Here is a 72,089-nt window from a genome sequence, read left to right on the forward strand (position 1 = left end):
CAGAATTTTAAGAGTCAGGGTCAGCAGAATGAGAGGGCGGAAGTATGGGAGGTTGAGAGTGAAAGAAATGCAGTCATTCCACAGTACTTGCTAAATGATACCTTCCTTTGTGAAGATCAAGATTGACGGGGCCTGAGAGGGGAGGATGAGGAGTGCGTACTTGGCGCCTCCTTACCGGTAGACCAGACTGGACCATACATTGAAGGAAAGGTAGAGGGAAAAGACGTCACCTTTCTGTTGGACACTGGTGCTACCAGATCTACTGTAAGAACAGTGGATGTTCCTAACCTACCCCTCTCGGGAGAAGCAATCCAAGTAGTGGGAGTCTCGAATCAGATAATAAGTACCCCTGTAACTGAACCAATGGAGATTTCTATAGGAAATTTCAAGGAAATGCACAGATTTGTGGTCTGTGATTCCAGTCCTGTAAACCTACTAGGACGTGATTTGTTGTGCAAGATGCGTTGTACCATTTTCTGCACACCAAATGGCGTTGAAATTCAGACCCCCGATGAAGATGGCCTGTACAAACTGATGTTAGTCAGACAAGATGCTGATATCAAGCCTTTGACAATTGAGGATTTACCTGAGGAACTCCAGCTAAGAGTGGTACCAGAAGTGTGGGATTTCACAGGAAAAGATGTAGGCCTGATGGCAAATGTGGACCCAGTTAAAATAGCAATAAAAACTAATGCTGTATACCCGAAAACCAGACAGTACAAAATGAGTGCAGAAGTAAAGGCAGGAGTAGCGACTGAAATTACGAGGCTGCTCGAAGCAGAAATAATAGAAGAAGTGTTGAGCAGCCCCTGTAATTCGCCTATCATTGGGATCAAAAAGCCTAGTGGGAAGTACCGGGTGGTGCAAGATTTGCGCAAGGTAAACCAAATTGTTGTGCCTTGCTGTCCTATTGTACCCAACCCTGCAGTAATACTATACCAGATTCCCTGGAATGCAGAATGGTTCACTGTCATCGATCTGTGCCACGCATTCTTCTCCATCCCATTGCATCCCGAAAGCAAATTCCTTTTCAGTTTTGAATTTGACAGCCATATCTATGTCTGGAATCGTGTCCCCCAGGGGTACACCGAAAGTCCATCGATTTTCAACCAGATACTGAAAAAGTGCCTTGAATCCCTAGTGCTGCCGAGAGAGTCTGTTTTGGTGCAGTACATAGATGACCTGTTAGTGGCATCTAAAACCCAGTCTGACTGTGTCACTGACACAATTGCCTTGCTGAATCACCTAGGAAAAGGAGGACATAAAGTGTCGCCTGACAAATTACAATTCTGTAAAAACTCAGTAAAATATCTGGGGCACCAGATAGAAAAAGGAATCAGGAAGGTCACTACCGAAAGGATCAAAATAATTAAAGCAATAGAACTGCCCACCACCCAGAAAGAGGTGAGAATGTTCTTGGGAGTTGTGGGTTACTGCAGACAATGGATTGTAGGATTTGCAGCTCTAGCCCGACCCCTGATAAATATGACAAAGAAAGGAGTGGAAGACCCCGTCCACTGGGACAGTGAAAGCATGAATGCTTGGGTAACTCTGAGAAACTGTCTATGCACCGCACCTGCATTGGGTATGCCTGAGTACACTAAGCCCTTTGAGCTGTTCTGTGACACGAGAGAGAATTGTGCTCTTTCGGTCCTGACCCAGGAGCACGGATTAGTCAGAAGACCGGTAGCCTACTTTTCGGCCACCCTAGATCCAGTGGCTGCTGGACTGCCTGGCTGCTTAAAAGCCGTTGCTGCTACTTGCGTCAGTCTGGAACAGAGTGAGAACATTGTCATGGGACATCCCGTCACTGTCTATGTTCCTCATTCTGTTGTCATCCTACTGACTAGAACTAAGACCCAGTACCTCACACCTAGTCGGCTGACTAAGTATGAGAGAATTCTGATTGGTGCTGAAAATGTAACTATTTCCCGGTGCAATGTCCTAAACCCTGCGACACTGTTACCCGTCCCTCTGGATGTGGGCTCTGATGAGGAAGGGGAACATAATTGCATCGATCTAACTGAATATAGCACAAAACCCCGTCCAGACATCCGTGAAATAGCGCTACTTGACGGGGATAAAACAATGTTCGTGGATGGCTCGTGTTTGAGACATGAGAGTGGAAGTCTAAGTGCTGCCTATGCTGTGGTTACACTGACGGGAACCATCGAGGCATCCTACATGCGCGAGGTGAAATCTGCACAAGTGGCGGAGCTCATCGCGTTAACTCGAGCATGCAAGAGGGGAAAGAACAAAAGAATTACTGTTTACACAGACAGTCAGTACTGTTTCGGGGTTGTTCATGACTTCGGCCAATTGTGGTTACAAAGAGAATTCATGACTTCCTCAGGCACACCTATCCGAAATGGGAAGGTGGTGCATGACTTACTGGAAGCTATCCAATTACCCAAAGAATTGGCTGTGGTCAAGTGTGCGGCTCACAGATCTGGAAATGATGATGTGACTGCCGGTAACAGGTACGCTGACCAAATTGCACAGTTTTGTGCCCGACACCATATGTCCCTACAAATTGCCCTGTGGGATGGAACCAGCTGCCAACTTATGTTGTTTGAGAATGTGTCAACGTGGGACGAATTAAAAGAGTTGCAACAAGCCACAGACAGGCAAGAAAAGGGCAGGTGGGCAGCAAATGGATGCGAGTTGAGAAAAGATGGTGTGGTGGTGAATCCGGCTGGGAGGCCTGTGCTGCCTGATAGTTTGATCGACCCCATGGTCAGAATGATACATGAGCCAACACATATGGGAAGAGATGCGATGTGTCGGGTGTTTGAACAGGTGTTCTGTAATTCAAAGTTCAGGGACCAGGCGGAAAGGCTTTGCCAGAGGTGCCTAGTGTGTCAGCAATTCAATGCAGGAAAGAAGACAGTAGTGAAGCAGAGCACTATTGGAAAGGCAGTAGGGCCCTTCGTTAGAATGCAGGCAGACTTCATAACCATGCCCAGATGCAAAGGATATAGATATGTCTTAGTCATAGTATGTCTATTCTCCAGGTGGGTGGAAGCATATCCAGCTAAGAAAAATGACGCTATCACCACAGCCAAATTGTTGCTCAGGGAGTTGATACCTAGGTATGGGATCCCAGAGACAATCGAAACGGACCAAGGTGGGCATTTTGCCAACGATGTCCTAGAGGAACTCTGTAAAGCATTCAAAATGAAGCAAAGATTGCACTGCGCCTACCGTCCAGAGGCTTCTGGGGTAGTGGAACAAATAAATGGCACCCTGAAGTCCAGATTGGGAAAAATGTGTGATTCCACAAAAATGAACTGGATAGAGGCTTTACCCCTGGTGCTGATGAGTTTGAGAAGTATCCCGAATCGAAAGACTGGCCTAAGTCCCCATGAAGTGTTGATGGGAAGAGTGATGCGCCAGGCATGGGTACCCGCAAACAAACTGCTAAGCATTTCTGATGATATGGTGATAGAATACTGCAAGCAGCTGGGTGACCAAGTGCGTTCTCTCTCTCAGCAGATTGGAGAGACAGAAGACGAGTGGCCAAGGGATCCAGCACACAATCTGCAACCAGGAGACTGGGTGGTGTTAAAGAAACACACCCGGAGCAGTTGCCTGAAGCCAAGGTGGGGAAAGCCACGACAAGTGATCCTCGTCACTACCACTGCTGTGAAGTGTGCTGGTGTACCGAAGTGGATCCACGCCAGCCACACAAAGCGGGTATCTGGAGAAAACGCGACTGGAGCTGAAGGCAGCGCAGCTGAAGAGGCTTCCGAGGAAGAAAGTCCGGAGCTAGCTGACATCGAACTGCCGAGCACAAGTCGAGACGTTGAATGGTATCCCGCCGACGAACCGGTTCATGATCCAATACGAACCCGGAAATATTCTTACTTAGACAGTGAGTGGGATAGTCCAGGTGAGTCAGAAATAGAAGAAGAAGGTCAGGTCAACGAAAGCCACAAAACACCTGATCAGGACATAGGCCAAGTAGGGTCAGATCAAGACCTCGAGACTCCTCCTGAAACTCCGGAGCCGAGAAAGGGACAGTTAGAAGTTAGAGCTGACGTTCATGCAGAAGAAAGCGAAGAGATCGAAGAGCATGAACAGGAACAGATAGAACTAGATCAAAGTGCTCAGACAACGGAAACAACAGTAATCAAAAATAAGAAGAAAGTGCGTTTTGAATCTGAGCAGGGTCAGAATAGGGACCAGGCAGAAGAAATAGACGAAAGACCTGGAACTAGTCAGACAGGCAGGGAAACAGAAGTGCCACATCAAAAAGTGAAAAGAGTGCACGAGGAAGGCGAAGTCTCCTCAACCACCGGGAGGCACGGAGGAAGAAGTGCACCCCGATACGTCAAGAGACTAAGGCTCAGACTAAAGACAGTCGAAGAAAACGATAAAGACCGGAAAAGGGCTCAAAGTGAAAGAAATGCAGCCCAAGGCAAATCGCTGAGAAAAAGCGACAGGATAAAGAAACAGAACCGACTGTATCGGAGCCCTGAGTGGACGTACTTTGTGTTGGAGGAAATTGACGAGCCAAACCACAGTGGCAACAGTGACAACGAGTCCATTGCTGATCGGAGTTCGGACGAAGACCCTCCTTGAGAGAGCCCTGAAGTGAGCCTTTGGGCCAAAGAAACGAAGAGGGGTAGCAAAAGCCACCTGTAAGCTAAAAATGTCTGATCCGAGTGTCTCTGGGAGATCCCGCTGTGGGTGTCTCAAAACCTGTTGTAAGATATGCTTGTGTAGTGTAGCTATGCTAATAGTAATGTGGATAGGACTAACCGTGTTTCTACCCTTTATGATAAGTAGAAATCCAAACTTGTCCCCTACTGAACCCGAAGCAGTAGATGTAGGGGTTGTACAGACTGCAGAAACACCACGAAGACTAGAAAGACGCGACAAAAGAGTAGGACTGACACACACACGACCTAATTTAGAAGCACCAGATGAGGATGGACTACATTTTCACAAAATGAGAAACAGGACGCATCTAAATGTTTTTGCTAACTTGTTAGTGCATTATGTAGAAGCTATGGAAATAGAGGACTGTTATGTCTGCATGAAGCTACCAACATCAGTGGCTGAAGGCGTGACATACCACCATCTACCTTTGACCTATGGAATCTCCTGTAGTATATTAGCTAGCTTGTTCTATAGAAGCACCTTGCAGTACTATTATTCAAATGATGACGTAGTATTTTCTGAACTTCCTGTTAGAGGACATTTGAACCGTGTACATACTACAAGTGACGTGACCCGCTATATGGGAGAATATTTCCTGACTATAGGTAACATAGACTTAGATCAAGCAAGAGAAGACAATCTGACCTGTTCACTGCAAGAGCAGGAAAAGATGTTTATAAAGATGGCAGACAGAAGGAGAGAAAAATTTCAGAGGAAGGCAAATGACGAGAAGGATAGAATCCCTAGGTGGGCTGAGCACATGGATAACACCTCAGAAGGCGAAGCCAGTCCTGCCTTGTTGCTGGATTTTGAAAGAAAGGGGAAACTTTGTATCCATAGGGAAAAGACAGAGTACTATAACAATGTATTCATCGGTTCCAGCGAGTGTGAACATAATTATAAGGTAATTGGAGGCTGGGGATTCAAAAATGGGTCAGAACCTGTGTTTCCCAGAATATATTATATATGTGGGAACAAGGCTTATTTCAAATTGCCGGATCACTGGTATGGAAGCTGCTATTTTGGCATTGTTTTCCCGAAAATATACCATGTGAATAATGCAGCTGGAAGCGATGATGAAACTAATGGCTTAGTGCGTAGTAGGCGCGAAAGTGTAGGTGAAATTGTAGGTGATATTTTTAGTGCACTGATACCTGGAATGGGGGTAGTTCTGAACACCCATAGAATCTGCAAACTGTCTACAGTAGTGGACCGGTTATCAACGGACACTGCTGCTGGTTTCCTGCTGGTCAATACTGAAATGGTTGCGATCAGATCAATGGTTTTACAAAATCGTCTTGCCCTTGACACCCTATTAGCAAAAGAGGGCGGAGTCTGTAGAATGCTGAAAGCGCAACATTGTTGCACCTACATTCCTGATAAAAGTATCGAATTAAAACAATATGTGAAGAACATAACTAATTTGGAAAGGGAACTCAAACCATTGGAGGTTGACAGTGCCTGGACGAGACTGACTGGAGGTCTCTCCTCTATAGGTAGTTGGTTTACTAACTTAGGTAGGAATATTTTGTGGAAAATACTGATGCCAATAGTTATAATAGGTGTGGTTGTATTGATCATTTTTATCTGCTGCAAATGTCAAAAGTGCAAAAAGAAATATACAGTAAATCCGAGGGGGGTGAAAAGAAATATTGACGATTTAGAATTAGAAGAGTTGAAGAGTGCAATTTACAAAAAGGCGAAAAATGACCACTCTCATAGAGAAGCTGCAAGAAAACTCAACGACAAATTTGTTGAAATTCGGATGAGTGATGTGGATGAATGAGAAAAGTTGGCATCTGTTTCCTTCATGTAGTGATGATAGTAAATATCATCAAAGAGGGGATTGATGGAGCAAGGATTCGCACGTAAAGCGCCTTGCTCGTATGCAAAACCCTTGTCTAAACTGCATAATAATATTAACCTCATTATTCGTCATGTATAAAGTGTTTTCCCAACACGCGGGTGTCCCCAGGATGCTTGCTTGTTTGTCTTTTCGTACTAAAACGAAGCTTGCACTGAAAATGGCTGCTTTGCCGAAATTCAGTCTGCGCATGCGTCGGTCATACCCATGTGATGTGACGCACTCGCATTCTGGAGGGATTCTGTGCTCATGCGCATTGATGCTAAACATGGCCGCTTGTCTCTCACCACGCTCTCTGCTTGCTGCAGCTGCTTTAGCCTATCTGTCTTTTCGCACTAATCCTTAATGCTATAGTCATTGCAAAGTTAAGGGTTGGTTAAGTTTTATCTTGGTATACAGTGCGATCATTTTTATGTATGATTTTAATTTGTTTTCGCTTACTTTTCATGTACCGCGTCTTTGTGGGCTGGGGCAATCATGAGCGGAGCCATACTTGAAGCTCTGCTGGGCACCGTCACATGACCGGAGAAAGTTCCAACCGCGCAGAAGCTAAATCTAGCCAGCTGGCTCCTGAAGCACAATGCGCCTGGGAACATCGCTGGGAATACGGAGTCTTACCTTGGAAAAAGCAATACTGTTGCTACCTATTGTGAACTGTCCTGTACTGCTGTATTCCATGCATGGGAACGTGAACTCGGGGGGCGGGTGTGCAAAATTGAATATTAAACATGAGAAAACTGAATTCTAGGAGGTGGTAATGACCGCACCACCTCTCCTGACCAATCACAATGTGGGAAACTGTCACTTGCAACATTAGTGGGTGGTCTAGGGGTTCCCAAAACCGTATAATTGCCCTAGTTTAGCTTAGGAAAATTGTCCGACTTGTCCGAGTAGCAGACCTGTCACTGACCCTACGATCTCAATAGGTGCTCATTCTGAAAGTGCTGCGGAGCACTTTGTCCATACTTTCCACAATCTCCTAAGGGGTGGAAAATCCTAAGTGCTGGCGAAGCACTTTGCTGGGGAATTCGAAAAATCCAATCGGGGTTTTTGGCGGATTACTTGCAGGAGGGGGTAACGCAGGCGTTGCTGTCCGAAGCTGTGGGTGTTGGTCGTACCCTGGGAGGCCCAGTCTTTGACCTGAACCTGAGGGGTATCCTGTCCTTACTGTCCGTGAGCTGTACCTGCTCGCATTCCGACATTCCCTTTCTGAGGGTCCCTGTCCCCGTCTTCCCAACTGACCCGTGGCCAGGGTTGGTCTTCAATCTGAACTAGGTAAATATAGATTGTGGGTTTACGTCTCTCTCTCTCTCTCTCTCTTTTGTCGGATCGGGTAAAAGCATTCTTACCTGTGTTATTGTTTTATTGCCATTGCGATTATATGTGTCTGAATTTTAGTTGGTTCCTTCTCTCCCCCCATCCTTTAGAAACTCATTGATTTTATAAAACCATAGCATGTTCCCGTTTTTTCCCCTTTCCTTTAGTGGTTTGCAGTGAACTTAGCAAGAATAGCTTAAATACTTAGGTTAAGTACATGTTCTAGGTCTCATCCCCAATCCTACGTTCTAGTATAAAATTGCAGTGACTAGTTTTTTGTTCTAAAACTTCTACCTTTAGTTTCCCATATATCCTAATGGTCTTATTTTTGATGCAAAGTTACCTATTGGTGTTGATTTTAATGTTTGATATATTACTCTGTGTATCGCTTATTATCTTGGCATCTTCTCTTTGAAATTCTTATATAAAGTCTCTTTGACTTCATCAGGTGTCTGTGGTCATTTTACAGAATTGTGGAAAGTATATTACTGATATTAAAGTGTATTGGATGTTAGGCCTGTCTACTATTTTCCCTAATAGCTCCAGGTCCGTCGTAAGAATTGTGCCTGTGGTAAGTCGGGTACATGGTAAGCAGAGGTAAATCAAAGCTTGATTACTCTTAGCAGCGTGCAGGAGGAGAAATCCTCACCCCGGATCACCCAAACAAATTAGTGGAGTAATAAAAGGGTTTTTTTCACGCCAAGGGCCCAGTGCGTGTGAAGGAATTGGTAACTCGGGTGACCTGGGGAAAACTGCGCGCTCTAGCACACTCACCTTCCTCTCACTATGACTTCCTCTAGCAGCAAACCTTCCACCATTACGGGGGCCATGTTTGGCTCTTCCACTATATTAAGCCGCCGCTAAGCATTATGGTACCAGTAGTTTGACAATCGTTGTGGAGATTACAAGTGCCTTACAGCCTAGAAATCTCTGACAACAAATTCAAGCCTGTTTGTGCACTATTGAATTTTAAAATCAAGTAAGCCTCCTTTCTGAGCAACACTTGTTCTATGTTAATGCCGGGTTTAGTTTGATTCATACTGAACAGGACGGTCCACTGGAATTCATTATCCGCATGATTGCTCTCAATGAAGTGTTGGACTAGGGGTGCAGTCAGAACTTTATTTTTGAGACGTGATCTTTGTTGTGTCATGCGTGCATTAACTTGTTGGGTCATCTTTCCTATGGACACTTTGGAGCAAGGACAAACAATGGCGTACACAACATTTTTGGTCCTGCAGTTAGAAAAGCGGGTGTGTCTCCAAATAGTATTTGCGTGTTGGAAGGTTTTACCCTCAATGGTGGAATCACATGCCACGCAATTACCACATCTGTGGTGGCCTTCAATGGGCTTTAGTCCCCATTGTGATAGCAAATCACTTTTGGGTTTAGTTAGCCTTATGTCTGCGCGGACAATCTGTTGTCCAATACTTTGATTTTTCCTATACGCAAAAATGGGGCATGGAAAAGGCACTTCAAGTTCTTCAAGGAGATGCCAATGTTTGAGCACCATTTGTCTTATGTTGTGTGTTTCTGCACAAAAGGTGGTGACGCACACCAAATTTTCCAGGTCCCGTTTTACTTTGGTTTCAAAGAGGCACTCTCTAGGAGTATATCGTGCTCTCTTGTATGAATGTTTTAATAACTTTCTGGGGTAACCCCTTTGTCCCATTTCCTCACAAAAGTTCTGGCCATGTTGGTCAAACTGCTTTATTTCTGAGCAATTTCTTCTAATTCGAAGAAGTTGTCCATATGGGACATTCGCCCTTAGATTTCTTGGATGCGAACTCCAGTAGTGGAGGATGGCATTTTTGTCGGTTGCTTTCTTGTATAAGGAGGAGCTCAATCTGCCGTCCACATTTGATATTTCGACATCCAAAAATGTCATTTTCAAATTACTTGAGTCCACAGAGAACTTAATGTCTTTATGTCTAGCATTAAGCCAATGGTGAAAGTCGGTCAACTCGGTGTGGCTCCCCTGCCACAGGAGCCACATGTCGTCGATATATCTGTACCAGTGAATTATATGATGTTTGAAGGGATTGTTTTCTTCCACGTATTTTTTCTCGTACTCTGCCATAAACAATACGGCCATCTCAGGTGCATAAGGGCACCCCATCGCGGTGCCCTTAATTTGCATGAAAAAATCGTCATTAAAAGAAAGTAGTTTCTTTTCAGTGTGACTTCCGCTAAAAGAGGGAACCCTGTTCGATCAAACCACCCAACTCATGGTGACTATGGACGTCACGTCACTTTATACACAGATCCCACAGGATGAGGCGTTAGAAGTGATAGAACTCTACCTGGACTCTAGAGAAAGACCTCATAGAGTCCCTACGTCCTTCATCCTCAAACTAGCGGAAGTCACACTGAAAAGAAACTACTTTCGTTTTAATGACGATTTTTTCATGCAAATTAAGGGCACCGCAATGGGGTGCCCTTATGCACCTGAGATGGCCGTATTTATTGTTTATCACTTTGACTTTTTCTCCAAAGTTGATATTGACCTTTCTTATAATAATTTGGTTGCCTTTTTTTGCTTCTATTTCATTTTGTGGTAATTATAAGTGAGAAATATTTCGCAAAGAGTCATTATTTGTGAAATTGTTGCTTTTGGAAAAGAAGATTGTTTATAAACTGTCTATATTTGTATATATGTTTGTTGTATAATAGTTGTATATATGTATAAATGTGGTTTATAAGTATCTTTCTCACCCATGAAAATATACAAAGAAACTTAATAAAATTCTAAAAGGTTCAAATAAAATACCTTCACAAGCAGAAGATAAATTCTTTGTACAAGTATTCACGTGGGGGCCAGCAAATTCTCTATTGTTCATAGAGACAAAGCAAACAACAGAATTTTTAATAGATTAGAAACCACGTCGCTTGATATATAAGGTGCCAGGGTTCGGAGTGGTAAACTGGGCATTCAGGCCAATGATGGGCCGGGCCCTAAGGCCCAGTTGTAGGCCATTTTTTTTCACCCAGTTGTGCCCTTTGTTGAGTTGTTTCAGGGTGAGCTGTAATTGTGGGAGATAAGAGAAGGACGAGTCGGCCATGTGCCTCACTCGCTGCGCTTCTTAGGGTTGTGCAAGTGGTGTGTTTATATTTTTGTGATGCAAGCTTGGCAGCTGGGGCTACATGTGAAACACTTACCTTTTTATCTGTAGTGTGCATGTGTAATGAATGTCCATGTGCTTTAATGTAGTGCTTCACATAGCATATTTGTAAGCACTGTCTTTAAAAAGGTCACTTTTACCCAACTGAAAATTACTCAATATTCTAATCTCAGAAGAATGATTTAGTGTTGCCTTTATTAGAGCACTTGACCAGCATGTCACAGCAGATGTCATCAGCAGTCCCAAATCAGTAAGCCCTCTTTCTGGATCAAATTTCTAGCAAGAGAGCCAACACACCCTTGGAGCCTTTTTTGGGATGTTAACAAGGCCTCTGCACTTACTGCTGCTTATATCCTGGCCCTCAGCAGTAAACCAAGATGAGCATACCCCTTCCTCATCCTTTGGAGTATACTAGGTGGTTTATAACACATTGAATACCTTCAAGGAGTACTGTCCCTTCTAGGACAACAAGGACACTTCTAAACACTTTGGTAATACTTTAATGAGAACATTTCTGAATTTCTAATAGGGTTCTTAATGATATTGGGTGATGTTCTTCCTCTACCCATAAGAAAGAGGCATTCAATTTTCCCATCTCGCCTCCCTATAGTTGGGCTATCTTCCTCAATCTCCAACCTGCCAGAGCAGGAAAATGGCCATTGACGTTTTAATTCATGGGCAATTTGGACAATTGCAAAGGATCCCACCCTCCAAGGTCCACCTGAAGAAATGATCTCTCGCTCTCTTTTTTCATCTCTAACTCTTTATAACAATCTCTTTCTCCCTCTCTCTGTCTGCCTCTGACTGTGCCTCTCTTTCTGTCCATGCTTCACCACTTTCTACCTTTCGGTCTACCTCTCTTTTTCATTTCCCCCCTCACATGTTTTAGTGGCTCTCACTATCTGTTTTCACACTTCTTTACTGATTTCTCTACTTTTTGTCTACCTCCTTCTAACTTTCTCTTCACCATACCTCACTCTGTTTACCTTGCCCCTCTATACCATTCCATTCTAATTGCACTTCATTATTTTCTACTTCCTTTTTATTTCTACCTATTGTTTTGCCTCATTTTTCTCTCCCTCGCCAGTCACTAAATCCCTGCCTAAATGTATATACCCTCACTATCCGACTACCTTTTTGTTACCTACTTTATTATTCCCACCTCTTTTTTTAGGCATAATTTATCTTTCTATTTCAGATGTCTCCCCTTACTTGACTCCAGGTCTTCTACCTTACCCCTTTTATTTCCATCTCACTTCACGGATCTTTGCACTTTTATGTACCTACCACTTGTCATGAGTTCCCCGTAGGGCCCACTGTACTTTCTCCCCCATGTTAGCCTAACTGCACACGTAGTGGGCCGCTTTTGCTTTGCACAAATTACAAAGTAGCACACTTGCTTTTGTGCCACATTTTTATTTTAAAAAAAGGCTGCACATGTTTTGTTATGCAGCTCTTCTGCTGTGATTAAGTCTGAGCATGTCATACAAGGTCAAAAAGCATTGTGTCCTGTTTATCTCTGTAGTTGGACACTAACCCCTAGACATAATAGAGAAATCCATCTGCTGTTTTCAAACAAGGCAATTATTATCATATAAGCCGAGATTTGTAGTCCTTAAATTAGAGAGGAGAGATGCTTGCAGAGAAAAGGTCCTGAGACGAGTGAGCTGCGCATCTGAGATGTAGACCAACTGAATATGACCTTCAGGCATGAGGTCCGGCACTAATCCCAGAGATCTCTAATATAGCACTCTGCTCCCATAGTGAGGGTAGGCTTAGGCTGATTTGTAATTTGCAACCCCTTAGAGGGTTCCGAGTGCTGTGTTCTAGGGTGCTAACTTATTTTTTGCTCTGGAAAGTTAGAAGGGCAGGTAAAGAACTATGAGTTGTTATGGATTTGGGCCCATAGGTACTTAGATGGTATGGTGACTAAGTCCCTACATACTGATGTGCTCTGATCCCAGTCATAGTTCTGTTTCTAGACTGAATCCCTGCAACACACTAAATTCCTGTTGCATCCCTTTCTACCACATTTCTGTCTACCTCACCACTGTCTTTAAAATACACCTCTTTGTATACCACCTGTCACAACCTCTCCCCCTCTACTGTATGTCTACCTAGATATCTCTTTCTCCCTTCTCCATCCCTACCTCACCCCTTTCTTAGCACCTCACAGTCCTTTACATTTCACTGCTTTATCTCCTCCATCTATGTTACCCATTTCCACCTTATCTATTTCTTTACCTCACCCCATCTCTATGCCTCACTTCTCTCTAGCTTTCCTACCCTATCTTTCTGTCTCACCACTCTCTTCTTCACCTTTCTCCCTACTTTGTATCTCATGCGCTACCTCATCATTCTACCCCTACATTACTCTTTCTCTCAATACCCTGATAATGATACTTTATTTGATTTAAAAAAAATCATAAAAGGGTGGACTTACCACCATGCAAGCGATATTTACATCATAAAAACAACACAAAATCAACTTTAAATCAAGTTAGGAATTAATATCATGCTATACAAAAATAGCGGGAAAAAGGTCTAAAAGGAAAAGAATAAAATGAATGATGTGAGTTCTTGCTGAGGACACGTTAATTTTGACTCATGATGAAAGGGAAAAAAATAAAAAGTACAGAAGAATAATGGTAGTTCAAACAAGAGGCTCGTTATTTTTAACTCATGATACAAAAAGACAACCTTTTGGAGAAGAGGGGAAAAGAGTGTAAAATTCTGTGGCCTGCCAAAGCCTGGCCTATTGTCCAGAGACCTCTTTGGATGCTGCCCTTTTTTTCAGCTCTATGGCAGCGAGATTCAAAAATGTTATGGTTTTACATGAGGGTTCTATCCAAGATCCACTTAGGCATCTTATCACCGCCGCCCTGCAAGTTCTCACCTGGGCTTCTCTTAGAAGAGATCTAAGAAGCGTTTTTCTTAGATTTTAAAGTGCCGGGCATATGCATATAAGGTGCAGTAAAGACTCTGTGCCGTTGCAGAGTCTCTCAATACCCAAGCTCTATATTTCCCTCGTTTGAACCCTGTCTCTCCTCTTCACTTCTTTATACCTCTATTCCCTCTGTTTCACCTCCCTCACAAACTTACTCTTTTATTACTAACACTCTTTCTCTACTTCTGGGCCACTTTTTATACAATCGTTGCATTTTTTCTCTCTTTTTCAAATCTATCTCTGGGGATCTTTTCAACCTACCTTCTATGCCTCTTTCTTTTTATATCTCTCTACTTCTCCTCTTGCGTTTTTCCTCACACTGTCACTCTTCCACTTTCTGAACCCCCCTCTTTCTCCACCACACCTCTGTCTCTCTACTTCACCTCTTTTCTGTACAAATAATCTCTTTTTCTAACATTCCCCCTCTCAATGAACCTTTCTCTCTACTTCATTGCCCACTTTACCTACCCTTTCTTTCTGTAGCCTACTTCTCATTCTGCCCCTCTCTCTACTTCACCACTTTTACTCTGCAATGAAAGCTACTATCTCAAGCACTATGCGCATACAATTTAATATTATGCACTGGTTCAATAAGCATCCACCAATTCACCCTTACTATGTCTTTCGTACAGTGATTAAAACCAGTGCCTTAGACACAGATTTGCATGTAAGATATTTTTCATGACAAAATATTTAGATCCAAACACTAAAAGATGGTTTTACCAATGCTTGTTCCAGCTTTATTTTTGCACAGTTTGGCTGGCGCACACTGATCAGCTTCAGCCTTCGGCTGTTATTGCGAACCCCCATTTCTGAACGGTAAAATTATAGTTCATTGTTGTTTGCAATCATGAGGGCTTACATTAGCTGAAAATGAGTAAAATCTTCACAGCTGTTCTAAACAAGGGTCCCCAAGGTAGGTCTTGCCTGGGGCCCCAAAAACACTTAGGATGGCACTGAAAATAGCAGGCGTGGGAAGGAGTTGTGCCTTGATGCTCTGACCTTACCCCTTTCTCATCCAGCCACAGAGTTCTTGAATCTTGATGGAAAAGGAGCAATAGTATAAAGATTTCTTTCCCACCTTCTGATTTCAATTCCCACTTTTGATAGGTGAGATAGATGAATTATGTTGTGCCAACTAACAGCAGGATCCAAAGGTTGCAGCATGAGGACAAAGCCAACAGCTAACCAGCCCACAGGTGGACAGAAGGCCATGCTTCAACAGACTTCTGCTTCAGACCACTTCTTCAATTCCTTATTTCCCAGCCACCTCCTGTCCCCCCCCCAAGAGGGAGGAATCATGGCCTAGACCAGTGATACTCAAAGTACGGCCCAGGGGCCACATGCTGCCCTCCTGACCTTTACATGTGGCCCTCTGGGCACCTGCAGCACTAGGCTGCAGTTTACTCGAATCAGACTAACATGAATAAAAATGTTAAATACACAGCAAGCACTTATTTAAAGGTTAACTGTAGTTAGGGAAATGAAGAAACTAGGCTCTTAACTTTACGATCACCTTCATTTTTAAAGACAGTAAACTTGTAAAAATACCAACTGTGTCCTTTGAGCCAGGTAAACTCGAAAAGTACTCCACCAATCCAAACACCCAAGACATCTTTGAAATCCTCAGGGCAAGCAGAAGGACATAGGCTATATAAAAATAAAAAATATACGTTCTTTAACAAATTTAGGAATACAAAAAAAGTAGTCCCTTGCAAGTAGTGCCCGCCGCGACGTGCGTGATGACATCGGGAGCGCGGGGAGGAGCGGCGTTCAGGAGCAAGAGGAAGAGCGGCAGACATGAGCGCGGGGAGGAGCTGCGGACAGGCAGGGAGGAGCGGCGAGCGGCGGACAAGCGGTGAGGAGCGGCGAGAAGTGGAGCAGTAGTGGAGCGGGAAACTCAGCAGCGCAGGGAGGAGCGGCGGCTGAGGTAAGTGAAGCAGCCGCAGGTGTGCACAGAGGGACGGGCGGAGGGACGGGCGGGGGCCATGAGTGCTCGCAAGCCTTTTACTCAAAGTCGGGACGTCAGGTGAAACAGCAGACAAGAGCCGCGGGTGCGCACCGAGGGACGGGCGGGGGCCATGAGTGCTCAGAAGCCTTTTCCTCAAAGTCGGGACGTCAGGGGAAACAGTGGACACGAGCGTGGGCAGAAGCGGCCAGGACCAACAAAACCGGAGCAAGGCAACACTGTAAGTACGCTCTGCTGCTCTCGGCCGCTCTGCTGCGCCTCTCCTGCTGCGATGCTGCCCCCAGCCCCCTTCTGCCCCGGGTAACGCCGGGGCGGGCTGCTAGTAGTCTTATAAAAATTCAAAAAGTGTATTTCATTGACCTGTAGAACCATTTCACTTTGGTAAATCAAATTTTAGCAGTGCATTCAGAAGTATTTTTCTAAAAGTGATGGTTTCTAAACATTAAATTAGAAAAGTTCATGCTCCCCCCCTTCCGGCAACAATGCCATGATTACATCCAAACACAGGGGATGGTTTTGAACAGCATACATCCTGAAGTCATGTATTTCGGGTTTCGTTTATATGTGATAATGAAGAAAAAGAAGGGAAATTGAAATAAAACAAAAATTGTCCAGGGTCACACCATTTGGTAAGTGGAGAAGTCGATATTCATCCCAGGTTTTCTGGTTTTACATTGCGTAGTTGAGTTCATCTCCTAAATATTCATGCTTTGCTTCCCCTTCACCAACTTTACACCCCGCACTGGCATTAGTGCAGCTCTTGGTCACACCAATGACCAAACTTTGCGGTCCCTGGTAAAATGTTTGTGAGTACCCATGGCCTAGACCAAGGCTTTCAGTTGCCTACTTCAGGTACTGAGGCCCAGGTAGAAGTCTGACCACAAACTCCCCACCCCAAAGCACCCAGTTTCACCGAGTCAAGCCCTTTCTTTTCTGCAACACTGTCAAACCTGGAGCATCACAGGGCCAAAGCACCAACTCTAGTGGACCATCTATTTTGCCTTTCAACCCCACTCTCCTCCCCCAAGGACTGACCAATGCAGGCTGACCCAAACCCTTTCACCTTGGCTTTAGACTACCTTTCTATGATGATCAGAGTTCAGGACATAGTTGGTTGGGACAGGAAAAAATCACTTTGTTATGCGAGGGATTGACACTCCAAGTAAGTATTAAGCTTTCAAAGATGCAGTGTTTCTAGTCTTGGCCAATGTTACTGACGCCCTATAAGCTTTAAAATGACCAATCTGCCCCACATATTTGCAAAAGGAAGTATCCTGATATTAATCTATCAGTTTTTCATAAAAGGCTGCCATCTCCAAATGTGTGCCACTATTTTTGATTTGCCTGGACCTATTTTTGACCCCAATCCGACCCTGTAAGGCGCTATCATTGTTGCAAATATAACGTGGTTAGGAGTGGTGGTAGCGCGTTCACCACAAATGCTCTTGACGGGCCTCAGTTCCACCTCTGTTAAAATGACTAATTTACCACACATATATGCAAAAATAAGCATCCTGATCTTAATTTAGCAGTTTCATGAAAGGCAGCAATCTCCAAATGTGGGCCACTATTTTGGTTTGCCCTGGCCTTTTTTTTTTTACTCCAATCCGACCCTGCAAGGCGCTATCGTTGCAGTTCGGCAAATATACTGGCATATTATCAAGGGGGTTTATCTCCGCTTTTTTGGCTTTAAAAGCCAAGAAAGCGGAGATAAAATTATCTCCCTTTTACCTAGCTGTCGCTAACACCAGTTAGCGACAGCTAGTAGGAGATAGCGACCATCTTGGGCCCCACTTTGCATGTCAGTGATATTTATCACTAATGACATGCAAAGTGTGCGTGCCAAGATGTCAGCGCCTGGAAACAGTCGCTAACATCGCTATCTCCTATTACCAAGTTTTGGAGATATAATATCTCCAAAAGCTAACACCTGCCCTGAGCAGTTCTTAGCATTGTTATCCAAGGGGAGGTGGATAACAAGACTAAGAGCATTAGCTCGGTAATGCATGAATATCACGGACTTTTCAGCGATATTCATGCATTGCGGACGATTTTTATCGCATTTGCGATAAACCTTGGTAATACCAGGGTTTATTTGCGATAAAAATCGCCGCAGCTCAGCGGTACATTTTTGTCTCTAACCAAGCAATAGCGATAATTATCGCTATTGCTTGGTAATATGCCCCATAACTTGGTTAGAAGGAGTGGTGGTAAAGCTTTCTCTATGCCTTCCTCAACAGTAGCCCTTGACAGGCCTCATAAGGCCACTCATTGTTATAATCTGCACACATTTCCTCTGACGGACACCGGGCAATGTGACGTACCATTCTATAGAGGCTGCTGGGAATAAAATGGCTATTCCTAAAATCACAGAATGGCATGAAATCATAGCCTGTCGCAGTTTGCTTCCAGCTTTCTTCCCCCTTAATGTAGTAAGAATGGAAAGGTCGTGAGGACAGGTAGTGCGCGCGCACGTTTGCGTGACGACGAAGTCTAAAATGCACCAAATCCTCAAGCGGCATATCGCCTTCATTTCACTCCGTTACCGCACCTCTCCAGTCACATTTGTGTTATTATTTCTTGATTGATGAGGCAGCTCGCAGACAAAGTGACCACCTGAAAACTGCTGTCTGCCCTGCGAGGCTGGTCAGTGCCGCTCTGACCCTTGGAGGCCACGGATCAGATATCAGAGTGATAAGCATGTCAATAACTTTGTTTTGATGCTTGAAGGAGAAAAAATATTCACACTAGGGGGAACGAAAGCGATTAAATATTTATGCTTGAGAGCATTTTTGAAAAGATCTCAAGTGACTGCTGTCACCAGCCTCCTGGTCAACTTTTCTGACCGAGAGCCCCTTCGTCTTTTCATCCCGATTAGGCGAAATATATATTCTTCTAACGAAGAATAGCGGAAGAGCCTTTTGTGGGGAGCCTGCGAGGGGGTTTCCAGTGAGTGGTCCCTTTTCAGCAGCCGGTGAACGAGAAGGGTGGGGGTTTAGGGGTGAGAGATTTCCGAGCAGTGCGCACTTCAAAGTGAATGCTGACTCACCAGGTCTCCGTTCTGAAAAATATTTAGCCTGATTTACATACAGAAGATTTTTTTGCAGGAACTCACACTACAGTTCGAATTATTCAACATTTTAGTGTTTGGGTAATGTACGTCAATGGGCCCAGGGCACAAGTCCTAACAAAAGAAGTGGGGGGGCGCTGACGTCACGACAGGAAGTGACGTCATGAAAGGTGGCTTGCAACATCAGACTCATTGCCTCCCCTCCCTCACCTCTTAGTTGCGATTGCATCTGAGAAGCCAGCGCGTGAGCAGCGTTCTGAATTACCTCCCATCTCGCCCCAGAGAGGCCAAAGTGTGAATGTGTGGCTCCATTTGCTCCAGTAATCGAGCTCCTGGTAAAATAAGTGGGGGGACGCCGTCCACCCGAGTGGTACCCCGACTCGAGCCCTGAATTGGCCTGATTTAAAGTTCGGCGGACGGGTTACACAGTCATGAACATGACAAATGCCCCATCAGCCTTATTACAAGTGTATTATATCCTTTGACACTCGTAATACGGTAGATGGCATATCCGTCACTTTTGTGAGGGAGGGACCCCTCTGCCAAAATTAAATCTGGCCCTTCTAACCTTGTTCAAATAGATAGCCATTAAAACACAACAATCAAAGAAGAACGAGTCCTTTTACACAGCAAACGATTTGTTATCTGATGTTAAATGAGCCACAGCTCACAAACTAAAAACACTTAGATATGATTTTAAAATTAATTATGCTTCACCCCATAATAGTATTTAAATTACATTTAAATAGCTTATCCATGCATTGGATTTTCCCCACTCACAGCAAATCTATTCTTCTGTGAATCAATGTACAGCAAGTGTGTTTTCTGCAATCAAGTCAGTGTGAATGTTAAGTACAATTTTGGGTTCATGAAAGAGGTTCTTGGAAGAAAAATGAGCGTAGATTAGGATATTTATTATGAGAAAAGCCATTAGTTGTGCTTTTTTGGTAAACTTATTTTAATTGTCATACTGAATAAGTCCTGCAGGAGTTTAACAACCGTTACAGCAGATTTGCATTTTGCATTGAAAATGATCGAAAACACATTTCATTTGCACCGTGGTTAGGGAAAATAATATTATGTTGAGAAAAGAAGAAAGTGGGCGCACCATACTCTTTTGTCTGTGGAACAGACAGTGAAGTCTAGCACTTGGATTAGTTCACAAATAACCGTAAATTATAAGAATTCAACCTACATGCACTTTTGTTATTGCATTTTAGCTCAAGAGATGTCCTGCTACCATGTTACCAAATGCGTTGGAATGTGGCAGGCCATGAATGCTCTTTCTTTTGTTCAGTGAATAGCTACACCATACAGTAGGACAATGTCTTCCATGAGACTGCATTTGCAAAGCAGTGGCATTTCAAATAAATTGTAGAAATAATAAGTGTAACTACCAAAAGAATTACCCCTTTATAAAAATTATGCATGGGTGGTTGTTGGGACAGGAAGGTCCCCTGAATGGCAAATGGGTGTGTATCCCCTTCCCTGAGTCCCTGACAGTATGTGAAACTGGTATCCTAACTTTTTATTTTGGCCTTGGTATGATGTTACGCGAGTGTGTGCTCAGAGGCCTAAGCCTGACTCTGGTAATGCCAGATCTAGGACTTCTTATGTAACGAAGAGGTGGGCACCAAGTATTTCCATATCTTATGCAGCAAGCAGCTGACTGCTGTCTCTGCCATGGGCACTTCATCTAAAGTGGCGGTGTCAGCATAACATAATTTGTAAAATAATGTGACAAGACCTTTTTCTGTGTGTCAGTGAGAGTTTGGTCTAGTGCACTCTCTCAGGTAAAGTTCCGCTGTTATGTAAGGGCCCGATTCACAGAACTAACTTTAGACAAAATCCTAAACTGACTACGATTTTGGTATTCACAGAAGGCACTTACTCATTTTGGTATTCACAGAAGGCACTTACTCATTTCGGTATTCACAGAAGTTGGGAGTCCTAACTTTAGTACTCTAAATATGCCTTCTGTGAATACCGAAAGTCTTAAAATTAGGATTTTTCTCAGTTTAGTAATAGTAAAGTTAGGACTTAGTTTGAAAGTGACCCTCTTCTTGATGGGGAGCCAATGGAGGTCTTGCAGGTGTTGGGTCATGTTTTTGTGACGTGGAGTCCCGAGGAAGAGTCTGGCAGTGGCGTTCTGGATGGTCTGGAGTCTGTGTAGAGGAGTTTTGTTGATTCTGGTGTACACGGCTTTGCTGTAGTCAAGTCTACTGTTTATGAGTGTGTGGGTGACAGTCTTTCTGCAGTCCGGGGGGTCCATTTGAAGGTTTTGCAGAGGATGCGCAGGCAGTTGAAGCTGGTGGAGGCGATGGGTTTGACCTGGCGGTTCATGGCGAGGGAGGAGTTGAGGAGGATGCCGAGATTTCCTGCATGGTCAGTAGGAGTGGGAGGATTCCCGAGGGCAAAGGGCCACCAGGTTTGTCCCAGGTGGAGTTGTAGGGTCCGAGGATGAGGACCTCAGTCTTCTCTGAGTTGAGCTTCAAGCAACTGTCTTTCATCCAGGCTGCCACGTTCTTCATTCTTTCCTGGAAGCAGAGTCTGGTGTCTTCGGGATTCTTCATGAGTGAGAGGATGAGCTGGGTGTTGTCGGCGTAGGATACAATGCTGAGCCCATGCTGTCTGATGTGATGGCATGGGGGGCCGTGTAGATGTTGAAAAGCGTGGGGCTGAGCGATGAGCCTTGGTGTACTCCACAGTTGATATTGGTGGGTTTGGAGAGGAATAGGCTTGATCATCTGGCGAAGGTACCACCGTCTCTCAACTGTAAATTGGCAGAAGTCCGGTCTGGAGAAGAAGGAGAAATCTCTCCCCTCCGTTTCGCTTCTGGTCTGGCCTTCTCATAAATAGCCTGCCTCAAAAGAAAATTGCCAAAAGTAAACAAGGATGGCCCAAGGTTTCAAATCTGATCTGACAGGTTGTCTTAGATTGAATGGGCCATAGAGGGTCCTTTGCACCTCCAATGGCCAGTTCCATTCTTCCAGGTCTAGGAAAGCGTTAGTCAATAAATCCACCACATATGCCCAATTGTCAGACACCTCCTTTCCCTCTGGAACCCCGACAATCCGGAGAATATTATGTCAAACAGCTGTGTTGCATGTGCCGTAGTCTTTTCTCGGGTGCCAGCCAGAACAGTCTAAAATTTCAAGGTTGGACAACCGCTCCCCAATTGCACTACATGTTTTGGCTACTTTCCTTACTGATCCTTGGAGCTTTCACATTGGTGTCTGTGACCGCCGACTATCTTGGTGAGTCTGCTCCCGGTGAGAGAGTATGCATTGTAGAATGGTGTCCAAGGTCGGAGGTATTGAAACAGGTTAGTCTTGAGTTGGAATTGTGCCAGTACCTAGCAAACATTCCAAAATGTGTGATCCCATTACAGATCTATTTTGTGTAGGTTAGAGTGTCCTGGGTTTCTAGGTCCTTTGTGGTAGTAGCTGCCTAGTCGATTTTACTCACATCTGAAATGTTCCCATCTTCACTAGATTCAGTTAATGAGTCTGACCCAGAACCATCTCCAGATCATACCTCATCCGACAATGAAAAAAAGTAGTCATTGGACTCCTGCTCATTGATGGCTACACTGGTAAGATGTGCCTTTGGCTCCAAATAAACCTGAGGGGTCTGCCATGCGCTCTGCTCACTAACGGCACTGCCCCGACCTTCCCTGAATGCCGGACTCCAGGTGAGTTAGACATGTCTACACCATTCCCTCCTTCCACTCCCCTGCTAGAGTTAGGGGTACATAAAATTACCTCTCACTTGCAGCACACCCACTTTGCTCAAGCTCGCACTGGGGTGTTGTGTCCCTTGGCGCACTGGCCTCTCCTGTACTCCTTGTGTTCTCCTCTACCTGGGCCAACTGGTCACCTGCCTACCAATGGTTTCCCTCCTGCTGAGCTAAGCTGGAGGGAGCGGAGCTCCTCTCCGTAGAGGCACACAGCAAATCAATTATGGAAGAGCAGAGAGAGCGCTGCTGGGGCACAGCCCCACCTTTGTCCTTCCTTTTCTCTGCAGTGTCATTCCGCGTCATTGAGACCACCACAGAGAGCTTTCGACCATATCCTCTTTGCTTTCCCACTAGCTTCTGCACCAGGGCTGAGCTCCATCTTCATCTCACCCTTCGATTGTAGGGGCACTGCATTCCCTGCCTCTCCCTTTGGGTTTCCTGTGCCGGGGATCTTGGGCTCCATCTCCTGTTGAAGAGAGAGTTGCAGACAACCACAGCAATCTCCCTGTCCAGCCAACAGCTGCCGTGAAGCCCAGAATAATTCAGCCTGAAAAAGTGTGACTGTAGCGGTTAAGAAAGCAAGGTAGGCACTAAGCTAATATATTGATTCCCATCTGCTTTTTTGTGGTAACAGGCATAAGGGGGGGATAAGCAGCAAGATGGTGGCTGTCTGACACAGCCGTGAAGCGGCTCCCTAAACTAGCTTAAGCAAGCAACAACATGGTGCTTTAGAAATCTCACTGTATTGTATTGTATTGTAATTGCTGAAAAGGCCACAACTGCCTAAGATACAACACAACTGCTGAATTAACCTGAAGGCCACTTCAGGGTCCCCATTTACACTCCTTCTGAAGACATTGTGCCACCACGCAAGACAGCCTATCGAGACAATCCCGTCAAGCAATTTATGTTCTGAAGAGAAGCTGCTGAGGAGCCCCTCACAGTGAGGAACTGCTGCTGAAAGGGCGAGAATGTGAACTGTGCCTGTTGCAACACGTGATCGACATCTTTATGCAGGCAAAGTGGGGCTTGGTCTGCGTTCAGGATAAGGGACTGCTCATGCACTGAGCAACTGGGAACTGTAGACTCTTTAACCAAGTCTATTCCAGGAATACAAAATAATTGAATTGAGTTCAGCACTTAACCGTTGGTGGTCAAAGTAAAGTAATCTGCACCCATGGCTCATGCTTGCCAAGCCCATGGTATATGAGTGACTACTACCATTAGACCACCAAAGCTGTAAGAGAATAACACACAGCAGTCTTAGCACACATTTAAGATCATGACCTGGAGTGCAATCCCTTACTTGCTACTTCAATTAAACTGCGCAGTATTTAGTTCTGCTCTGTGTTTAAATTGCTTTCTTTTTACATATAAAATAAGCAAAGACTGTACATCAAGTTCTTATTGATGGTGTTTGACTGTTGAGTTCTGAGCTCTTGCCCCCCAGAATACTTTCCTGAGAAGGCTGTGACTGATCACCATCACTACTTTGAAAGTATAGTGCAAAAAGGGTTGTACTTGGCCTTGTTTGCAGAGCCATAGTAGGACGGACCCCAGCCTACACAGTTGGGGCCCTGTAGCCTCTGTTTGCTATATGGCTTCTGACAATGGTCATCTGCATGTAAGTTGTACAAGAGGTACACCTTTGCATACTAAAGGCACACACGATACCAGCTCAACATAAAGATTTCAAACAGTTTCTAATGTCACATGGTCAACGTTGCTGGCTCAGTGCATGTAGCAGATCACATACATTGTGCAGTTCATGCAAGACATTTTCTATTTTAACTACGCCTCCCTCCAAACAATCAGCAAATATGAAAAGAAAAATAAGAAACTACACAAAGTGTGTCTAACTAAGCATTCAGAATGTATGCAATATTACACTCGGGTTATGAAAAGGTTGCAAAGTAGTAATGCTAGTTTCTTTTCACAGTTGTGATCGTCTCCCTAATTGACAATGTGGTGCAATTAGGAATATTTTTAAGTCCAATGGTAGTATACATTTTTCTAGTTAAAGTGATTTTATATTTTAAAGACATAGAAGCACATATTTTCTCTCTTCTGTCAATCTAATAGACAGGAGCAAAAACGAAAGGGAAGATAAAAGACGAAATAAACAAATGACTGAAATGACCAGTTGCAATGTGGCACAGACAGGCACCAACCCTAAAGTCACAAGTCCTTTATATGCTGTGGCAGTCAATGGCATTTAAGTCCTGGAAAAATGGAACCCTTCATCCCTGGATCAAACGCCTGTTCTTTTAAGCCATGGTCACTTAGGTCGCTTTAAGAAAGAAACTTAAGGGACTCATGCAATGTTGCTCCACCCAGCCAATTTAAAAGTGTTAGAAACATTTACATTCAGAGTATTTTCACACATTCAGGCTGCACAAGCATTCTTAGGTGGACTTCTTTGAAAGGAATGAAATATTGTTTATCATTACATGGTGCAGGAGACAGTTTCTGTTTTATTTCAGAATATTCTGTTAATGGAGTGGGGGTGATGTTGTGAAGTCAGCATACCAGTAGTTGGGTGTGGGCGGAGCTAGGGGGTCAGAGGAAGAGGAGGAGCGGACTTAGGAAGTGGGCAGTTAGAGTAGGGACAGAGATAAGAATGGATGTATAGCAATAAAGCTCCAGTAACTATACTTGATGGTGTCTGTAGTTATTGTAGCAGGATGCTACAACTGGCGACGAGGGTGGGATAAGCAAAACCCACAGACCCCAGCACCTTGTGAAAATACCCTGTCCCGAGCAGCAGCCTAAACCGAGCTGTCGAGCGTGACTGAACTGCTGCATCGACTGAAGAGGCCATCAGCAGGCAACTCGACCCCTCTGCAGATCGTGAGGGAACTGAGAGGAGAGACTGAAAAGAGCGCTGAAACGCTCGGTGCCAGAGAAGAGCCCTTCGCGCTCAAAACGTGAAGCACGCCGGCGGTGTGTGCAGCGAGTGGCCCTCATAAAGACAGGAGTCGGGAGCCCACTCCGACCCTGCTAGACCCCAGAGACCTGGAATAGGTGCCCAGCGGTGGGAGAATCGCTACCTGAAGGACCGGCTGAGGAGCGCGAATGAGCGCCGGAGAACTGGGGCCTGAATGCCCGTGATCGGAAGGAGAAAAACCCTCACGCCCGATGCGTGTAATTTGGGAGGGTGTCGGAGTCGAGAAGCGCGAAGAGCGCTGAGTAAGGCGGGAGCCCACCCCGGCGGCAGAAGTCAAGGAAAGCTGCCCTACCTGAAGTAGTGACTCCAGCGGTGGATCCTGGCTGCAACCGGTAAGTGGATGCACTGAGAAATGCAGTAACTCCGGTGAAGAAACGAAAAAACGGCCGAAATCCCGTTGAAAACGAGATTCTCGCGCGGCCATCTTAGAGTCAGGCAGCTGGAAGGACATCCCTGTGAAATTTAGCGGCGGCCATCTTTAAGTCAGGCGAACAGTGGGAATAAACATTGGCAAAGACCAAACAGCCATTGGCAAAGGCAACAGACATCCAAACAAGCACTGGCGACTACAAGAAACAAACATTGGCAAAACAAACAAGCACTGGCGACTACAAGAAACAAGCATTGGCAAAACAGACAAACACTGGCGACTACAAGAGACAAACTTTGGCAAAATAAATAAGCACTGGCGACTACAAGAAACAAGCATTGGCAAAATAAACAAACATTGATACATGCAAATCAGCGAGCATTGGTGCATGCGAAGACCAGTACAAGCAGTGGTACATGCAAATAAACAAGCGTTGGTACATGCGGAGACAGGTGAATCAACGAGCATTGGTACATGCCAGTAAACAAGCATTGATACATGCAAATCAACGAGCATTGTTGCATGCAAAGGCAAGTGAAGCAAGCATTAGTGACTAACAAAACAAACATTGACACATGCAAACAAACATTGGCAAGTGCAAGTGAAGAATAAACAGACATTGGCAGCTGTAAGTGAAGCAAGCATTGGTGACGGCAACAGTACAAACATGGACGCATGCATACAAGCGTTGGTGCATGCAAGTGCATATTAATAAAGTGCTGAAAAGACGACAAACCAGCCCATGCAAATGCAAGAAGAAATCTAAGTAGACGAGCATTGGTAAAGGAAAGTCACCAAGCATTGGTGCCTGTAAGGGCAAGCATTGGCCCAGAGTGAACAAACATTGATACATGCAAACAAACAAGCACTAACACGTGCAAATCAACAAACGGAAGCAAGCGTTGACAGTGACCAAACTAACACTGGGGAAGACAAGTAAACAAGCACTGGTGCAGGCAAACAATCACGTGTTGGTGCGTACAAGTCAACAAGCCTTGGTATGTGCCACTAAACAAACGCTGGTAAATGCAAGAGCAGTAAGCGAGGACAACGACACGTGGACAACAGTGCACGAATCTTGGCAACCAACCAGAATAAGCACATGCTAACGCGAGAGTGTATCAATCAACAAGCACGAGCAACCACAAGAGTGACTCAACGAACAAGCAGCGACAAAACTAAGGTCAGCACAGGTGGAAACGCGAACAGTGGGATACGCAAGTGACTGTGCAGTGGCGAATGTCAGGAAGTAACGCGCGTCCGTCAAATAGAGGAGGCCACAAACAAACATAAACCACGACAAAGCATAAGTAATTACTCCCGAATCAGCAACGAGCACGAGCCAATGCACATGTGGGGTAGCCAATGACCACACGCAACAAGCAAGGGAAATCCAACATTGTCACCAACAATGGACAAGTTCAGGAATGTAATGTCGACCGAATACTGAAGGACTAGTGAGCAAGCTCATGCTAAAACGAAAACGGAAGCACCTGAAATCCAAGGAAACATGGACAGCACAAGGTCCCGCGTCTACGACCGGTCAGGACTTCCTTCTCTCAGGGCGGGAGGAGACGTAACTCAATGCTTCAATCCACATCTTGAAGTATCGCCCCCAGTGGCACAGAGTGGCGATTGGATTCAGGACCTCAAACGGCACTGGTGGCTGGAAGCATTGGACGATTTCTTGAAAGCCAACGGTGAGCAAAGGGAAAGAAAATGTTTACTGTTACTCCTCCGTCTGGTGGGTCCCGGGGGCCGATGCCCAATTAGAACATTTTCCAAGGAAGAAGCAGACACTTATGACAAACTCCAAGAGGAACTCCATGTCCATCTCAATGCACAGGCGGAGGTAGATCACAATCGCATGGTCTTCAACACGGCACGGCAGGAACCAGGCGAACCATTGCCGCATTTCATCATTCGGTTGCAAAGTCTGGTTCAAGGCTGTCATTTCAACACGTTTACGAATGAGGATGCTGTGCGGCTCAGAATAATCGAAGGCTGTGAAAACCCCGAAACAAGCCGCAAGATACTTAGAGGACATTGGTCGCTAAATGAAATTATCAAGAAAGCTGAAATTGGGATGCACGTCCAGACAAGAAAAAAATGGAGGGATGTGCATCTGAGTACAAAACTTCGAAATACCTGGGAAGAGAGAACCCAGAATTCCAACAACCACAAAAAGAGAGAGAGAGAAGGCAGGCCAGAGAAAAGACAAAAAAGACAGCGGAGGAGGCACAGTAACATGGAATGCTCAGAGTCAGACTACTCAACGTCTGGCCACTCGGAGAGAACCAAAGAATACTCGGAGTCACCCCGGAATCATCCATCCTCCAGGAGTCCCTCAAGAAGTCAGTCACCGCACAACACACGTCACTCTGACAAAGAGGGAGCGTCCAGTGGGACAGACTGCACTCCTGGGCAAAACGACATTCTGCACAACCAGTGGGGGAGAGAGACAAACAATAGGAGGAGCAGCAGTGATCAAGACAGGAAATCGACGTTGGAACATCAATCACCAAGGGGCAAAGATAAGCCCGAGGAAACAGCTAGCAGAAGGATGCACCCCCCACCGATCAGAGACACTAGATCACCAAACAAATGGAAAGGAAAAGACCCACACAGTCATGGGCCTCAAAGCATCCCTGGGCCCCGCGACAACGTAGAAACAGAGCGTGGATGGGTAACATCAGACGAGGAGAACGAAGAGGCAACTGCCTGGGATCAAGCGCAAGGAACAAGCGCGGAATATTCAAACAATCTCCCAAATGAGACAACAGTGAAAATGTTACGACACAGACACACGAAGAAGCCTTGCAAAGGCAATTCCGAGACGGAAAGCAGCTCGTCACGGACTACCCGGTTCCGAAGACCACCGGGTAAGACATTCCCAAAGGAGCACTCACAGGGGAGACTAAAGGAGCACCCCTCTGATTCAGAGAGCATGTCGGTCCGATCCTTTGAATCAGGAGAATCGTGGTCCCGACAACGACCACACGCAACATTTTTAAAGAAACATCATCATCGGGAAGTGAGTGAGGATCCCTCTGACGTAGATAACATCTCGATCCGATCCGTTGAGTCGACAGAATCGTGGTCCCGACAACGGCCATGGCGCCAAGCACCTGAACACATCAGCGAGCCAAGGGACACTTTTCCCGTTCAGAACAACGTGTCTAGCCCCAATGACAATGCACACTCGATTACTCCACCAGACAACCTGCCACATCGAGCACAGGTGCCTTACGACGCAAAGACTACACCGTCTCCCCGGGTAGGGGCAGAAAGGCTGACTCGAAGGTCCTGGTCCTGGTCCCACAAAAGGGAAACAGATATCGTGGCCAGTAGCACTCAAATAAGGATAGACCAACCAGTTGATCCGCAAAGGAAGTCGGGCCCGCCTGGAGAGCCAAGTCATCATCAGACAAGAACGAAACACACAACTATCCAGCCGGTTCCAAGGTTTGTTTGGATCAGGTGCGAGCAGGAGTGGGAGAAGCAACCCGAGGCAACCACTCAATCTCCGAGTCATGCCAAGATGGCCTCCCCAGGTCATACTCCACCGGCTGGCATCCCAGACTCGAAAAAGCAAGACTGTGTTGGTCTCGACCTGACAAGGCAAAATGAAGCGAAAACACATACAGACACTTGGAAGGGAACTAAAGTAACCTCCCCGTGGAAAAGAGGCCGAGCGTCACGTGAGCGAGAGTCACAATGGGGGACAGACTGCCGATATCAAACTGAGCTCACCGGAGGCACCCCAGACATTGAAGGCCCCATCCATCCAGACATCCACAACAGAGCTTGTCTAGTCAAAGACGAACCATTGGCGAATACTTATCACGACATACGTCCATCCCAGAGACTGATAGTGGAGATGGACTGAGAAGTCAGTTTATTTTGTTTGTTTTGTTACAAAGGGGGGAGATGTTGTGAAGTCAGCATACCAGTAGTTGGGTGTGGGCGGAGCTAGGGGGTCAGAGGAAGAGGAGGAGCGGACTTAGGAAGTGGGCAGTTAGAGTAGGGACAGAGATAAGAATGGATGTATAGCAATAAAGCTCCAGTAACTATACTTGATGGTGTCTGTAGTTATTGTAGCAGGATGCTACAGGTGTTGTAAGAAACAAATGGTGCTGGACTTAGTTCTGAGTTTAAAAAGCTGGGAAAGATAATCCGCAATAAAATTCTACTAGTGGTGCATGCAAAATTCACAAAGAGAAACAGGGGTGGGTTGCAATTGTTGAATAGACACAAAAAGGGTGCACGCCAACGCACCGTGAATGGGAAGGGGGTGCCCAGTGGAGTAGGCAAAAATCAAGTGGTAGAGGGGGAGGAAGAGGGTAAATGGGAGGTGTAGATGGCACGAGAGAGATGGGTGGAAGGAGACAGAATGAAGGGGACACCAGGAGCTAAGGGGCAACAGTGGAGGGGATGTTCCAGCTGGGGTTATCCACTAAAAAGTTTAGGTTTCAAGGTAATTGTCCGTATTATCCACATAATGCACTAACATTAAAAACGCCATGACAAATCCTAGATAAATCACAGTATATGGAATTGAATAACATAAAGAAAAGGTACGCCTTCACTCACCTAACAGGGCCCTGGAATAATATTATCACAAGAGACCCACATGCCTAAAGTAAGACATAAAACAGTCATGGTAACCCCTAATCCCATTAGCCACTGCAGCACATAGGTGGATAGAAATAGTAAAATCAAACAAAGTGAGTGGAACTATTTTGAAAACAGCGCAATATGAAGTTGAGAGATAGATAGCAGTGGTCCTTGAAGTAAGTAGGAAAAGCACAAAATTAGCCTCATACTACGACCTACTGGACAATGATCCAAAACCAATAGATGTCCTAATTACAGTATTATCACATTTTTCAAAATCATTCCTTGTTGGGGGAGATTTATATTTTTCACAGTCCACAATTTTAGATTATTGAAAAATTGATAATATCACTCAGAGGAAATCACGATTCGCTAGAGCCTCGATACAGCTATAAGTAGAGGGCTGATAGATCCTTGGAAAGTAATGCACGACACACAAAGGTCCTACCCTTGATTTTCAGGGACATTCCAAACCTCGTCACACATAGACATCTTTTTTTTCTCTAAAAATCTAGAAAATCATTCCTCTAAAATCATCCCTAATTGCTTCTCTGACCACTTTACCATACAACTGAAAATAGTTTTGTAAACAAGCCCAACACATATCCCATTAGATAGTGAATAAAGTATTGGAATTATTAAAGACAGAGCAAAAACAGTTTTTACAAGGAGTTTAGGTTCTGTATCCTGGGGCAATATCTGCAAGGCACATAAGGCTACAATGAGATAGGAGGTTATAGATCCTTCAAGTATTTGAAGACCTCTCTAGAACAAGAAAAATCATTCACGAAAGAATTGTCTTACTCAAGTAGATTATATTTTAAATTTGAAGAATAACAGATTAAACATTCGAAATTGGTAAAGGTCAAAGAAAAACGTAGAAGCAAAGAAGTAAAAGCATTTGGGTAGCTCTTTCGGAAGATCTACCAAAAAGAAATCAAAATACCAAATTCAGAAATTTCAGATTAATTAAACCATTTTAAACCCCCTTGATAAATGCAAATCAGACCTCAGAGTTAGTAAACCCATTCTCTCAAGAGGGGTTTGATGTGAGAAATTAAGTTATTGGTTGAGTGGATTCTGAGCCCCGGTCGAGCAGCAGCCACAATCCCTTGCAGGTAAACCACAAAGAGTAAGTAAATTAGCCTACACTTAACCCTGGGTAGTTAGGCACAAACAATTTAGAGGCAATGTGCAAAATATGTATGCAGCACACAAACAGTGACAAAGTGAAATCACAAGAAAAGTCCAACACCAATTTACAAAAAGAGAGTATATTTTAATCAATTATTTGAATCTAAAAAAACAAAATCCAATCAATATAACCAGAATTATGATTTATTAAAGTTTTTAGTAAAAACTGGCACATAACAGATCGAAAGCGCAGACATCTAGATGCATGAGATCGGGTCAAAGTCAAAGAATATGGCCTGCTGTAATAGAGCATTGTTCAGATACAAGCAGATTTGGATTTTGGCCATCTGTGCACCCTTAGCACCACAACCAAGGGTCCAGGACTGGTGGGACACTACCTTGGGGTTGGGGACTCACTCAGACTGGGTCCAGGTGCTGGCTCAAGATGGTGGGAGTCTTTTAGGTCCCTGTGGCTCTGAACAGGAAGCCAGTAAACTAGCCCTTGGAGTCACTCTGGTAGTCCTGCGTTCAGGGGAAGATGCAGGGCTCAACAGCTGGCCTGGCATTTGAGGTTTCAAGGCAGGCTCCAGGCTGCAAAGCAGTCCATCCAGGTACAGCAAATCAGTCTTGCAACTGTGCAGTCGGTCAGAGCAGCAGGTAGTCCTCTGAAAGTCCTTCAGCAGTTCCAGGGGTGAACAGAAGAGTGGGTCAGAAGGTCTTTTTTTATATTCCCTGGTGCCTTTCCTCTGGAAGGTGGGAGAAGCTTCTAGAAAGGTTTTTTGAAGGGCATGGATTTTTCTGACTTTCCTTGCCCTCACTGCAGTGACAATGCAGAGGTGATGAGTCCTTTGTATGCAGGCAGAACACGGGCTATTCAGTTGCAAGTGAGGGTGTGCTCAGCTTTGCCCCCTTCCTGCCAGCAGATGGTCATTCAGGCACACCTAATCTCTCTATTGTGTGACTGGGATGAATTCACCTACAGTTTTACAGCTACACCCAGTCATGTGACAGGCTGCAGGTACCAAAGAGCTAAGGTCAGGAAAATTGCAATTTTTCTTAAAGTGGCATTTTCAAAATTGTAATTAAAAATCTGACTTTACCATTAAAGAGGCTTTTTAACTACAATTCCATAGATACCAACCATGAACTGGCTACCTGGTCCCAATCAAAACCAGCACTTATTAAATTTAATAAGGAAACCTAATGCTATTCTATGGGACAGGTAGGCACCACAAACCCGAAAAAACAAATGTATGTGTTTGGCACTACCAGGACATGTAAAAAGTAAAAGTACTTGTAAAAAATGTAATTATAATGCACCCAGTCCTGTGGGCTACCTAGGGCATACGCTAGGGGTACCTTATGTGCATCAAAGAGTTAGGGCTGGGTAAGGGAGTTATATTCCCAAGTCGAACTGGCATTTTTAAAACTGCATTCAGGCTGCAATGGTAGGCCTAGGACATGTTTTAAGATGCTACTTTTGTGGGTTGCACGATAACTACTGCAGGTCTACTAGAAACATTAAATTTGCAGGCCTCCGGTATATGGTATACAAGTCTACAAGGGACTTCTGGGTAAATTGAATATGCTAATTAGGTATTAGTGAATTTAGACATATTTTAGGGGAGTAAGCAAAAGCACTTAAGCACTAGTAAAGTGCACAGAGTCCTAAAGCCAACAAAAACGAATGCAGCAAAAATGTAGAGGGTAAAGGCAAAAAGTTTGGGAGGGATCCTGTATCCAACAATTGCTCAGATAATCAAAATTTCTCCAAAGGAAATATAAATTTCTTCTTCTTCTTCTTCTTCTTCTTCTTCTTCTTCTTCTTCTTCTTCTTCTTCTTCTTCTTCTTCTTCTTCTTCTTCTTCTTCGTCTTCTTTTTTTTCTTCTTCTTCTTCTTCTTCTTATCATGATTATTAATATTATTATTAATAATAATAACAATAATATTATTATGATTAATAATAACAAGGATAGCAATGCTAATAATAATAATAATAATAATAATAATAATAATAATAATAATAATAATATTAATAATAATAATAATGATAATAATAATAATAATAATAATAATAATATCATGTATTTATTATTTAACAAAGGTATTCAATGCCATACTAGCCTAGGGCACAGAACTGTCATAATTTCTTAAGGAGATCTTGGTAAAATTATTATCAAATGTTAAATTTTAAATGTGAACCAAAATATTTGCTAAAACAATCATGAACCGTATAGCTTTAGTTATTCCTCAACTGACACATAAAGACACCATTCGTGAGTGCTGACGCCAGTGGATTTATTCCTGCCTTCGTGCCTACTGCTCGCGGAACCCGCTTCGCGGGTCCCGCTTCGTGTGGGAGCTGAACTTTGACCTAGCGAGGCCGAACTGCCAAGAACATCGTCCTTCTCCCAAGGAAGCCTCTGTGGGTGACTGTGTTGTGCGGGGCTGCGAGCGAGTGCGGGCGCAGGACTACAAGTCCCAGGAGCGCCCGCCAGACCCAATTGCCAGCACCTGGGCCGCTCTCCCTGCATGCTCCTCCCCACCAGTGCCTGTTAAAAATCCACTCCCCTGGTTGTTCTTGGGACACCGTTCATGAGTGCTGACGCCAGTGGATTTATTCCTGCCTTCGTGCCTACTGCTCGCGGAACCCGCTTCGCGGGTCCCGCTTCGTGTGGGAGCTGAACTTTGACCTAGCGAGGCCGGACTGCCAAGAACATCGTCCTTCTCCCAAGGAAGCCTCTGTGGGTGACTGTGTTGTGCGGGGCTGCGAGCGAGTGCGGGTGCAGGACTACAAGTCCCAGGAGCGCCCACCAGACCCAATTGCCAGCACCTGGGCCGCTCTCCCTGCATGCTCCTCCTCACCAGTGCCTGTTAAAAATCCACTCCCCTGGTTTTTCTTGGGACACCGTTCGTGAGTGCTGACGCCAGTGGATTTATTCCTGCCTTCGTGCCTACTGCTCGCGGAACCCGCTTCGCGGGTCCCGCTTCGTGTGGGAGCTGAACTTTGACCTAGCGAGGCCGGACTGCCAAGAACATCGTCCTTCTCCCAAGGAAGCCTCTGTGGGTGACTGTGTTGTGCGGGGCTGAGAGCGAGTGTGGGCGCAGGACTACAAGTCCCAGGAGCGCCCGCCAGACCCAATTGCCAGCACCTGGGCCGCTCTCCCTGCATGCTCCTCCCCACCAGTGCCTGTTAAAAATCCACTCCCCTGGTTGTTCTTGGGACACCGTTCGTGAGTGCTGACGCCAGTGGATTTATTCCTGCCTTCCTGCCTACTGTTCGCGGAACCCGCTTCGCGGGTCCCGCTTCGTGCGGGAGCTGAACTTTGACCTAGCGAGGCCGGACTGCCAAGAACATCGTCCTTTTCCCAAGGAAGCCTCTGTGGGTGACTGTGTTGTGCGGGGCTGCGAGCGAGTGCGGGCGCAGGACTACAAGTCCCAGGAGCGCCAGCCAGACCCAATTGCCAGCACCTGGGCCGCTCTCCCTGCATGCTCCTCCCCACCAGTGCCTGTTAAAAATCCACTCCCCTGGTTGTTCTTGGGACACCGTTCGTGAGTGCTGACGCCAGTGGATTTATTCCTGCCTTCGTGCCTACTGCTCGCGGAACCCGCTTCGCGGGTCCCGCTTCGTGCGGGAGCTGAACTTTGACCTAGCGAGGCCGGACTGCCAAGAACATCATCCTTCTCCCAAGGAAGCCTCTGTGGGTGACTGTGTTGTGCGGGGCTGCGAGCGAGTGCGGGCGCAGGACTACAATTCCCAGGAGCGCCCGCCAGACCCAATTGCAAGCACCTGGGCCACTCTCCCTGCATGCTCCTCCCCTCTCACATAGTTTTGTATATAGCTAACCACTAAGACCCACTGCGCGGGAGCGACCGGGAGAAGCCCGGGACAAGGGCGGGACCGTCTTAGGCCGTCCAAGGCAGACAGAGGTCGGGTCGGGCCAACCCCCTTTTATCTTCCCCTTTGGGGTATCTGGTATTATATGTTTTTGTTAGTCTCGTTGTGATTGCTTTACCGTCCACTGTTTTGTTGTCCCTTGGCAGCGTGGTAACGTATATACATTCAACATGCCCCTACGCTCTGGAAAAGAAAGACAAGTTCAAGTATCCACTACAAATGGCGTTTTTACTGGTACCATTGACCAATTTTTTAAACGTACAACGTGTATCTTAGAAAAAGAAATTGCCCTTGCAGAAAAACGCTTATCTCTTGAAATAGTTACGGGCAAGCGTTCTTCCCTAGGAAAAATTAGCGAAGCTGTTTCCCCAGTCCCACTAACACAGTTGGAGTCAGCGGTATAGTTACAGATATAGTTACAGAAACTGTGTCTGTTGGCCTTGAGACAGATTTAGAGGGGGGAATGGATACAAACACCCAAGATTCTATATTAGAAGGTAGCTCTTTACATTACAACACATCCAATTCTGAGACTGATTCTTCAATTTCCTCTAGTTTTACTAAAGGCCCAGAGTCCGAACTACAACTTACATCTCTGGAGAGTAGGAACATGCCGAAATCCAACAAAAGGAAAAGGGTAGATTTGTCCCAGAAGGGGAGAATTAAAAAGGTTCAGAAAACAAATAGTGTGACTATGTCCCAAAATAACTCAACACCCCCAAACCCGGTAGTGAGCGATAATAATACAATTAACCCTAATATAGATGGAACACTATTAGACAAAATCGAGGTATTAATTAAATCTCTCCTCTTACCCTTATTTGAACGGACCAGACTGCTTAATGTTAAAATGGACTCTATGGAAACACTGGTGAGGGAAAATTCTGACATTTTGAAAAAGTTTCATCAATCTAGCAGTTCCAAGGGCCCAGTTCAAGCTCAAACGATTGTACAAAAAAGGATGCCGAGTAATGGAGATAAGGGTAAAACTGCAAAACAGATACCATCTTTAATGAAGCTCCCCCAGCAGAAACCTGCAGCAGATTTAAATAAGCAGACTGCGGCAGTGTCTATCCCACCTAAAGTTGATTCGAGTAACATACCACAGGCCACCTCTAAAGGATCATCTAAACCAGAGTTCCTCAATCTGTGGGGCGCGCCCCCCTGGGGGGGTGCGACACCATCCCAGGGGGGGCGCCACTCCACTCCAGTCTTCTCTTTGTTTCCTGTGTCCGTAGCAAGCCTTCTTAGAGTTTACTCCGGGATAGTTGGAAGGGGGAGGGAGGGGAAATCGACCCATTCTTTTGACTTGATGACTCTCCCAGGAGGGGGTTAATTCCTCGCTGAGTGCTCAAGCTGCAGTGGGAGGCAAGGGGGAGGCAAGGGGTCTCCTCTGCTAAAACCGAAAGAAAGCAAACAGACACGCTTTCAGTTTCAGCAGAGGAGACCCCTTGCCTCCCACTGCAGCTGAAGCATTTCAGCTGTAGGAATTAACCCCCTCCTGGGAGAGTAAAGAAGTCAGTTTCCATATAAGTTTTAAGGCATGGGCAAAGCGGGTCTGGGCCAGCCTTTCAAAGGGGGGGGGGGGGGAAGAGACGGCTCTTGCAAAGTCTTGCCCTCATTACCTTGAATAATTTTTAAACACAATGTTGTAAATAGCGTTTTACTATCATTCATTTTTTAGTCTATTACAGACATTTTGCAGACAAAATGTGTTTGTGTCATGCAACATCCATTAAAAAAAGTTTATTATAGCTCAATACAGGACCTCGCATATGACAAATGGGAGGATGTGACATATTATTTGCCGTAATATTAGTGAACTGCTGTTGTATTACATACTGAATACAAACATCACTATCCCTGAATATTAGATGTACACACATTTAGTATTTGACCAAAGAAGGCATGAAAGAGCTGAGACTGGATCATAAAATCAAAGCTGGTCCGAACAGGGACCCCCAAAATACATTTCGCCCAGCGCCCCCAAAATCCCTAAAACGTCCCTGAAAGTTTCTTTTAAAATTAAACTGGCAGGCGCACAAAATGCCAGCCAACCATGTGTTGTTTAAACAGCCTGCAAATTGCTAAATATGGTTATAAATGAGAAGTATGTATTAATTTTTAATGTTACTTTTCTGTCTTTATTCCCGTTTATTATCAGGCAGGCAGCTCTAGAAAACAATTAAAAGTTCTTTCTTTTTATATTTGCTGTTAAAGGTATGCTCAGACAAGTGCTGAAAATACAACTTTAGGTGTCTGCTTATTTTTATACCATATGTGACATCAAAATAATGAGCTGGCAACCCTAATCATAAGACTGGAAGTTTGTTGAGGGATCAGCACATTATTTATTCCTCAACCCTGATCCCTGGTTACTGCCATAATAGCAATAGTTTAACACATTTGAAACCCTTCGCTGGCATCAATAACATGCTGAGTTACTTCAAGTGTCTGGTAATGCACCCTGCATTCAGACCACTCACTCCTCATTCTCGCCCTCCACTTTCACCCTCACCCAGCACTCACACTGATCCCGATGCACTCACACCATTCACCCACTTACCCTCCACTCACAGTGATCACTCTGCACTCACAGCGATCACAATGCGCTCACACTGATCACCATGCGCTCACAACATTCACCCACTGACCCTCCTCTCACAGTGATCACTCTGCACTCACAGCGATCACTCTGCACTCACAGCGATCACTCCACTCACAGTGATCACAATGCACTCACACCATTCTGGATGTGGAGCACAACCTGAGGATGGCAGTAGCAAAAATCCATCCACAGATTGATTGTCTCTATAAAACAGGCACACCTGTCCCATTTATGTTGGTGGTGTTATTATCAATCCATGTCATGTGTAAAACAAAGCATCTTAGTAAAAACTATTTATGAACATTTTATCTTGGAAAGTGGTGTTTTAAGATGCGTAATAAGCCTCTGTCATTTTACCACACTCACTCACAAACCTGCAGTTTACTAAACACTCCTATTGTATTGAACATTATTTGCTGGATATGCCCGGAATGTGCGCATGGCGGTCGATTCCAGAAATTGGGTGGGGGGGCCCAACATCTAAAAAAAATCATCTGGGGGGGCTCAACCTACAAAAGTTTGAAGACCTCTGTTCTAAACCGTCCCGACCAGTAATACAAAATTCACAGACTAGGAAAACTGCTCCTCCTAAGAAAAAATGTGTGAATCTCCCGCCTGAATCACTGCAATACACTGTAATCCTGACAGGTGTTGCCCCTTTGGGAGAGGGTAGGGTGGAAACCCCTAGCGATCTTTATAATAAAGTAAAATATTGGTTAAATAAGAACCGTCCTCTCCCCCCTATGTCTAAAACAGAAATCCTAACAGTTAGGAGAGTAGACTGGGTAGGTTCTAGTAAAAAGGACCTTGAAGGGGATTGTGTCGTTATCAGTTTTAGGGAGCCTTGGGTAGCAGAGTTTATTAGTAGAGAACCAGGATTTGGTAGAGTAGGTGATGTACAAACTTTATCCCTGCACTATTTCTACCCCAAACTCAGTCAAGGGAAAGAGTTTCCTCGACAAAATCATTACAATCAAGAAGTAAACTTTAGAGGAAGATACCCTTCGGTAGTGGCTACTTACCCTATGTTTATGCCTCATCTCTCGAATCGTTTTGCTCCGCTGTGTGGGTTGGACGGTGTTGACTGACTTAACGGGGGGTCAATGGAACCGAGCCATAGGGCGTACATGTTCTCTAATGAGAAAATCCCCCCTTATCGTATAAGTTCCCAGGTGATGGTCTCAAGCTCTGATAACCAGCACAAAAATGTAGCCAATTGCGTGGTTGATCAGGCAAGATTGGGCCCCAATGTTTCAAATTTGGTAGAGGAGTGTATAAACAACCCGATATTATGTGAGAAAAATGTGGGGAACGTAACCTTATCTGATGAACCACTGGTAGATCTTGTAAATACACTTAAGATATTGTCTTGGAACATTGCGGGGTTGAGGAGGAAAGTGGACTTGGTAGAATGGGGAGTCTTTATTGAGCAATTTGATATTGTTGTTTTTCAAGAAAGTTGGTCAACTGATGCTATTTTTCGTCATGGTTATTTGAACTTTTACAAACCGGCACATAAAGGACAAAAGGGTCGCCCGTTTGGGGGACTCGTTATCTGGATAAAACAATCATTATGCTATAGGATTCATGAGATAGCTGTTCCCAGTTTCGATCTACAGGGCCTTAAACTTAGTAGAGCAAACCAACAAGACTTGTTTTCAATTAACATATATGCAAGGGGTCGAGTGGGTGGTAAGAGTCCCGTAATTATTGAGGAAATAGAACTCCTACTGAACAGTATTGGACACAATAAGTGTGTAACAGTGGCAGGGGATTTAAACTGCACGTTTGAACCCCTACCAGTTATGGAAGACAATTGCTATGGCGATACAGACCGATTATGGAATGTTCCCGGCCTTGCTTTATCACCTATTAAAAAAGTCACTGAAGCCGCTTTGCAATGGCTTGGTTTATGTCTGGAGTGGGACATCAGGGCAGCAAATGGGAGGTCTATTTCTGACAAAGCAGGAAGAGCCACATTTGATAATGGCTATAGTACTAGCCGCATAGACTACTTCCTTATCAAAGTAGAGTTCTGGTGTCTATTAGTTGATATGGAAATAGTCGATAGGCCTGAAAGTGACCATAATCCATTATTAATCACCCTTAAAGCAGACGGTGACTTGTCCATAGGGAACGCCCCAGGGTACACTACGGCTGAGACATTTCTTACAAATGACTGTCGTAGGGTACGTTGGGATCGGATTCTAGAAGTCCCAGATACCATGGAAAAAATCTCAATGGAAGTTGCAGCTGCCACCATAAAAGTAAAATCAGTGATGGTTAAAATGGGATCAGAGGAGCAAATTATTGCAATTCATGAGTACCTTTTTGCCAAACTCAAATCTTTCTTTACAAAAAAGCATGGCCCGTCGAAAATAGACAAAAAAACCCTGGGCGCTAAATGGTATAATAAAACCTGCCGTACAGCACATAGTTCTTTGATTGCTGTCATTAAGACCAGGGTTACATCGGACATTAAAATAGAGCGGACCAAATATAAGAAAGTGCTAAACCAAGCAAGGACTGCATGGGATGACCAACACTGGCTGGAATTATACGAGGCCAGTTTGTCCACAAACCAACTCAAATTTTGGCAGGTAGTGAAGTGGGGAGGGTCTTGGGACATGCAGATCCCAGTTAATTACGTTTCAGCCGATGATTGGGTTACATTTTTTTCGGCCCAATTTTGTGGCGAGGTGACAGGCAATCCTAATACAGGGGAGGGTAGTCTGTCTCCCATTTCTATAGCTGCTAGTGTGAATATAGTTTTTACAGAAAACGAAACAGAGATTGCACTAAAACAGATACAAAATGGCAAAGCACCAGGTATGGACTGTGTTCCGGCTGATCTTTTTATGCTGGATACAGTAAACTGGGTCCCGTATATAACCATTCTAGCCAATGCTATCGCTAAAGGATCCAGTATTCCAGACTCCTGGAAAGGGGCTGCAATTCTTCCTATATATAAAAAAGGTGATAAGTCCCTTGCAGGGAATTATCGCCCAATAAGCCTCATCGATGCCTTGCAGAAGGTAATTGCCAGAATGTTGCTGGGTAGAATCCAGTCTTGGATAAGTGAGGAAAATATTTATCCCCGCTGCAAGCTGGATTTAGGGCCAGTATTAGCACTGTCGACCAAGTGCTTAGATTTATTATGATCTATTGGAAGACAGTGCACCTAGGGGAAGGCACCATATACTCAGCGTTCGTAGATCTTAGATCTGCGTTCGACTTGGTTCCTAGAGGTAAATTATGGGAAGCCTTAAAGAGAATGGGCATGCCACGCGAACTACTCGAGCTTACCATTAGGTTACATAAGTCTAACTTCGCTAGAGTTAGATGGGGACGTCAGGGTCAGGTGACAGACCCCTTTCCAGTGACCCGTGGAGTAAGACAGGGCTGTGTCCTGACACCAACCCTGTTCCTACTCTTCATAAATCAAGTGGTACAGTTTCTCTCTTCTACCCCGACAGATGCGCCAGTTCTTGGTGGGATGAGATTCCCACTTTTGATCTTTGCCGATGATACCCTGATCCTGGCAAAAACACAGGTGGGTCTCCAGACCGCAATAAATAAGTTTGCGGAGTTCTGTACAAAAAACGATCTTGAAATTAATGTTTCGAAAACCAAATTCATGGTTCTGACAAAGAAGAGATCACAAAGGGGTCATGTTACTATGAATGGCACCACTCTGGAACAAGTAGGGGCGATGACCTACCTGGGGGTGGTTATAGACTATAGATTGTGCTGGAAGGAGCAGATTGAGGCATTATATTTAAAATTTGCCCGCTTATCTGGTTGCCTAGTCAAAGAACAACGCTGCTCCCAAACCAAAAGAGTCTTGCCAGCTCTAAAAATATTTAATGCCAAAATTAGTTCTGCCATCCTCTACGGCTCGGATTTGTGGGGCTATGTAGATCTTGCCTCTTTAGATAAAATTCAGAATAAATTCCTCCGTAGTTTGGTAGGCCTCCCTTTATCGACACCTTCACTCCCCCTTATGTTAGATATGGGCTGCCAATCAATCAAAAATCAGGCCCAATATAGGATGGTAGCCCTCTGGAGACAAATTTGGTCCACACCAGAACTTTCTATGTTCGCAAATGAAATTCTGGAAGTAAAAATAATTCCAGGGTCAGGGAATCTACCTTGGTTTAAAAATGTTAAGCTAATCCTACATAGGATGTGTCTTCATATGCTGTGGTCAGATCCAGGAAACCAGGTCTTTCCTTCAAAACAAGAATTTAAGCTAATGTTTTGGGCCACAGTTAAAGAAGATTTGGTCCTACTTTCACAAAACTAAAACCTTACTGGGTTCTTTTTGATGCATAAAGTGGTTTCCCATGCAGAAATATACTGGGACAAGATTACCAAAAGTGTAGATCGGAAACTCTACCACCAATTTCGAGTTGGCACATTGCCAATAAGGGAGTTTACTAACAAATGGTATATTAAACCGCCCTTGTACTGTCCCTGGTGTAGTGAGCAAAGGGAAACTATGGATCATTTTCTTTTTGCCTGCCCTGCATACTGTGCGCCGCGTCGGAAATGGTTAAAACCCATTTGCAGAAGGGTCAACACACGGGAGTGGGAAGAAGCGCTGTTAACTTTGAGATGTAATACAGCTGAATAGATTTCTATAAGCTTGGCGAAATATATTGAATGGGCATGGACTATCAGGGTTAGACATCTGTCTGGTAGATAATTATGCCCAACTTGAGGACAGCAGCACTATAGGGAATTTACTTAGCATAGTAATCCACTGCTATAATGATATAATGTAAGAACAGTAATGTGTATACTCTTTTTAATGAATGAATTTTTGTATGTAAAACGTCTTATGATACGATTTAAACAAATTTTTATAATGTGTTTTGATGGCTACTCACTAACCACTTTTTATCTGTAATACTCATATTGTAAATTTGTATGTATTCTCTTTTATTTGTGTCTTTTATGAAGAATTCTTCGAATTAAAGGCGTTAAAACCTGACTAAAATGGGTTTATCCCAGACACACTTCTACATAGAATCAATTGACTTCTTTGTATCTTCCAAAACGGAGAGTGCATTATTTCCTTAGATTAACAAAAACCATTTGGCCTTGAGGTCTTGAAGTATGTGGTTGTCCGACAATCTATAAGAAATATATGCACTAAATTACAAACATTTTATAGATAAGATCAAAAACCTTTCAGTGAGATGTAACAAATTCCCTTTATCAATCTCAAATTGATACAGGTTTGACTAATAACTACCTAGAATGAAAGGCAACAACCTCTTTTCCGTTATTTATTCTTACCCAATGTTTACGCTGAATCAACTGTACTGAGTAGCCACAATGAAATTACCAGAAATTAGTTTAACCACTGAAAAGCAATTGCTCAAGAGAAAATTGGAGGCTGATTCCCTAATTGCCAACTTATTCCTTTGGAATCAATCAGAGGAAAACTAAGGGAAAACAAAAGGGTGGTATAATTTTTTCTATATACAAATATGAAGTTCAATAATGAATATGCCAATGTCAGGTATAGAAAATACTAGCGAGCTAGCTAAGTATCTCTTTAAGGAACAGACAGTCCAGCTAGGGGTAGGCTTTTGGGCCTCTTGCATACACCCTCTAAACAATAGCTTCAACTTAATCCAAGAATTTGTTTTTTAAAAATAGCTTTGTTAAGCATCAATTAAAAATTAACCATTCAACTTAAAAAGAAGCTTCAGAGATAAATATAAGTGCTTTACAGGGGAGGCAACTTTGAGAGGATGAAGTTCTATGCTCAATGGCTGATGTATTACACTCCAGCCTTTCTGCATAGTTGCAACTCGAATATTTCAGAAGCTTGCCCTAGGTGTTCGAAAGTGAACTGGGTACACAAAATGTGGTGCTACCGCCATCTTAAATAATTATGGAGTGAGTTTTACAGAGTTGTAATGAAGTGCTTTAAAATCCGGATACAGATCTAACTGCAATATCGATGGACATTTCAGGGCACTTGGAAATTAGACCTACATTGGTAAGGTATTGGTGGTTTATTGTGACCCTTTTGTCTCTACTATGAAGTTTGTAAATGTTGATATAAGCTATTGATATATAATGTATTACTGTTAAAATGATTATAAAATCTAAAGAAAAAAATTAGAATTGGGTGGGAGGGAATGACATTGATATATGTATATCACTGGTGTGGCATAATTAGTACATATGCAGATGTAAAGAGTTTATTATGCTTTGTCAGTATTGTTGACTGTAGGTAGTGGCTATGATTCACAAGAGGTAAAGCCTCTAGTGTGTCATGATGCATATTAGGTTTATGAATGGTAAACAATATTTAACCAAAAACAGGATACTTTCAGTTAAATTTGTGCAGTGAGGTAAAATCAGGTTGAAAACATCTTGTAACAGTCCTGTTTCCTGATGTAATGTCATTGTAACAGACAATCAGTGACACAGTACACAAAGAATTTCTCATGTCAATTTTGTACTTCTATAGTGATAATATGGAAATAAACATTTTCACTCTAGTAATGAATAAATAAATGAGAATTTATATAAAGTTTATCTAAATAACATGATATTCTTAGAAAGTTGTCTTAAATATTACCCGTGGCTTCACTATGATAACTAAAATGTCCTGATATTCAAAAGAGAAGGTGCTACGTTCACTTTGTCTACCAAACCCATAATTTTAATTTTGAAAAGATTTTGCAATATGTTCTAATGTTCATGGGCATCAAGGCTTAATAAAACGGAGCCCCAAGAGCTCCATTAGTCACCAACCCATGCCTTGTCAAACAGGATGGATGGTGTTTTCTCCCCACGTCCCTTACTTTGCACCACACTGCTTCTCCAGTGCTTCTCCTAAAATGGTATGATGCTAAAGAAGCTACAGTGTGATGGCCTGGCACTCCCATATTCGGAGTACACTGCAGGAGGCAGACCAGGACAATACTGCTGCTGTACCATCTTTTAAAATGTACTAGATCAGTAGTGCCCTCACCTGAGCCCCTTTTTTTCTGGAGAGATGCACGGGGAGAGGGCAGACAAGTTCACAGCTAAAATGGCTTTTCAATGGAAAAGGAGTCTTAGCTATAACTGCACCATTGGTGACTGTTTAAAACTTGAGTTATGCTTCTATGCAGCTCACTACTGTTCAGTGGTTCATGTATAGAAAGTGGTCCAAACTATCTGGAAGAACAAGCTACAAAAAAGATACAGATGTACAAACACACAGGTTTTTTGGTCAGCAAATTTTATATACCTCTGAAAAAGTCACCACAAAAAATATAACAATAGTGTTGGAAATGGGGATCTCCAGTTGTCAGAGGCGCACACCTTGTTTAAGTAGAGACCCTTCCTTCTAGTCGGAGCAAGGGGATTAGACAACTAAGATAACCCCTGCTCACCACCTGGCTAGCTTGGAACTAGCAGTCAGGCCTATCTCAGAGACAATGTGTAAAGCATGTGTATATATACACACAGTAACACAATAAAAAACACTACAAATGGACACCACACCAGTTTAAAACAATAACCAATCTTTATCTAAGTAAAACAAGACAAAAAATGAAAAAAAATCTAACATACACAAGCAAAGATGTTACTTTCAAAAGGTTACAAATAGTTTAATCCATCTGAAACTATGGATGTGTCACTTTTACCACAAAGTACCTGGGACGCGTCAAAATCAAGGATGAATACAGGTGCAGGGGAAGTGAGGCGCCGTAAAACAAAGCAATGCTTCGGTTCCTTACTCCCATGGAGATTTTGCTTCGGTTCCTTACTGCCAGGGGAGGTTATGTGTCAGTTCCTTACTGTCAGGGAAGGTGATGTGACAGTGCCTTACTGTGAGAGATGGTGATGCTTTGATTTCCAGATGCAGAGACTCGGTTCCCTACTGCTGGATTTTGTCGATGAAGAACTGGCACACAGGTGTGATGCATCTAAATTCCAGGCACTCTAGGTGAATGTGGTGGCGCCAAACAGGTGCTGCAGCACAGCAGGGCCTGCGTCGAAGTCGACGCAGGTGCCACGGACATCACTGACAGGGCTCGAGCATCAGGCTGCATTGATCTTCCAGCCGCACAGCAGGAACTGCATCGGTTCTTTGGCCACACTGCGGCGATGTATTCATTTTTCAGCCACAATTCTGAGCCAGGAAAACAGTCACGAGCGATGTGTGGATTTTCAGGCTTCTATGCCGCAAAACTACCTCAAAGGGTCCATAACTGGAATTCGTACCATTTAGCAGGTCAAAACTCCCAGCTGAGGAGTTCAGGGGTTGCAGGTGAAGTCTTTGATGGCCCTAAGACTTCTTTACAGAAGACAAACTCATACAGACCCTTGGAGAACCTTGTTAAGCATACATAAAGCGAAAGTCCGGTCCATTCACTCCCTAAGATAGAAGCAGCAAGCAGTAGGCCAGCACAACACAGCAACCAGCAGAGTGGCAGTTCCCCCCTACAGCTTCTCCAGCTGTCCTTCTTGGTAGAATCTCCTCTTAGTTCAGAAGTGGTCTGAAGTTACTTTGTCACAACTCCAGTACTTATACCAGTTTCTGCCTTTGAAGTAGGCGAACTTCAAAGGGAAGATTTTGTAGTGCATAAGAGCCTGCCTTTCCCTGACCTGCTCCAGACACACTACAGGGTGATGGAGACAGCTTTGTATGAGGACAAGCAGAGCCATATTCAGGAGTCAGTGACAACTCCTCCCACCACTTTAGCTCAGGAATGTAAATGTAAATGTATGTAAATGTAAATGTATAGGCATTTATATAGCGCACTACTTACCCGTAGGGTCCCAAGGCGCTTCGATCGCTGCGAAACCCTTCCTTGCTTCCCTGAGAGATGGTCCCTTAATGGGTATCTCCAGGGTGAGACCAGGCATCCCCGGCGGTCTGGTGGGGCCGTTAGTGAAGATGAGGCAAGCTAATGCCCAGAGTTGCCGAGTGTGATCGCTGATCAGAGTGGGCACCGAGGCGAGAGAATTATCGAGTCCGCTGACCCTGGTCCAGAAACCTGCCGCGCCGGGAATCGAACCCTGGTCCCGGGCCGTCCTCTGCTCTCGGGTCTGCCGCCTCTAACCAGTGAGCCACACTACTTCACTAAGAAGAGAGATCAGTCTGGAGATGGGTCATCAGGATAGGCAGAGCACACCTCAGCTCCCTTTGTGTGACTGACTGCAGTGAATGCACAAACAGCCCAATTGTCAGTCTAAACCAAATGTGGATTCCTCAGGCAGGCACAGGCACAGATTGGGAAAGCAAGAAAATTCCCACTTTCCAAAAGTGCCATTTTCAAACACCCCATTTAAATATCAACTTCACAAAAAGATGTATTAAATTGTGAGTTCAGGGACCTCAAACTTTAAATCTCTATCTCTTCCCAAATGGAAGTTGCACTTGTAAGAGGTTACAAGGCAGCTCCAATGATGACCTATGGGAGAGATAGACAGTGCAATAGTAATAATCAAAATTATAAGTATTTCGCTACCAGGACATGTAAAACACATGAGTACATGTCCTACCTCTTAAATGCACTGCACCCTGCCCACAGGGCTACCTTCGGCCTACCTTAGCAGTGCCTTACATGTAGTAAATGGGAAGGTCTGAGCCTGGCAAGTGGGTGCATTTACTAGGTCGACATGGCAGTTAAAAACTGCACATACAGACACTTCATTGGCAGGTCTGGGACAAGGTTACAGGGATACTCATGTGGGTGGCACACTCAGTGCTTCAGGCCCACTAGTAGCATTTGATTTACAGCCATAGTCACACACAGTTCACTTTACTCGGGACCTACCACTAAATCAAATATGCCAACAATGGATGACCCTTGACAATTTAAGCAGGGAGTACTTGCAATTTAGCAGTGATCAGCAGTGGTAAAGTGCCCAGAGTTATAAAACTGGCAACATCGGAAGGCAGTACCCAGTCAGAAACAGAAGGTCAGGAGCAAAAAGACAGGAGAAAAACATGCCAAAAATGCCAGGCCTAGCAAGTAGTAAGTCCTTCACCATACATGGGCAACCACTGGAACTGCAACAGCCTGCCATAGAAAATAATGGTGGAGGGGACTTAAAATTTTGCCCACACTTGCAGTGTGTCTAACAGGCTGCCTCCCTCATCCCATGGAGTAATTTCTTAGAAAACTGGTAACATTGACATGTATTTTCCCGATATTGACAAACATGAAACGTGCATTCTTGCGGAAAAAATGTATACACTTGACATTTGTCTAAAAGTCTGTGTCTAAGTTTTCCTGAAAGCATTATTCAAAACCTTTTCTTCCCACAACAGGGTCATTGGCAACATACATTTCTTTGCTCTATGAAAAAAAGAATAAAGATGGACTATATTTCTGCGTTGGATTCACTGGATAACATGTGGGTGAAAACTGAGGACAGATGTAGTTGCTTGGTGTAAATTAGAAATATTTAAAGAATGTGTCACACATGTAATCATTGTTTAGTCAGAGCATTTGGGAATTAGAAATGCATTCAAAAAAGCTAATATAAAAACTGGATCGGCCAGCTAACCACATGGCTTTGATAGGGATAGGGAATCACTTCATCTAAAATAGTCACTGCATCATCTTGGTACCTTAGATGAGGAGATTTTTTTCTCAGTCTAATTTGGTTTGCCAACAGGCTCTGTGGTGGTTAGCTGTATTGATTTTATTCTGCCCCGCCCCTTGCTCCAAGATCTGCTTGCCCCACTAGCACCTCCATGTAGCATGTACAATGCAGCTGAATCACCTAGACATTGTAGGCAGCACGTTGATTCTCTGCAACTGGCCACAATGCGCCCAACATATGGTTTTCTTATCAATAGTACCTTGGGGCAGACTCCTTTGCCAACAAACCCTGCGAAATGCAAACCTATACAATACACCTGTGGGCTGATTTAGACTATGAACGTCAGAACAAAAACAAGACTGCAAGGGATGACTCAAAACGACCAGTGGTTGAAGGAGGCTGACCCACAAGTCCTTTTATGTAGGTTTTTAGATGCTGTTGATATGAGATCTGGCAAATAGACAAAGCTCTCTGAAGCCAGACATAAAAAGGAAGATTTGAATAACATTTATAAAGACCGTTTGTAATAATTAACAAGCTTGAGCGATCAAAAAGTAAACCATCACTCCAGCACTTTTTTGAGGTTGAACAGTTAACAATACTAATCAAACAGTAAATAATGCTCAAAGTTGCAGACAAACTGCTAACAGAAGGGAGAAAAAACATTTGTACCTTGCAATGACTTGCAAATGGGACATGCTTAAAGGATCACTGGGAAAATGGAATGATCCATTATCTTCTCTGTCAATAGATGGCAGTGTGCAGCTTCATGCATACCTTTACATGGTAACATTTCACTCGATTCTGATTAGTATTGTTTAACTTAAAGGACCAGTAATTTAATGAAAGTGGTTGGGGTTCTGTATGGTGAATACAGCAGTTACGACTCACATACACAGTGAAAAATAAATGTCAGTCTACCTTACCCACAAGAAACGTTGGGAAATGTTGGGAGAGTCATAGTTATTCTTTGGCTAGCAAGTCTTTTGCAACTTTTACTTTGTTTATGAAACTCTTAGAGCTCTGAATTCCTGATGCCTCATAAGACTGCTGAGAGGACTAAGAAAGATGGAAGGTACAATAATATGAAGCCGCCTGCAAAAACAGTTGCAGCAAATTAACACAAGTTATAGGAAGGTAAGCAATTTATAGTTCATAAAGTTTTGATGTGTTGTGTTCACATAATACGTTTGTAGTTTACAGCTCTGTAGTAAAATGTAGCAGCAGTTCCCGCAGGCAGTTTTTGGCGTTGAACCTGCTTCAAAAGGCAAGTTTGACTGAAGTGGCAACCCATAAGGCAAGCCCTCACCCATGCTTGTGTGGTTTGCTCGCATCATTCTGCTGAGGACATCCAGGAAGTAATAGGAGCATTCGGATTTCCCTGCAGACTGTACTGTGTGAAAAAATCAACCTGCAGTATAAATCAGTGAGTTTCAGAACTCCTGCAGGTGATGCTTGCTCTTGAAAACCAGTATTAGACATGGAAGAACTGCCATCCTCCTTGACTAAGACATGGAATCTGCTGATAATGAGCCTTGAGCCCTACATACAAGTGTTCATGCAAAACAAATGCCTTATCTTGCCTGGCAAATTACGAAAAAGAAAGTGTCAAATAATTAACTCAGTAATGTATTTAATTTCAAGAATTGTTTTCAATGCCATTTACTTTTACTAGCAGTTTAATTATTTTTCATTGGATTCAACATGGCAATAACTGTGCAGTGACTTTGTAGCATGAGTGTGTTTAAAAGAATCGTGGTATACAGGAAAAAGTTACATTAGAGCGTCAAAAAAATAAGAAGGAAGACCTCTTGGGTTGTGTAAAGGTGAACCCTCACTCAATAGATATAAAAATAAACAAGTCTCAAAACATCCATAAAGTAAAATAACCATTAATTATTGAAAGTGAGTCTTCCTGTTAGATATTATACAGTGTCTGTCTATGACTACGTACTCTAGTCAATTATATTTCTTAACCTTATACAAGAAATCAAGGATTTGAAAGTAAACAAAACTCAAAAATGCTTCACTTAGAAGTAGGACTTTTTTTATGCTGCTTAGATGAGAAAAAAAGTGTCTAAACCTCGTATGTGTCCACCAAATCACCATTTTGAAAATTATGAGAATTATGAGCGCCAAGACACCCTAGGGTATATGTTGCGCTTTATAAATGCCAATAAATAAATAAATAAATAAATAAATTCTCTTCCCGTCAAGACGTTCAATTCTGGGAGCGAAGTGAAAACTTGAGTATTGGACTTGCCCAGTGTGCTAATAATTCCTAGAACAGAGACTTACATCAATGGACACAGAGGCATCCAGCACACACTTGAGCTACAGAAAGATCAATGGGGCATATTACCAAGAATAAACGATAATTATCGCTAAGCTTGGTTAGCGGCTATAATTTTATCGCCGTGCTTCGCCTATTTTTATCGCTTAGAAACCTTGCTATTATCAAGGTTTATCTCCTAAGCGATAAAAATCGGCCGAAATGCATGAATATCGCTGAAAAGTCAGCGATATTCATGCATTACCGAGCTAATGCTCTTAGCCATGTTATCCACCTACCATTGGATAACATGGCTAAGAACTGCTCTGGGCAGGCATTAGCTTTTGGAGATATTCGCGCTTAGCACGAATATTTCCAAAAGTTGGTGATAGGAGATAGCGATGTTAGCGACTATTTCCAGTCCCTAACATCTTGGCACGCCCACTTTGCATGTCATTAGGGATAATTATCGTTGACATGCAAAGTGGGCCCCAAGATGATCGCTATTTCCTTCTAGCTATGACAGCTAGGTAATAGGGCGATACAATTATCGCCGCTTTAGCGAGGAAAATTCCCTCTAAAGTAGCGATAAGGCCCTTGGTAATATGTCCCAATGTTCCTATGGGAGTCTCCTTTGCCCTACAGCCGTCATTCCTTTTGCTTGATAGTAGTTGGAGAAAGCACAAAAGGCTTCCTCATCTTCCTCCATTGGCGAAAACTCTGTTGAGTTGCGATCCTTTGTATTCGACTCAAGCAAAATAGACATTGACAAAGCAAATAGTCTTGCCTTTGGGATCTATTTGCCTTGCCAATGTTTGTTTGCAATTTTGTACAGCATGCTGAACAGCATTAGTGAAAAGCTAAATGTTCCTTGCTAATGCTATGCAGCCTTGCCAAAATAAAAATAAAAAATGTTCCATGACGTGGCAAGTACATGTCATGATGCTGCAAGCGCCCATGTCATCTTGTAGGTGCACGCTTGAGTGATGATGTTTGCGCAAGTATTGGTCACTGTGCATACCTTCTTTCCCATTTTTTTTACCAGTGGAACCTGATGAGTGCAGCTTTGTACAGTTACTACAAAAATTAATTTTCAATTCTGCAAACACAGATTATTGACAATCCTAGGCCCTTTGACACAGATCTCCCCTATAGCTTAGCGCTTTCTGCTCCCCTATACGCAGTACTGGCCAAGTATCCTCCTACTCTCAATGTATCCCACTCTCGGACTCCCCAGACACAACTAGCAACCGTGATACCCACTCCGACATTCACCGCAGACAATTGCCCACCAGAAGGTCTTCCCCTGCTCCCAGGCTTATGTACAAGCTCTCTGTAACAAATCCAGTTGATTCCCACTGTAAGCCGAGTGATGCGTGCCCCAACCTTAGACCGTCATATTTAAACTCTCAGCTGACACACACCCCCTATAAAGGCACACCCTACACATCCCACCCTGACTGTCTTCAATCCTTGTCCCAATGGCACAGATTACCCCCATAGCGTTGCGATTTCTGCACCCTCTTATGCAGGACTTACTGTGTTTTCCCCCAACCTCAATGAGGGATGCAGCTCCAACACTCTCACGCAGATTCTGAACTGAACGGAGTGTAAACTCGACTCTCTTGCTACCGACTTAGCGCATCTTAGGCAGGTTCTCTCAAACCAAGCCATCCGTGCCTGCTCTCACACATAGGAGAGTCAGATATTGCCTCCAAACACAAGTTCTCCGAATACCTTACAATGCATACCTGGCCCTCCACTCCCCTGTGCCCGCTGACCCACAGGCTCCATCGTTCTCACTGCCCCTTATCTGCACTGGAAGCGGATGCTCTCAGAGAATCTTACCTCCCCAAGACCAAGACCAGGGTTAATAATCCTCCCTATACAATCCTAGTAATAGTGGGCATAAATAGAACCCCTGTAATTATAAACTCACCCAGACCGCCTGCTCAATACACCACCATTCATACTCTAAAATCTACTGATGATAATCCATGCTCTCTATCTTGCATGCTCGTCAACTCTAGATTGGCTGCACAACACACTACAGATATCGCTGAAACCATACTCAGTGAGGAAATTGACATTACTTTTCTCATGGAATCTTGGCTCAATGACTACTCTCCCCCCATACTTGACCTGCTTACACCTCCTGGTTACTCTATCATTAGACATGACAGACTTGAAAGAACAGGTCTGGGCCATAAACTGTGAAGCTGAAATTCATCTTTCCATTTTAGATAACGCAGAATGCTTAACTTTGAATACCTCTGCATGGAACTTAAAGGTAAAGACTCCCCGCCTATAAAACTTCACACAATCTACCACCCTCCTGGTGATCGTGCCCTCTTCGCAGAAGAGTTATCTGACCAACTAACTCGGTTCTCCTTAACAGAGACAAAGTACGTGTTCATGGGCGATTTTAACATTCATTGGAACAATGTAGAAGACTCCACAGTCAGGCACCTCGTGAACTTTCTTGAAATGAACGACCTGAAACAACTCTGCAATGAACCAACCCACATCAAAGGCACTACTCTAGATGTGATTATCACTAATAATGAACTGGTCTCCCTCAGTACCATCTTACCCGTTGACTGGTCAGACCATCATCTCATACTGTACAATATCGATACCATCGTCAAACCACACTCAAACTTAACAAACAGTGGACCAGAAACCTCAAACAAGTCCCAACTACAGATCTTAAATCCAAGATTTGTGAACAACTTCAACGTCTCCCTCTTACTCATAACGTAAATGATCTCACTGTCCACTTCAACACGGCAATAACAGATGTTCTCAACCAAGTTGCACCACTCAAATTAAAACAACAAAAATGAATTGAATCAAAATCTTGGTTTAACTCGGATCTTAACAACAAAAGAAGACAACTCAGACAAGAAGAAAGGACATGTAGACAAAGCCCCTTGTCATTACGTCTAACACTACTCGGAACTGCAAGATTAGCATACAAGATTCACATTTTCAGGCAAAAAGGCTCTTTCTTCTGCATCCAACTTGACCATGCAAAGAATAGGCCCAGGGAGCTCTTTAAAATTGTAAAACGACAAACCATGTCTTCCTCTCCACACAAAATATTAGTCTCTAATTAACGATGGGAAGAAATTGCCTACTTTTTCACGGACAAAATCGCTAAAATTGAGCAATCCTTCCTTCAAGTCACAACCCTACCTCCCTACTAACTATCTTCACTGACACCCCCCTCCACGGTAGTCCTACCACCTGAACTTATCAATAATGAAATATCCCCAAATGGATCAAACAACAAACTTTTTAACACCCAATTGAAAAACAATGCCAATTAGTAGGACTTCAAACCCATGACTGTACTAAAAGTCTTCAATTTTATTGCAAAATGAAACCCTACTTCAACACCAAAGATCCCCGCCCTGCAAAAATAGTACATAATTTAAACCACATCATCGCCTTGTGTTGGACTAAAATCATCAATACTTTTCTCGCCTCGGGTTGTGCATCGGATGCCCTCCAACTAGGTCAAATCACACCCTTAGACCTATCTCTAACCTTCTGTTCCAAGCAAAAACTATGGAAAAATGTGTCTTACAACAAATCAACAAGCATATAGGGGAATCCAACCTACTTGACTCCTTCCAATCAGGGTTCCGGAAAGGCTACATCACAGAAACTGCCATGCTCAATATCGCACATGACTTCCATAGATCCTCAGACGAAGGAGATGCTTGCCTACTTATCTTACTGACTTATCAGCAGCTTTTGATACAATCAACCACTAGGCTTGCTGGAGTCCCTGAAGACCCGCTCCGATATCGAAGGCACGGTTTTCAAACGGTTCACATTTTACTTACAACAACGATCACATCAAATCAAAATCAAGTCTTCCATGTCGAAACATACACCTGTCACTCTTGGTGTCCCCCAGGGCTTAATCCTCTCCCCCTCACTTTTCAATCTCTTCATGCAACCCCTTACTGTCATCCTGAAGCAAGCAGGGATAAATACCACCTGTATGTAGATTACACTCAACTCTACTACAAAATCAAATCAGCTAGTAACATCCGACATCTCAACGTCACACTGATTAAGATACAATCTTCGTTTAACTCCAACCATCTAAAATTGAAGCCCATCAAAACAGAAGTCCTTCTGTTCTCCCCAAAAGTAACAACCTTCCAATCCAAGACTGGATCACAGACTTGAAGGCTCTAACTTGTTCTGTCATTCTATCCAACTCAGCTAAATCCTTAGGCTTAACCCTTGACAAAAACTTGTCGAAGACGGATCACATTAAAAACAGCAAAAGGAGCGCTTTACACACCAAAGCACATTAAAAAAAGCAACCCATTAATTCCCTCAGATTATTTCAAGTGGGTTGTTCAATCTCTGGTCCTCTCCATACTTGACTACGGGAATGCTATCCTCACAGGGACCCTGATAACTCACCTCAGCCCCCTCAGATCAGTACTAAACATGGCAGCCCGGCTAATAACAGATATTAAACAGTTTGAACACATCACTTTTGGCACCAAGACCCTAAACTGGCTTCCCATGGAAGGAAGATGCACCTATAAGACTGCCTGTATCACCCACAAAGCCCTTCACTCACATACCCCGACTATTTAGAAAACAAACTCACAAAAGGAGGAAGAACTAGACCTCTGAGAAGCTCTAACACACTTCTTCTCGTTTCTCCCAAACTAAAAAGGAAGACAACCCAGGCGTGCTCTTTTTCAGGTAATGCTCCCAGCATATGGAACTCTTTCCTGAGAGACCTACGATGCAATCCCTCCTTCTCGGGCTCGAAACGAGACCTGAAACGGCATGTCCGCAACAAATACTGGAACACATGAGCAATCTGAACTTGGTTCCAATAGGCTCTCTTTCTCAGTTCAGTCCCTGTTAATCAGTTGGCTGTTTTTTTTTGTCCTTGTTTATATTGTCTTGAATGTCTTTCCATGGACTCATAGTGTGAAAATTGACCACAATTCAGTAAATAACCTGATGGCCTAACGATATTCTGTGTATAAATTTTGTGTATTCCACCCGCTCTGCCTAACAATTTTTCTGCATATATATTTTGTTTGTACTTTAACCTAAGATTGTTGCATATCATATATGCAGTGACTGGATTATTGCCTTGATCTCAATTCTGTAAAGCGCTCTCATACCTTCGGTCTAGCTAGCACTATATAAAACCTATAAATAAATAAATAAATAAATACGGAAAGCTGGCACGTACGCTCATGGCACATGTATTTGGAAGTTGCAAACGTTAACAAGAATTGGCAAAGGCAGTATGTTTGGCCTTGCAAACTGTTGCAAAATGTACGTTTTTTTAATGTGTAGTGCAAGTATATGCAACAAAAATAAGAGAGCATGATGTTGTCTACAAGAAGCTGCCTTATACCCGCAATAAAAACTTTGAATTGAAAAAACACGAACTAATGCATGAAGTTTTAGTAGAAGCATGTGTGTGCTTCCTACAGACAGATGTATTTAGAACAGCCATAGAAATTCGTTTTAGGTTTAATGTCTATCACAGAACAATATGATTATTATTGGTGCAAATAAAATGTACACTTGTGTTCAATTTCTTTAATCTGAAGACTAAAATAAGAAAGAATGGAAGTTTAGGTGATCCGGAAAAATAATGTCACACTGCCAGAGGGTCAAAAACTGAAGTGGTCTGACCTAGCTATTACCCCATTACCCCATGCTGTATATTGTGGTGGATGAAAGCAACATTTTATTGACTGTTGAAAAGACCAATGGATGAAGAGCGCTGACCTAAAGCCCATCTAAGTATGTGTTTATGTATGTACTCTTTATTCAAATATGTTTTATTTCATTATGCTGGTGAGATAGCCAAAGCTATCTTTAGGCCAAATCTAAAAATGACTGTGCGAGACATGCTTATTGTTGAAAGCACACTCAAATTATGCCTATTTGAAAATTATCCATGCACCCTGGTTGATTACTCACTCACTAGGGATTTGGGGCAGTGGCCCATCTTTACTTCACCAATCACTAGAAGAGTCTGAAGATATGCACAGTTGCCTCTGTTAACTAACACAGTGATGGTGAAAGAAACCCAAACTATTTAGATCGGATCGGCTGATAGTCCAGGTAAGGACTAAAATCAAGTCCCACACAGCAGGACTGTGTCACTGTATGAGTGCTATTAAAAGAAAAGTGTACAGTTAAACACTGTGCTATCAATCATAATGTCAGCAAAAACCAAGGCCTGCAATTTCATTGGAACAGGTGCATTGTGTGGGAGGTATGAGGTAGCTTGAGCAGGACAAGTGCAACCAGCCAGTGCAAGTTAACTATTAAAAATATTGTCTGGAGTGCTGCTTCTGTTTATGTATGTGTGTGTTCATAAGTACATGTCTCCCTTTGCCTCAGTGGGTATTCAATTATGCTTGTGTATGTCTGTGCAAAGGCAGTTGAATATGTGTAAATATAGGAATGCATTCTGCTCGTCCTAGATATGATGTTGGCCCTGGCTTAATGTTGGCAATTCTTGCCATATTGTGGGCGTCTAATGCAGAATTATAACCACCCTTAGTAAAGTTAGTGACTTTATTAGAATATTGGTAGCCATCACTGATAAAGTGCTGGCTTTGGAGTAGTTGTGTAATTCTTAACATTGTGTGGGCAATCCGTGCTTAATTTGTAAAAGAAAAAGGGCCAGGGCTCTCGTCAGGAGACCACTGCAACTTGAACAACACATTGCTCCTGGTATGCTGCCAATGATAGTAACAACACATCTACTAACCATCACTCTCCAACAAGTGTGACAACTTCAGACTATTTCAGACCCCCAAAGCTATAAGAACGGCATGGACATCAGGTAATAGTAATTTTTAATGTATATTGAACTACTAATTAACTGTTGTTGTGGTCACCTCTAAAATAGCCAGACAGTGCCACAGTGTGTCAGATTCTCACAGTCACCGGTGTTGACAAATAACTGTCGGAACAGAGCACCGGGAAACCACCGGCTCAAATTGAGCACTGTTGTGCATCTATAGAATGAGATTGTGACACTGCATTCAAAGCAGAAACTATTGTGCATGGCAGTGATGCATGTGAGCACTACATAAAAATGTCAGATCGTTGTTTAGACACCAGATATGTAGTTGCTAAAATGCATAAACGTATATTAAGAGAAAAATAGCTTTACTGGCAGGAAAATGATAAACAATTGTTTCTGAGAATTGTGCTCATTGAAGCCGGGTCTGGGTGTGGTGGCTTTGTGGACTAATGGGTCCAGTGTAGAGGCCTGTGTTCAATTTTATGGTCACAGGTTCAAATCCCAGTGGGTCCGCTAAGACTTACATCCTTCTGAAGTCGATAAAATGAATGCCACTGAGTTGGTTAACAATACAAATCTGTTATTAAGTGGCATCATACCCTTCGCAATGAATGTGTGCTTTACAAATACAGTCATTCATATCTTTATTTCAGCTCAACTGCCATGGAACAGATGTTTAAAATACAATGCAGAAACATTATTTAAAGCAATAAATACACTGTACAACAATTCTTCTTTCATGAAAATGCTTAGCAAGTAACACTAGAAGAATCTAAGATTAAAATGTTAAAAACAATATAATTTACAGAAACAGAATAAAAACGGGGAAGTTTGGTAGTCCCAGTCCCTCAGCTGGACTACAGTTTCCGTCTAAGCCTCCACGTATACAGCATAAACCAGGAAATGGCAAAGACACTAAACTGCCTAGTATCACTTTGTAATACTCTAAAAGCCATCATAAAATTCCTAAACCCCAGATTGCGACAGACTTGTAAAATTCCACTCCTCTGAAACCTTGATAGACAGGACAAAAGAACAAAAAGTGCTCAGGTGATTCTACAATTCAGAAAAGGAGGTGGTGATGGACAGAGTATCTGAATTAAACAGAACACTCGTACCCAGTCAACAGATCAGGGCTTGATCATCACCATTTTTTAGCTCACTGCACCATCCCAGCTCAGAACCTGGCTACATGCAAATGAGTCTGTCCCTGGCCCAGTGCATCATGGGAACAGGGCAGACCAAACTACCAAGCTAATTCTTATACTGGAAAGGAAACAGGCTTCCGGGGACCGGTTTCTGGCATTACAGCCGTCTTCGGCCCGGCTTGCTTGAATCCTGATGGTGCAGTGAGCAAGGGACTTACATCTGAGTATACCCTTCCACGCTTATGGTGGACAAAACGATTCAGAAAAGGGGGCGGTGATGGACAGAGTATCTGAATTAAACAGAACACTCGTACCCAGTCAACAGATCAGGGCTTGATCCATCACTGTTTTTTAGCTCACTACACCATCCCAGCTCAGAACCTGGCTACATGCAAATTACTCTGTCCCTGGCCCAGTGCATCATGGGAACAGGGCAGACCAAACTACCAAGCCAATTCTTATACTGGAAAGGAAACAAGCTTCCGGGGACCGGTTTCTGGCATTACAGCCGTCTTCGGCCCGGCTTGCTTGAATCCTGATGGTGCAGTGAGCAGGTGATTCTACAGCCAGAGGGCAGAATGGACAGAACCAGTCATGGTCACCAGTGTAGCATTTCCATTTGTCTGTAAATGAAGCAAGGAGCAGAGATCCCACACAAAATGTAAGATATAAAGTCTTCGCATTGGGGAAGGGTTTGATCTCATCAAAGAACTCCTCCAAATGGTAGTCTACTTTGAACTACAGAAAATATACAGTAAGGGAACTAACCCTAGAAACGTGCAGAAGTAAATTTTCAATGTAATTCCAGTAAGCAGCTTTTGTTTTAACTTGGACACTGAGGTGAAATCAACGGGAACCGACCATAGATTCTCATATTCAACTGGTGCAAAAGAGCTTTCAGCGACCCAAAACAGACAACCTTACAGGCACCCAGCTGCCCCAAAGCATCTTCCTAGGCCTCACAAAAGGGCATAAGCTCAGGGACAGTCCAGAGTCTCAAACAATATAGAATGGGTCTTAACCCAGCTATATCATTGATCCATCTCAAACCATGATCCAGCCACAGAGGGGCAAGCAGTGTACAGACAGGAAGATTACTAAGCATCTCATAAAATGTTTTTCTGTTAGTTTTGGGGGTCTAATGTCATGAAAACGCCAAAACTCCCCACCATATACAGTGATCTCTGAAGTCTGGATTTTATCAATTTTCAAGGGCCGGTGACATTGGGTGAAATAAGGAGGAGCGATGACCCTCAAAATGACCCCTTAGTATTGCTCTAACTTGATTCTCAACATCAGTACATGGGAACCAATCAAAACATTCTGGCAGCATGACCTCAAAATAGTTGAGCACAGGAACCCTTTCCTGTGGAACATAGTTAAGGGTTAGATTAGGGCGAGAAGTTGAACAAGGGTGAAAGACCACATATTTAGTCTTGCTTGGGTTGATCTCTAGCCCCCTCTGCCTGCAGAATGACCCAAAACAATCCAGAAGCTCTGGGATCCCAATCAGAGATTTAGATAGTAAAAGGGTATCGCTTGCAAACAGCAGGGCCAGACTGCAAGACTTGAGGCATCACCCTCACATTTCTCAAGCTGGGATACCAGGTGATTGATGTATAGGAGAAAGAGGGTTGGGCCAACACACACACCCCTGTCTCACTCCCCTATTTACTGAAATAGGGCCTGTCTATGCGCCCAATGGCCTGCATTTAACTTGGGCATAATTATTGGAATGTAATCTGATAATAGTTTTCACAAGGTAGTCGGGAACTCCCAACTCTGCCAGAACCTCCCACAGGAGGTTTCTGGGGAAACGGTCTAAAGTGGACCTTAGGTCCACCAAGATTACATAAAGTCTGCCGAGCAGTTTTACACAAATCCAATACAGCAATTGCATTCAGAAGACCTGGTCAATGGGGTTAAAACATTTGAGACAGACATCCATTTACTCAGCCAGTTCAAAACGATCCCACCAAACTGCGTTTGCAAGCTGTCAATAGGGCTGAATGGTCTGTAGTTGGATAGTAGAGATCTGGAGCCCTTTTGAAGATTGAGACAGGTGGGCGGAGTGGATGCACCATTCAATATGAAGAACAGGGAAATATAAGGGCACCATGCATCTCTATCAGACTTTAAAAAAATCAGCAGGCACCTTATCCAACCCTGGGGCTTTGTTTAGTGAAATCCAATCTAATGCTTTGAGGTGCTCAGAATTAGAAATGTAATGGGGCCGGGTAATGCTGACTCAAGCAGAGATCCAGCCACTAGGGCTCTAAGAGATTTATTGCATAATGCCCAGGGGAGCCTAACTGGTAAGTACTAATTGGGCCGGTCATGGTCATCAATACCTGAGTATAGCTGAGAGAAGTGCTCAGCCCCAGGGCCGGACTGGCCATAGCGGGCAACAGGCAATCCCCCGTTGGGCCGCACGGGTGGGGGCCGGTTTTGGGCCCCTGGGGGCCATTTTTGTCACAGGGCCGTTTTTGCAAAATTAGCCCTGTGCAAAGACCTTGGCGGCACCTCCAACCCCCCCCCCCCCCCCCCGTGTGGGGAGGGGGGCAGCCGAGCACTTTGCCAGGGCCGGTTGTGGTTCTCAGTCCGGCCCTGCACAGCCCATGCAGTGGTAGAGATGATACTGTCTAATGTAGCTTGAATGCTAGAGTTGCCATCTGGAATAATTCACCAAAAGGAATGGTAGTCCTTGTTTTTGACGGCACTCAGCATTAGGCTCCATATAGAACATTCTCAGGTTCTCTTGACTCAAAAATGGTAGCTTTATAGTGGGATCTAGCATCCCAAATGGCATCTATAGAGCCAAAATGGATCGGGAGAGGGCATGTCTGACCACCCGACATGCTTTGGAAAACAAGGGAACCTCTGCCAGTCGCCACTTTCTCCTTTTCTCTGATATTACCAACTGGTAACACTCCCTTTGTTCTTCAGTATAATTCTTCAGCCTTGCCAACACTTCTTTGCCTCTCTGTCTCTGTAATACAATGTGTTTTTACTAAATAATGTAGGCCTTTGGTCAGCACCTGCAGAGGAAAGAAAATATACCGAAAAACAACTTTCATGTTACGGTTAAATATCTCTACTGCAAGCTTAAGGCCCATCATCATGCTACTTTAACATTTCTCTGTAAATGTCTAGTTCTACAAGCCTCATATAATGCAATAAATTAAATCTTTATTAATGAATCAAGCTATATTGTGCAGTACTTTTATATGTGCCACAGTAACAAATACATGTAAGTTTAAGCAAAAACGACAACTGGTCACAATCTATAAAGAAAACATTAAACACGTGATTAATTCTCACTAATCTCTGGTGCATGCACTACATTAAATGCATTTTTATCGCACCACCCTGCAATTTCAAGCTATAGAAGATTTCATATCAGCAATCCAGATGTCTCTGAAAAGGAAAAATGTTAAAATGCACACATGTATATCTCAAAACACAAAATAAATGCACTTCTATAACTTTAGTGCACTATATTGTGTTAGTATTAATGCATCACATGAGTACATAAGGTCAAATATAAATATATATGTAGCCTAGCAAAATATCGAAGGATGCAACCAAAATGTTGTTACTCGAATTCTAATACTCCTGGAAAGGTTCAGGGTAGCTTGGCAAACTAGATCATAAAAGTACTGTATTATCTCACAACCTATTTTTTTTATGTGAAACGTATGTATATATTGTGCAGTAATATGCGCTATATGGTCCCATTTTTTAAAACGTTCTAATCAGGAAAACCCCTAAGACCCCCACCACCTGGCAGAAGTCAGACCAGCTTTCTTTGCTAATGTTCTTATTGAAATTCGGTATGGATTTTTCACATTACCATATTAAATGATTACCAGCTGTCATTTCCAGCACCTGAGGGCGCATTTGGTATTGCTCATGTGTCAAGCATTGCGGTACCTGTCCCGATCACTGTCTGTCTCTGCATAACAAGCATGATATTCGACTATTACAGGATTTATTTTTCATTTGTGTTTATAAACTCTCAACATCTTACGTTGAAGCTGGAAGATTCGTTTTGCAGGAAACAGCAATTCGGGAATGGTAGCCATGTATTTAGTTTTTTGACCATATATTACACGTTCTAGAGCACAGGTCCCATAAGCTTTCAGCCGCGCGCCAGCCTCTCTCGCTTGAGAAGAGTTCACTCCTGTGTCGCAGTGGTGAAACCTATTTCCATCCCTTTCTGCGCGTTGTCCGGTGTTCCCTTCCTTTGACCTCCCCAAGCCACAAGCAGGAAGTGGCTCGGAGTGTTAATTATGATTGATTGCTATGGTCTGAGATGACTGTTTATATCACCCCTAACCGCCAGAGCGCCCTCGATGACCTTTCTGAGACCAGAGCTCGAAGAACAATGGCCGACAGATTTCAAAGGACAAAGGGACGGACAATGGTGCAATCTGCCGTTATTATTGCCTTGCACCACACAGCAGACTCAATTCGGATATATCTTTCCAGAATTTCAGACTTCTCTATCAGGTTTTTAAAAAGTATTATTCTTTAATCGATCATTTCGGACATTCACTTTCATGAGTGCACGCGATTGCATGCTGTACGCTTAAAATAAGAAAACGCATAATAAGGAACGCAAACAGCAAAAAAAAAACGAAGGCAAATGGATGCCAACTGCACTGACGGATATACTTTTTGACATTACAGATATGGGAAGGACCCTTTTTATGGAACTACAGGGGCATTTTTTTTGCTACATTTATGATAACATATGAAATTCTGAAACCCCATTTTCAGTGAAGTTCTTTTTAATGTTGTTCATTTGCGGGTTACATAAATAGTAGGAAAAGTACTTACTGCTATACCACATTTACACCAAAAGAAGAATTTACCTACATACTTTTTCCTAAAGTTACCTTTATCAATATAATTCCTTTGAATGATTTCCAAACAAAAACGTAAAAAACACCTTTCATTTCTATAAAAGTTTTTGCAATCACTTTTTTCCGGGTTAAGTGTTCATAAAGAGTTTGAAAAAACATGGAATACCATTTGCTGTGAGTGGCAGAAGGCTGACCATCTGACTGTATCATTGGCTACCAGTCCAGGGCAGTTTTGGAATCCCTGTGAAATTGTGGCTCATTGAAAGGGTCACAGTCATGGGGGCATATTTACAAGGAGCTAGCACCGCACTGTAAAACCAAATTTGTCGAAGCAGCGGTTCAGTGAGTACTCCACACTGCTCCATATTTACAAACTGATTCATTGGGCCCAATGCGTCAGTTTGTAGAGGCCTGCGTCACATTATACCTACACCAGTTATAATGTGTGCAGGGTAGGCGTTCCCTGGTTAAAAGTCTCGTAGAACTGATGCAGTGAAAAGAAAAACTTTTCACTGCGTCACTCTACAACTTGACTGTGTAAAAATCCCTAAGCCTTCTCAAACAAGGCATAAGAATTAATGCAGAGCTTTTAACTTGGGACTCGCCTCTGTGTTCTGACGCACTGCAGAAGTTGCGTCAGTCTTACGGCCAACTCCTGCAATATGTGACTTTAGCAGCAAAAGATGTGTCAGAATTTCTGAGGCATCTGTGAATCTTTGCATCATGGAGCACTGTATTATAAATACTGTGCTTCCATGCCGTTCTTAGGGCATTTGCGGCTGGCGCAAGAAATCTGACGAGCTGATGTGTCTTTTATTGTAAATATGCCCCAGGGTGTCTTTGACTGAATATTTGGGGAACAGTCTAGATCTTTTTCCTAAATCCGAAATTGGCAGAGAAATGAACATGGTCGGATGCCCAAAGATGTATTTATCGGTGACTGCACTTACCCTTGAAGTACTCCTGGTTTATTCATGAATTTCACGAGTAAACCAGGACAACTCCTGACTTATTAAAGGGATTCAAGAGGAAGCAATGGCCAAGCGATATCAAAATCTTTGTGAATCACACCCTCTTTATGTTCATGATTTGCAAAAGTAGTCCATACATAAGGCTTAGATGTTGTTAGAACTACACCTTTGCAAGCACATTATTTAACTCCTCTATGCGGCGTGGATGCAAAACAGTCATTTGATCTGTTTTCACATAATTATTTTAAGATGGTCTACTTGCCGGATATGTAAACGGTAATTCCCTGCACAAGCTCAAAGTGTATAGATATGTGACAGTAATATAAATTAACAGTTGTCTTCTTTGGTTCTTTATTTTTATTTCTTCTGTGGACGATGCCTCTTTACAGCCCAATGAACACTCCCTCTTCCAATGACACCGAGTCACTAAGAGGTGCTCACACATGTATGAATTACAGTCACAGAAACCACAACCTATTTTATATTCTATATTCTCTTAGCCCTGAAGAAGCTGCGGGATCATTTCCCTATAAGGCGACAAAACACTTATTGGCTACTGTTGCAAGAGATTCATTGGGATGTAAAGACACATCGTCCACAGGAGACAGAAAAATAATAAAACTGCAGAACCAAAGAAGAAGACTGTTGATTTATATTACTGTCACTTAACTATACACTTTGTCTATGACCTCGTATTAGGGAATAGGGTGGTTTTCCCTACCTCTTTGCACCGCCGACAAATTCAATTGTACCAAATACTTTATGTGGATATCTTTGAGAGAACCACTTTCCTATAGTACTCCACCCACATTGCAGTAGACCTGCCAGATATGCTCTGTACGTTTAATGTAACCATTCAGCAATATCCTTTTTCACTCGAAGGCTTTTGCCGTAAATCCTCATGTAATGTTGCACCCCAAAGTACTGATACATGAGTATCTGTCAATTTGATATGCAGAGTTAACTCCAGGTACAAGTTGAAAGTGGGAAAATTAGGGTTTCTAGACAGATTTCTTCGGGCTACTCCCTAGTTTTGCCAGTGTCTTGCCCGGAGAATTCAGCTGCATTTTGTAGGTGAAATATTCAAGGGGAACATGGGGGACTCTGTGTTTTTGCATCTTTTGTAATCGCAATACGGTTGTTTTCGGCGGCTTCTGAATTGCAGAACTACTTGACATGTTTTAACCAAGCACCTACTGTTTTAAATACTTTTTGCAAAGAGAAACATCCCCTGAAACATTATCCTGCAATAATTAGTGGACCTTTTCTTCAGTGTACACAATGTTGTCTATGTGCTGATAGTCGCTTGCATAGCAGCCAAATTTCAAACCAATAGGAGCAGGCAATATGTCATACAACAGAGTCCTCAAAGATTATACCGTTGTAGCATTTGCTGACTATAGTAGTAGTTAAAGTCTGATCACTTGGTGAAGCACAGTTTTAGCCTTTTTGCTATTTGAGTTTAAACCCCTCAATGTAGTCTAAAACAGTTTATGACGTTTTGGCCAACTATGTCTTTACTAGTGGCAGCAGAGACAAAAAGACCAGATGAACTTCATTACTGTCCCCGTGGGTGTTTTTGCACCTCTTTCTTTGACTGTAGATGACTTTCATGAAAAATATCTGCCCATTAATCACCTTAAATATGAATATTGTTGTACCACATCAGGTTGTTGCTACTAACCCACTAGGATCCCAAATGGAGACACCGGGCCTCATTTAATGGCCTACTTGCTTAGATCTATTTTCAGATTATTGCCGTAAATGCAGAGTCTCAATTTGGAAATCAAGTGCTGGACACCTATTGCAAATTCATCACGTCTGTGTGAAACAGTGCCACAACATGAAGTTTTCCAATATTTGGAACAGGATTTTTTAACACATACAACGTTTGTGCCAGATCAGGTAAACAGCAGCGGACAATCTTGCTTGACCTTTTTACATGATTCCAGCTCTTCAGGTTTGCCTTTCTGTTGCCTTTTCATGGGCTACAATATCAGTGTATAAAAGGATGATTTCTCATAATACGCCATTAGGGGTTTCTAAGCAGGCCAATGTTTCCCAAACTGGTCCCATTAATGGAGTCGATTACTATCTCTAAATAAGTACAACCACAGAATCACAAGGGGCCATTTTGCTGGCTGTATTAAAGGCAAGATCACTAAGGACATCTTATTGTGGAATTATTGATAAAGAAGTTAATGAAATTGATTTTTTTTCATTTCAAAGAATTTTATTATTATGAAAAAGCAAATGAAGATACACAATACAAGTGTCAGTGATACAATTGATATAGGATAAAACAATCAAAATATAGTAGGCAAGCATACGTTGTAAAAGAGACATCTGTAACAAAGGTAGCCCGCCAGAATCGGATAAATAAATTAAGTATGGTAAAAACAATATATATCAGAAACAAGAATCAAGAGTATCACTATCAGTTAGAGTACCCAAAGAAAAGAAAGGAAGGGAAAGAAGAGAGAAGAAAGAAAAAAAGAGAGAAAAGAAGAGAAGAAAGAGAAAGAGAGAAAAAGAAGAAAAGAAAGAGGAGGATTTCCACCGGACCATCCCAACAGACAAGACACCATTCAACCAGACATATCAAAGGGGTAATGAAATTGATTTTGCTTTCTTAAACCAAGAACCACAAACCTGTTAATTAATAGTAACTTTAATACTCTCGTTTCAAAAGGAGAGCATGGTCAGTAATGACTAATTGGATGGGTGTTTGGGGTCTCCCTTTTTAGGTCTCGCTGAAGCAATGTGTAAGCATTGCGGCGGGATTCTAGTAAGCGGTCCGAAAAGTCTACCCAAGCTGCGGATTAGACACAGTTCATGTAACACAGGCGCGTGCACAACGCCAGCCACATCACACACCACCATTTGTCTGTGCCTCGGCATCAGACTTCAAAGGCTGCTGCTACCCCCAATCAGACTTCAAAGGAAGCCTCTCCTGTACCACGCTTTTTTTTCTTTTAGCCCTCCATGAGAGAGCATGCTTTTTCCTCTCTCCCTAAGCGCAGATTCCCCCTTCACACGCATACATACTATGTTGCTCTCTTGCCCATTCTTCACCCACCTATGTGTGAAATTTTTTAGTTTTGCTAAATAACGTTTGCCTTCTACGTAAAGTGGGAGTGCATCTGCCTCCGCATCGGACTTCAATGGAAGCCGCTCCTCCGCCCCATCAGACTTCAAAGGAAGCCGCTCCCTTGCAATGCTTTTTTTCTTTTAGCCCTCCATCGGAGTGCATGCTTTTTGCTCTCTCCCTATGCGCTGATTCCCCCTTCACACCCACACATACTATGGTGCCCTCTTGCCCATTCTTCACCCACCTTTGTGTGACATTTTTTTGTTTTGCTAAATAACGTTTGCCTTCTACGTAAAGTGGGAGTGCATCTGCCTCCGCATCTGACTTCAAAGGAAGCCGCTCCCCCGCCCCCCCTCCCCCCTCCCCATCAGACTTCAAAGGAAGCCGCTCCCGCACCATGGTTTTTTTTCTTTAAGCCCTCCATGGGAGTGCATGCTTTTTGCTCTCTCCCTATGGGCTGATTCCCCCTTCACAGCCATACATACTATGTTGCTCTCTTGTCCATTCTTCACCCACCTATGTGTGAAATTTTTTTGTTTTGCTAAATAAAGTTTGCCTTCTACATAGAGTGGAAGTGAGGGATATTTTTATTAAATGGGTTCAACTGTTGGGGGATATTTTTATTAAATGGTTTCAGGTACAGCCTACATTCTTGGATACAGAGGGTGTTTCTTAAATATCGATTTTCATTAAAATACAGCAGATAAGGTCTGACTTTTTATATTTTCTCTGTCTCTCGCACTTGGCCCGAGGGCATTAGACAACGGGACAAGACGTCGCAGATTTGCCCACATAGCTGAATTTTTTCTCTGTCCTGTTATTTCCTTCCAGCATTATTTTTTTTCTGTTTGTGACTCAATGTCATTGTCCTAACCCCTTAATTAGTCGAGCTCTTCACCCCTTAATGTACTTCATCTGTTAGTGGATCACCCTCTTTGTACTAACCGCTCACCCGGTCCCTGTTCGCCCCTCACTCAGCGCTCCTCTTTTCACCTCACACTTTACTTGTTATGTTAGTGGCTCACCCTCCTTATTGTGACCCACCTAACCCATTCTTGACCAGTCACTCGCCATGCAATGCAACTTACACTCCAAATCCCACTCAGTGACACATAATTACACGCCACATAATTACACTGCAGTCAATGCAACATACACTCCATGTACCACTCAGTGCCACATAATTACACTGCACTCAATGCAGTATACACTCCACATCCCACTCAGTGCCACATAAAAACACGCCACAGAATTACACTGCACTCAATGCAACATACACTCCAAATCCCACTCAGTGCCACATAATTACTTGCCACATAATTACACAGCACTCAATGCAACATACACTCCAAATCCCACTCAGTGCCACATAATTACAAGCCATATAACTACACAGCACTCAATGCAACATACAGTCCAAATACCACTCAGTGCCACATAATTACACGCCACATAATTACACTGCACTCAAAGGAACATACACTCCAAATACCACTCAGTGCCACATAATTACACTGCACTCAATGCAACATACACTCCTAATACCACAAAGGGACACATAATTACAAGCCACATAATTACACTGCACTCAATGCAACATACACTCCAAATACCACAAAGTGCCACATAATGACAAACCACATAACTACACTGCACTCAATGCAACATACACTCCAAATACCACTAAGTGCCACATATTTACACGCCACATAATTACACAGCACTCAATGCAACATACACTCCAAATACCATTCAGTGGCACATAACTACACTCCACATAATTACACAGCACTCAATGCAAAATACACTCCAAATCTCACTCAGTGACACATAATTACACCCCACATAATTACACAGCACCCAATGCAACATACACTCCATGTACCACTCAGTGCCACATATTTACACACCACATATTTACATTGCACTCAATGCAACATACACTCCACATCCCACCCAGTATCACATAATTACATGCCACATAATTACACAGCACTCAATGCAACATACACTCCAAATCCCACTCAGTGCCACATACTTACACTCCTCATAATTATACAGTACTCAATGCAACATACACTCCAAAGCCCACTCAGTGCCACATAATTACACGCCACATAATTACACTGCACTCAAAGGAACATACACTCCAAATACCACTCAGTGCCACATAATTACACTGCACTCAATGCAACATACACTCCTAATACCACAAAGGGACAAATAATTACAAGCCACATAATTACACTGCACTCAATGCAACATACACTCCAAATACCACAAAGTGCCACATAATGACAAACCATATAATTACACTGCACTCAATGCAACATACACTCCAAATACCACTAAGTGCCACATATTTGCACGCCACATAATTACACAGCACTCAATGCAACATACACTCCAAATACCATTCAGTGCCACATAACTACACTCCACATATTTACACAGCACTCAATGCAAAATACACTCCAAATATCACTCAGTGACACATAATTACACCCCCACATAATTACACAGCACCCAATGCAGCATACACTCCATGTATCACTCAGTGCCACATATTTACACACCACATATTTACATTGCACTCAATGCAACATACACTCCACATCCCGCCCAATATCACATAATTACATGCCACATAATTACACAGCACTCAATGCAACATACACTCCAAATCCCACTCAGTGCCACATACTTACACTCCTCATAATTAGACAGCACTCAATGCAACATACACTCCAAAGCCCACTCAGTGCCACATAATTACACACCACATAATTACACAGCACTCAATGCAACATACAGTCCATGTTCCACTCAGTGCCACATAATTACATGCCACATAATTACACTGCACTCAATGCAACATACACTCCAAATCCCACTCAGTGCCACATAAGTACACGCTACATAATTACACTGCACTCAATGCAACATACACCCCCTGTACCACTCAGTGCCACATAAATACATGCCACATAATTACACTGCACTCAATGCAACATACCCTCCAAATCCCACTCAGTGCCACATAAGTACACGCCGCATAATTACACTGCACACAAGGCAACATGCACTCCAAATCCCACTCAGTGCCACATATTTACACGCCACATAATTACACAGCACTCAATGCAACATACACTCCAAATACCATTCAGTGCCACATAACTACACTCCACATAATTACACAGCACTCCATGCAAAATACACTCCAAATCTCACTCAGTGACACATAATTACACCCCACATAATTACACAGCACCCAATGCAACATACACTCCATGTACCACTCAGTGCCACATATTTACACACCACATATTTACATTGCACTCAATGCAACTCAATGCAACATACACTCCACATTCCACCCAGTATCATATAATTACATGCCACATAATTACACAGCACTCAATGCAACATACACTCCAAATCCCACTCAGTGCCACATAAAAACACGCCACAGAATTACACTGCACTCAATGCAACATACACTCCAAATCCCACTCAGTGCCACATAATTACTTGCCACATAATTACACAGCACTCAATGCAACATACACTCCAAATCCCACTCAGTGCCACATAATTACAAGCCATATAACTACACAGCACTCAATGCAACATACAGTCCAAATACCACTCAGTGCCACATAATTACACGCCACATAATTACACTGCACTCAAAGGAACATACACTCCAAATACCACTCAGTGCCACATAATTACACTGCACTCAATGCAACATACACTCCTAATACCACAAAGGGACACATATTTACAAGCCACATAATTACACTGCACTCAATGCAACATACACTCCAAATACCACAAAGTGCCACATAATGACAAACCACATAACTACACTGCACTCAATGCAACATACACTCCAAATACCACTAAGTGCCACATATTTACACGCCACATAATTACACAGCACTCAATGCAACATACACTCCGAATACCATTCAGTGGCACATAACTACACTCCACATAATTACACAGCACTCAATGCAAAATACACTCCAAATCTCACTCAGTGACACATAATTACACCCCAC

Source organism: Lissotriton vulgaris, chromosome 4_1, assembly GCF_964263255.1.
Source record: "Lissotriton vulgaris chromosome 4_1, aLisVul1.2, whole genome shotgun sequence".
NCBI lineage: Eukaryota > Metazoa > Chordata > Amphibia > Caudata > Salamandridae > Lissotriton > Lissotriton vulgaris.